General features: G+C 34.1%; 3 protein-coding genes across 13 annotated transcripts; 2 read left to right on the plus strand and 1 right to left on the minus strand.

Moving 5' to 3' along the window:
* The first annotated feature begins 21168 nt into the window (after window positions 1-21168).
* Window positions 21169-25407, plus strand: LOC104899344 (protein LOW PSII ACCUMULATION 1, chloroplastic). 4 transcript variants are annotated; one of them, XM_057396186.1, is made up of 5 exons: window positions 21169-21554; window positions 22725-23297; window positions 23379-23429; window positions 23526-23692; window positions 25092-25407. In XM_057396186.1, the coding sequence occupies exons 1-4, from the start codon at window positions 21331-21333 to the stop codon at window positions 23662-23664; spliced, it is 987 nt and encodes a 328-aa protein (XP_057252169.1). In that variant the 5' UTR covers window positions 21169-21330; the 3' UTR covers window positions 23665-23692; window positions 25092-25407. The 4 variants fall into 4 exon arrangements, with proteins under 4 accessions (XP_057252169.1, XP_057252168.1, XP_010684819.1 ...); XM_010686517.4 differs by having other exon boundaries at window positions 21171-21554; window positions 25036-25407; XM_048647928.2 differs by having other exon boundaries at window positions 21416-21554; window positions 22671-23297; window positions 25036-25407.
* Window positions 25408-25561: 154 nt separating this feature from the next.
* LOC104899345 (photosystem I reaction center subunit IV, chloroplastic) lies at window positions 25562-27302 on the minus strand. Its single transcript, XM_010686519.4, has 3 exons — window positions 26955-27302; window positions 26303-26368; window positions 25562-25853 (listed from the first exon to the last, which is right to left on the minus strand). The coding sequence occupies exons 1-3, from the start codon at window positions 27162-27164 to the stop codon at window positions 25749-25751; spliced, it is 381 nt and encodes a 126-aa protein (XP_010684821.1). The 5' UTR covers window positions 27165-27302; the 3' UTR covers window positions 25562-25748.
* Window positions 27303-62335: 35033 nt separating this feature from the next.
* On the plus strand, window positions 62336-67338 carry LOC104899383 (uncharacterized). Of its 8 annotated transcripts, none has more exons than XR_007276401.2 (8): window positions 62337-62456; window positions 62754-62798; window positions 64391-64489; window positions 64639-64784; window positions 64921-65034; window positions 65110-65229; window positions 65437-65680; window positions 65797-65936. XR_007276401.2 is itself a non-coding variant. In XM_048648436.2 (6 exons), exons 1-6 carry the CDS (start codon window positions 64362-64364, stop codon window positions 65446-65448), a joined length of 561 nt encoding a protein of 186 aa, XP_048504393.1. In that variant the 5' UTR covers window positions 62806-64361; the 3' UTR covers window positions 65449-65589. The 8 variants fall into 8 exon arrangements, 3 of the variants coding, with proteins under 3 accessions (XP_048504393.1, XP_048504392.1, XP_057252312.1); XR_007276403.2 differs by having other exon boundaries at window positions 62339-62456; window positions 62697-62798; XR_007276402.2 differs by lacking the exon at window positions 62754-62798 and having other exon boundaries at window positions 62336-62456.
* Window positions 67339-72089: the final 4751 nt, after the last annotated feature.

Genomic DNA, 72089 nt, shown 5'->3' on the forward strand with positions numbered 1-72089 from the left:
TACATAGAAAATAAAGGAAAATACTTAGTGAATATTTGATACTTCTACATCCCCTCCGCAAGTTGGACTTGAGGGAAGACAAACAAGGCCCAACTTGGAAGAAAGAAAACAGTGCTGAGCTGCTGGAAGGGACTTGGTAAGAATGTCTGCAATTTGAAGAGATGTCTTAACATGAGCAGTAGTGATTAACCCTGCTTTAATATTTTCACGAATGTAATAACAATCAAGCTTGAGGTGTTTTGTCCGTTCATGAAACACCTCATTGTGAGCAATGTATTCAGCTGAAATGTTGTCACGGAAAAGAGTGACAGGCTGAGGAAAATGTTAAAGTAAATCTTCAAAGAGACCAGTGAGCCAAGCAATTTCAGCAGTGGCCATGGACATGCTTCTTAACTCAGCTTCACAAAAAGATTTTGAAATGACCTTTTGTTTCTTGGTCTTCCAAGAAATCAAACAACCCCTTATGAAGATGTAATAACCTGTCAAAGATCTTCCACTGAAGGGGCAGGTTCCCCAATCAGCATCAGAGTATGCTGTGAATTCTTCTCCACCAGACTTGGGATAAAAGAGACCATAATCTTGTGTGCCTTTCAGATATCGTATCACATGTAGAGCAGCTTGTAAATGAGGCTGTCTTGGCATGCTCATGAATTGACTGAGTTGCTGAACAGAAAAGGTAATGTCTGGTCTAGAGAGATTGAGATATAGAAGTCTACCAATCAATCTTCTATAAACTTCAGGATCTTCTAAAGGCTCTCCTGCATCTGTGCTTAATTTAATACCCTTAGGAAAAGGAAACTTGGCAGCAGTGCAATTATGAAGCCCAGCATCATGAATTAAGTCATGAGTGTATTTTCTTTGGTTAATGACAGTGCCTTGTTGATTTCTGGCAACTTCAATGCCAAGAAAATACCTCAATTCTCCTAAGTCTTTGATTGTAAATGCATGATCAAGACTTTTCTTGAGGTTATGGATGCCAAGATCATCATCTCCAGTGAGCAACAGATCATCAACATACACAAGAGCTATGCTGATCCTTTCTTCATTCTTTTTAAAGAAAACAGAACTATCTCTGGGACATTGAGTGTAACCAAGCTTCTTGAGAAAATTTCTCAACTCTATGTTCCATTGTCTGGAAGCTTGTTTCAGACCATAGAGACTTTTCTTCAATCTACATACCTTTCCTTGATTATCTTCAGTAACATAACCATGTGGTATCTTCAAATATACCTCTTCTTCTAAATGCCCATGCAAAAAGGCATTGTTTATGTCCAATTGAGACAGCTTCCATCCTTTCTTGGTTGCAAGAGCAATCATAGTTCTAACTGTAGCAAATTTTGCTACAGGAGAAAAGGTGGCTTTGTAATCTTTGCCCTTCACTTGTCTATCTCCTCGAGCAACTAACCTTGCCTTGTATCTTTCAACATCTCCATTGGGCTTGAACTTAACTTTATATACCCATTTGCTATCAAGGGCTCTCTTTCCTTCTGGAAGGGTAGTAATGACCCAAGTTCCATTCCTTTCAAGGGTTGTGAGCTCCTCCTTCATAGCTTCTCTCCACTTAGCATGCTGGGATGCCTCAAAGTAAGTTGTAGGTTCTCTTTCCTTGAAAACATTGTTAAGAGAAACAATGTAATCATGATTGTAATAATCCTTGTTTGCCAAGGTTACCATGACCATATTTGCACTAGCCTAACCTGAGCTTGAGTCAGTCCTAGATGCATCAGTTATTTGATGAACATAGTCATCAAATTTGGAAGGAAGTTTTCTTGCTCTCTCAGATCTTCTGAGATTAAGAACTTCAGGAACAGACCTGGGAGCTGCATTCTCAGAGTGAACAGAAGACTGAGTGTCTGTTGTGGCAGGAGCAGCAGGACTCTCTTGAGTAGGATTTTCATGCTGAAAGGGAACATCCATATCATTCACAGCTTCATCAACTAAGAGAGGAGGATCTTCATCAAAGGTATTAGGTTGTGGATGAAATAAAAGAGGGTATCCTTCTTGAGTATATTGTTCTGTGATCTTAAAGGGAAAGATATTTTGTTTGAAGACAACATCTCTACACACCATTAGCTTGTGACTCTCTAAATCATAAACCCTATAGGCTTTCTGACCACTTGGGTAGCCTAACATGATACATTTCTTTGCCTTGGGAGCAAACTTATCACCTTTTGTGTGAGAATTAGTGGGCATAACACAAGCAACCTATTACCTTGAGCATGCTGTAGTCAGGCTGTTTCTTCATCAACCTTTCAAAAGGTGTTTGCCACCCAATAACTGCACTAGGAAGAAGATTGATGATGTGGGTAGCTGCTAAAATACACTCACCCCAAAATTTGTTTGGAAGAGCAGCATGGATCTTCATAGCCCTGGCAGTTTCAGCAAGGTGCTTGTGCTTCCTTTCAACTCTCCCATTTTGTTGGGGAGTTCTAGGAGCACTTCTTTGATGGAAGATACCTTTATCAGCCAGAAGTTGCCCACATTCACTTTGCACAATCTCAGTGCCATTATCTGTTCTGATACTTTTAATAGACACCTGAAAATGGTTTTGAACATAAGCAATAAAATTGCTCAAAACATTCTTAACTTGTTCTTTATTTGTGATCAAGAAAGTCCAAGTGACTCTTGAATGATCATCCAAGATAGTCAAGAAATATCTTCCACCTGTAATGGTTTGAACCCTATAGGGTCCCCATAAATCAATATGGACAAGATCAAAAACATTATCAGCAATAGACTTGCTAATAGGAAAAGGAAATCTATGATGCTTGGCAAGACAGCAAGTGTCACAAAAAAGTTTAGTCAAACCATTGCATTCACATTGGGAAATATGTTTAAGTTTGGACAAGGAAGTATGCCCCAATCTTTGATGTAACAACATGACATCATAGTTTCTCTTCTTAGCAACAACTAGATTATTACATTGCTTCATGGAAGACTCCCTTACAACTACTTCATCATTTCTGCACTTCTCATTCCCAAGCTCCAGCTGGTAAACTCCTCCATATCTGCTACCTCCTCCTACTATCTCTCCATTAGAAGGGTTTTGAAAAACACACCTTTCATCAGAAAAGGACACCTTCAGCTTGTTCTGTTGTATGATTCTAGCAACAGAGAGCAAGTTATGCTTGAATTCAGGAATGTACAACACATTCCTTAAGATCAACTTTGGTCCTAAATATACAGAACCCATCTCCTTTACCTGCCTCATGGTTCCATCTGGCATTCCTACATGAATAGGTTTGTTCAAGGACTTTCTCTCAAATAAGTTTTTATCACAGTTCACCATATGTTCAGAGGCACCTGAATCAATTATCCAGGTGTTTTTCCCAAGTAATTCATAATATGATTAAGCACTATTTGAAGAAATAATACCTGCAAAGTTACTCATCTGAGAACTGTTAACAGAGTTACTGGTTCCTTCATTTTGTCTGATTGAAAGGGCCTTCAGAACTTGCTCCACCAAATTGTTCACCATGTTGTTGTCCTTGTGTCCTCCAAAATCCAGTGGCTCCTGTTGATTGCTTCCTTCTTCCTTTCCTTCAACATTGCCAGCATAGGACATCATTCTTTTCCCCCTTTGAGGTCCACCCTTAAATCGATCTGGATATCCATGTATCTTGAAACACCCTTCCTTAGTGTGACCTTTCATTTGACAGTGGTCACAGTGTGGGTATCCATTCAACTTGAAACAGCCTTCCCTAATGTGACCCCTCATTTTGCAATGGTCACAAAAATATTTCCTTAGCTTCTCCTCCTTGCTCTCTTTTCCTTTGAAACTTCCTTTCACATGCTGAAAGTTTCCTCTTGTTTGTTGTGTTCCATTCATAGAGTTGTTGTTAGCAAACAAAGCACTAGCTTCTATTCCAGAATCAATGTTCTCACTTACTTGCTTCTGCTTTTCTGCCTGTAAAACAAGCTGAAAAGCCTAGTTGATGTTAGGCAAGGGGTCCATAGCTAGAATACTTCCTCTCAGACTATCATACTTATTGCTCAAACCCATTAGAAAATCTATTACTCTACTCTGAGTCTCCCTCTCTAATATTCTTTTCAAATACTTGCAGTCACATTCCTTCAAATTTCCACAAGTGCACTCTGGAAAACCATCCAAAGCATTCAACTCATCCCAAGACTTCTTCAGTTTGCTATAATAATCCACAACACTCATATCATTTTGCATTAACCCAGTTACTTCTTTCTTAATAGCATATAACTGAGGTGCATTGGATTGACCATATCTTTCCACTAACTCATCCCAGAATCCCTTAGCAGACTCACTTAGGATTAGAACATCAGCTATTTCAGGAGTAACAGAAGCAAATAACCAGCATCTTAACATATAATCATTTCTAGTCCATTTACTAAAATCTTCAGAACTTGAAGCAAGTTTAGGAATATTACCATCAATGAAGCCGAGCTTGTTTTTAGCTCCTTGTGCCATTCTAACACTTCTACTCCAAGGAAGATAATTGTTCCCATTGAAGATTATGCTTGACAGGGGTGTGATAGAATTATCAGAATTACCCAGATAATATGGGTCTGAATATGGTATGACTTGTTTTTCAGCCATGGAAAATAATTTTCTCAGCTCAAAGCTAAGATCTACAAACTCTCCTTCTACTTCCAGAATTAAGTTTGAGATAACAGCTATATGTAGTACTAGCTGAGGACAATACATAGAAAATAAAGGAAAATACTTAGTGAATATTTGATACTTCTACAAGAGAGAACCGACAATAAGGGGTGGAGAGAGAGCAATATTGATGAGGTCAAAGTCTTTTTGTTTAAACTTGAACATGCAACAATGGCGTCAATCGAGATAACAAAGCATTCAACAATGGCGTCTAAGAGAGATGCGGTTTGGGTTTTGGGGTACCAGACCAACAGAGGGTTTGGGTTTCTTACTAAGAATCGGGTAGGTAAATGCATGTTAGTAGTAAGTACATGAGATAGAAAAAATAGGGGGTGATAAACTTAGAAATTTTACTATTATCATTATTTGGTTTTGTTATTAGATAAAAATATAGTGATTGACTTTTCTCATTTTTTCACAATTCACCTAAAATTGTATTATACTCCCCGTCTCATAATATAGTGCCTACTTCATTTTTGGTGGGTCAAACTTTAAAATATTTGATCGAATATTCTCATATGTAAATATAAAAAAACATATTCATGTGGGATCTTGTTAGATTCGTCTCAATGTGTAGTTTCATAATATCAACTTTTTACATTGTTTTATTAATAAGGAATTGAAGATATTAAAGGTCAAAGTTACGTCTTGGAGACCGTGTAAAAAAGAAACAAGCACTATATTATGGGACAGGGAGAGTATATTTTTTGGTACAATTTGAGCAAATTCTAGTACTTGCTCCGTTTATCAATAAGTGCAACATTTTCCATTTAAGGAAATGTCATAATAAGTGCAACATAGCTCAAAATGGAAGGTTTTTCCCCTTTTATTTACAGAATTGCCATTATTTATTTCCCCTAACAACTTAAGTAACCCACATCTCTACCAACCTAAACAACATTAACCCACCCCTCTCTACTCCCCTCAACCCAAACCCACCCCTTTCTCTCAGCCACCACCCATCTCTCTCTCTCTCCTCAACTCAACCCACCCCTCTCTCTCAGCCACCACCCTTCTCTCTCAGCCACCACCCCTCTCTCTCCTCTATGAGACCACCACCATCACTACTAACCTGACACCACCACCAAGTCGACACCAGATGCGACCCAACGCTACCACTACCAACTCGACACCACCAGCCCATCTAATGCGACCCAATATCACCACTACCACCTCTAGACCACCACGCCATCAGATGTGACCCAACACCATTAGGCCCTTCTCTCACCTCCTCCTTCGTTTTCTATAACTCTTCCTCCTCACCTTCTCTCACCTTGTCCATCACTCCTTTCTTCATCTCTACTAGTTTTAGATCTAGGGTTTCGATACCACCACGCATCAGATTCCTGGACGATGGTATGGTTGGTGTGTTAGTGTGATGATGGTGATGGAAAGAAGTAGAAGATGCTGACGGTGGTGTTGGTGAAACAAGAGTTAGGGTTTTGATTTTTGAACGGTGGTGGGGTTTGTGACATGATGTGTTGGTGCGATGGTGGTGGTGGGGAGAAACTATGGATATCGGTGGAAATGGTGGAGAAATCTTATATGGTTTCCGATAGCCATAATTGGGGGAGGGCGGTTTTTCTGGTGGTGGTGGCTATTTTGAGTTTTTCGGTAGTGGTGGTGGAGGTGTTGTGGTGGATAGTAGGTGGAAGGTGTTTGAGATATAAAGTTATTAGTTGATAGTGTAGATATTTTATTTAATTAAGTTGCCTAATCTCTTATTAAGTGTGGTATCCAACTTTCTCTCTCTATATGTCTTGGTCTGTGTGTCACTTCTCTATGTTGCACTTCTTTAGAAACGGAGGAAGTATATTATTTCATAAGATTTGAGAGTAGGGTATCTAGTTCGATGAAATTGATCCAAAATTCTATACATCTTGCACAATTGTATACATTTTCACATAATTCACGTAAAATTGTATACATTTTGCCTAATTCACCTAAAATTGTATATATTATAGTATATGATTCACTCAAGTTCTGTCAAAAATTTATACAATTTAGACAAATATTATTTCCTTTGGTGCAACACTTATAATTTTTAATATTTAGCAATAAATCATGTTCAGTGTTAATCATGGACAAATTAATCAAATGATTTTAAATAATTTCCTATATTATACATGTGAATTTAGGAAATAATCAATAATAATTTATTATGCATGCATGGTATTCTTACTAATATTTACGGAAATTAATTTGTTTTTACTTAGGTTTTTCACCCTTTATTTGGCACTAATAAATAATCTAATCATACTTCCATTGCATTCTCTACACCAATCTCCAGAAATCCTACAATCATTGACCTAATTAAATCCAAATTCTAAATAATCTTTTAATAGAGAGTGAATAGAGTTCGGTTGAAACAACACTCCCATCTACGCCTAAGAAGGAATGACATCCTAAATTGGAACATACAAATTTTTTTGATTATGAAGGTATGGTGTTAACAATGTTCCGTTCAGGTGAAGGATTTTCTAATTTTCTAAATCAACATGACCAACTTATAGTATATGATTGTAATAAGCTTCAAATGGCTTATATTTAACTAAAACACCCCTTCCCTATTCCTTCAAAAAAAGCTTATAGTATATGACTAATAGTTGTAATTTCAAGATACAATTTTTAGCTGCCAAAAAAAAGGATGCAATTCTATGATACAAAATTTGTGTTATAAAGTCTAAAAACCAAAGCCTAGAAATAAACATTGATATTAAACGAGTCTTGAGTTAATTAATAGTAGCATATTAATTTAATTGATTATAACCTCTAAAAACTGCAGTAATTGTAACACGTTCATGTAACTCGAGATGAAGGAGAAGAATACTATGTTATACTTAGTCATATTTACGTTTTTTTTTAAATTATTGAAGAAGGATGAGAACACCAGAGCTGAAAGAAAGTATAGCTTCCATATGACTGCACAATGTAGGGATTAAAGCATCTAGCATAACTCTTGAATATTATTTTAGACACACCTAAAATTATTGGAATAAAATGATACATCTAATAATTAAGTTGTCTACGTATACCGCGAATAGACTGAATTTGTTGTACTAAACTCATTACTTATATGATTAAGTTGTCTACGTATACCGCGAATAGACTGAATTTGTTGTACTAAACTCATTACTTATATGAACTGTAGCAAGTTGCTAATATTCAAATAGAAGAAAGCTTGTGAAGTTTCACTTAACCTCTATCTGATTCTTGGTAACATTGTACATTAAATCTCTATTACCATTTTGATTGGGTAAGATTAGGGGTGTCAAAAACCGGGCCGACCCACGGGTGAACCCGCATGCGACCCAGACCCAACCTGTTCCGAGCCGAGAGTGGTCGGTTGGAAACCCGACCCATTCCGACCTAGCTTTCACCCGTGCCCAGTTTAACACGTGGAATTGGTAAACCAACCTGAGTTGGGCCGACCCAGTTTGACCCGTACCCAGTTGCACCCGTGAATAACGACCTAGACCCAACCTGTTTCCGACCCAAAATAACTCGCACCCAACTTCACCCGCCAATGACCCAGTTAAACCAACCTAGTTATCACCCAACCCAGTTACCACCCATCCCAGTTGTGACCCAACCCAGCTTTCACCGACCCAGTTCTGACTCAACCCAGTTATGACCCAACCCAATTCGGACCCAACCCAGTTGCCACCCAACCCAACTAAATCCGACCCAAATAAACCCGACCCAACACCATTCTGACCCAAGTAAACTGAATTAAACTGAATTGGGAGTAAATGTAACTAAAATCAACTGAAAAATGATTAACTGAAACTAAAATAAACTGTAAATAAAAAAACCAAAACTCATAAGAAAAATCGCCATTTACGACCAGATTTCTGGTCGCAAAAAGCTCAAATCTGGTCGTAAAAAGCCTTTTACGACCAGAAACGCGTGTGGTCGTAAAAGGCTTGGTCATAAATAACAGTACAACTAGTTTCACTTTCTCATTGTAATTGTTCTTTTGCGACCAGATTTAGTTCTCGTCACAATTAGTTGTCGTCTGCGACCAGTTTTCTAGTCGCAAATATGAGTACAAAAATTTTAAAAAAAAGAAATTAGCAACTAAACATAGTTGTTAATTTCAAGTATTTACAATTGAATATCATAACAACAACATAAATTTATACAAAAATTAATTCATCATTCATAATCACCAAAATTGTTGATTACTAATTTACTACAGCAATATGCTTCAAAGAATTATATTGAATTTGGTACAAGAAAACTTAAATATAAAAACTTAAATTTATACAAAAACTAATTCATCATCGTTAATCATTCATCATCATCACTTGGATTGAAACATATCTTTATCTTCTTCATCAACAAATCTTCATGATCATCTTCATCAACAAATCTTCAAAAAATCTGCAACCAAAAACAAGAAAAAATCGAACGAATTAATTCAAAACAAATAATCCAGATCAGAAGTTTTAACCAAAAATTCAGCCAAAAAACACACATTTTGAACCCAGAAATTCCAACGAATTAAACCCAGAAATTCCAACGAATTAAACTTAGAAATTCCAACAAATTTTATGCAGAAATTCGAACCAATTTTCCCAGAAATTCGAACCAAAATTTGCCCCAAAAACGAACCCCAACTTTACCCCAAATATTGAACCCAAATTTGCCCAAAATCGAACCAAGATACTCCCCAAAATCGAACCCAAAATTTCCGTAATATTCAAGCACAAACTTTCCCAAATTCGAACCCAGATTTGGCCCCTATTCGAACCCAAATTCAACCAGAAATTCAACCCTAAATATCCCAGAAATTCAACCACAAATTCAACCCTAAATTGGAATCCAATCAAACCAAGATCTAAAAACATAAAAAGGAAATTCGTAAATTACCCAAAACCCCCATAAATTACTCAGTAAAATTATCCTAAACCCCCAAAAATTCAACCACGAAACCCCTGAAATTCGACATAATAGGAACCCTAAATACTCGAATTTCCCCAAAAGAATCTAACACCAAATCACCATCCAATTTCGAGTGAATAATTCGAAAAATTCAACAAAAAACGCCCCAAATTTTTCACAAAAATCTACACATACAAACATGAAATGAATTCGAAAAACCCCAAAAAAATTTAAAGAAAAAATTGAGGAAAAATACCAACGGCGGCGAAGAACAGCGGCAGCAACGACGGCGAAGAATAGCTGTAGCAGCGTCGCGGTGGTAGAGATCTACCATAGAAGTAGAGATCGAAGAGAGAAGAGATCGAAGTGGTGGTTGTGTTGTGGTTGCTGTGGTGGAAGAGATCAAAGAGAGAGAAAGTGGAGGATGGAGGTTGTTGTGGTAGAGGAGATCGAAGAGAGCGAAAGTGGATGATGGTGGTTGTGTTTGCTGGTGCAGGACATTGAAAAGGGACAAAATGGGTGGGGAAAATATTTTATACTAATTTTAAAAGACTGATTGAAAATGGGGAGATAGGAATGGGGTCTTCAAAATTACGAGAAACATGAAGGGGCGCGGGTTTTTTAAATTTTGGGGAAAAAATTTTGGGGAAAGCATTTCGCTTTTATTTTGGCCAAATTTTAAGATCTTGATATTTACGACCAGATTTCCGTCTCATCGCAAAACACTTCTTATATTTACGACAGTTTACTGGATCTGGTCGTAAATGCTCGTTATTTACGACGAGAAATCACTGTGGTTGTAAATAATGACCATTTAGAATATCTGGTTGTAATTACTTATTATTTACGACCAGAAACGCGTGTGGTCGTAATTTTTGGTCGTAAATGAAACATTTTGTAGTAGTGTGCCATAAATATAATGCATGTGTTCTACGTCATCATGCATGTGTTCTACATGTGTTTTCCAAGATCTTCACACAAACAATTAAAATGATGGAATTATAAAATAGAATAATTAATTTTATACTAATTTTAAGTTTTGGGATCTTGCATATTTGATGATTGTCCAATATCATAGACAAATCAAACAATAATTATAGTTAAACACTTAGAGGGTAATAAGATTATATAGGAAAAACAAGGTTGGTGTTTACCTTTTTTTATCGATGTGGGACATTACTTTTTTACATAAAGACTATCTAAAATATTTCCAAGCTTGCTCACGAACTCTCGAGCCGAACTTAAGGAAGCTTAGGCTCGGCTCGTTATGGTCTTGAGTCGAGCTCGAATAGTTTATCTTGATTGTTAATTGTTAGGTAGTTTGTGCTCACAAAGAAGTGAAGAACAAAAGTATTTTATCTTGATTATCGAATGTCCAACCTCCAAAGTCAAAACTATAATCCGAATTTGATAAATTAGTCATTGATCATATTCATTGATGATTAATCACTTTAAAGTTTAAATCTTTAATGTATATCAATATATGTATTAATGCAAGTTTTGACATGTTAATTGAGTTTAACCTTAATTAGTCAATAATATATATGGATTAGTCAATAATAATATATATGGATTAGCCAATAATAATATAAGTCAAGTCTTAGTTTAGTTTAGTTACTTTTAGCATTGGTAATATAAGTTTGACATGAATTGTTATAAATTACGATTTGGTAACTTAATAAGTAATCTAAGTACTTACGTAGAGTACTATTATTATCATGAAATCAACTTCGGGTACTGTTTAAGTAGATGTTTTAAGTTTCAATATGAATCTAACATAAAGACGATTAACTTAGGTTGTAGAGAGGATGGAAATGGGAGATGTGTTTGAGAGATTGATGGTTAGATTTTGATCCTTCTCAAATCAAGGGTTCTAATTTATGATCCATGATATTATTCTTTGACCAATAGGAAAAGAGAATGATCTAGTACATGGATTGATGACCTAGTATAATGAGTAATCTTAAATTTTTATAATCTTACTAATTCTTATTTTGGTTTAGTAACTTACTAACTTTAATAATTAGTCAATTATTTTATTATGATTTAAAACTTTGGTTATATTTATTAAAATTACTATGATTAGTATTTAAGTATAACTATCATTTATTAATTAGCATAATATAACCAATATTATTATTATTATATAATTAAAGTTATGAATTGGGTTTCTAAATTTTAATTAGTCATCATATTGTTGCTTATATACAAGAATTAATCTATTACTCAATTAAGTAATAGTATTATTATATTTATTTAAGTGAACTTAAATCTACTGTTATATTGACTTAGATTATCGACGTATAATCATATACAACTTCATTGATCTCGTCTAATAACAACTTCTATGGAGTATGGACTTATGGAGTATGGACTTATGCCTTAAGCCCTTAACAACTCAAAATGGTTGTTAGTTGTTACTTGTTACTTGAATACTTATGCAATCATGAATAAGAATAAGTGAATAACCGATAGGCGATACTTAGGCATCAATAGGCTAATAGCCAATGCCCAATGGTGAATGGCCCAATAATATAAGTATAACTTATAAGTCTTACTTTAGTAACATTTCAAATTAGTAATATAAGTATCAAACTATTAATGATTCAATGTATTATTAAAAAATTCTCAATGACTCAATCACAATTCACAATATCAATATAATTACTATAATATATCACTATAAAGTATAATCTATACCACAATATCACAATACCACATGTTATAAGTTCATAACAATCTCGACCCAAATCAATACGTCGCGGCACCGCCGATTTGATAGTTCAACTGTTTCAAGCACCAAGTCCTACCGAGATCCGATTTATTCCGACGCAAGTCATTCCGAAATCCGATTTATTCTGACCCAAGTCATTCCGATAGTCGAATTCTTGAATACTCAATTTATTCTGAAGGTCGATTTATTCTGACCCAATTCATTCCGATATCGATTTCTTCCGACCCAAGTAATTCCGAAAGCCGAATTATTCCGACCCAAGTTATTCCGATATCGATTTCTTCCGACCCAAGTAACCCGCAAGCCGATTTCTTCCGACCCAAGTAATTCCCAAAGCCGAATTATTCCGACCCAAGTCATTCCGAAGCCGATTTATTCCGACCCAAGTTATTCCGATATCGATTTATTCCGACCCAAGTAATCCGAAAGTCGATTTCTTCCGACCCAAGTCATTCCGAAATCCGATTTCTTCCGACCCAAGTCATTCCGAAAGCCGATTTCTTCCGACCCAAGTCATTCCGAAAGCCGATTTCTTCCGACCCAAGTCATTTCGAAAGCCGATTTGGACCGACTTCACCTTATTCCATTCCGACCCAAATTCACCCAACCCAAATAACGGTCGATCCAGTCTCACCCGACCCAGTTTCGACCCAGTTCCGAGACCCCCTCACCCAGTTTCACCCGACCCAAGTTCACCCGACCCACCCAATTCCGACCCATGACACACTGTCACCCAGATTATTTCGACCCAAATCATTCCAACCCAGCTTGGGTCAACCCAAACCCAGCCAGGGACCCAGATTAACACCTATAGGTAAGATTATAGTCAGTGGCGTATCCAGGATTCCAACCCTATGGGTTCGTAGCCGATAAAAAAAATACATCCAAATACATTAATTCAAATATCAAACTACAATAGCTAAATAGAATGTTAATTCATTACATTACATCAACAAAAAAATTACAAAAGCATCCTACGAGTTTTCATGCTCTGAAAGCATTTTAATACATCATGAGTCTAGACACTACATAGTTCAATCACATTCAATCATTCATTAATTCAACATTCACAATCCATGGTCCACAATCCACATTTTATTATTCATTCAACATTCATAACATTTAAATCTGAAATTCATAAAGCAACAAATTCAACTCCATGAGTCAATGAGTCTAAGTAATACTAAGTAACAACTTCACAATCCACATGTCTACGCTGGATTCGAACCCCATACCTCAATCCCCAGCCCAGGCGCGTGAAGTTTATGAAGAGACAAAACCTGTGACACCCGCTTCATTCATATTCCCTATTATGATATTCAGGATCCACTTTCTTTATAATTCTGTAGACACTACATATTAGAAGAAAGGTAAAATTAAAGGGTTTTTTTATAAATTAAAAAAAAAAAAGAACAATTGGCTTTGTCGCAAGGTAGAAGAAAAGGTCAGAGTCTTCATTCTACGATATACATGTGAAGTTGCAATGAATTTTTGTAGAATCATCGTGTCATACTTTAATTAGCTCTCTATAATTATGATACACTATCTCATCTATAGGTAAGAAGTTTTGCAGCACCTACCTAAAATTTTATACTTTTTCTATTATTTGCAACGATTAGATATTTTCCCTCTCTACTTTATGTCAAATCGTTGTATATAATAAAAAATAGAGGTAGTATTGATTAGTATTTGCAGATATGCTTTTAGAGCAATGGAATATCATCAAGGATTCCAGATTCAACCAAAAAACTGAAATAGGACTTCATGTAGTTTGGTTTAGATGATGAACAATGTTATAGCTATTGTAGTTGAAATTTCTCTTCTTTGAAGGATTTGGCTTCTAATAGGAACCTTCTTATTAAACTACTCAAAATAAGCAAAAACTTCCTAAAATAAGCAAAAAAAAAAAAAAAGTAAAAAATTGAGCAAAATCATAAAATGAGTAGAAAGCATAAAATGAGCAAAAACATTAAATGGATATTAAGGTAAATGAGAAAAACATAAAATAAGCATAAAGAAGTTAAATGAGGAAAAATGTAAAATGAGCAAAACTTAAAATGAGAAAAAAATATTGTGAAATAAGCAAAATCTTCTTTAAATGAGGAAAAAAACGAGTGGTCCTTACTATAAGGATGTTCTCATATAAACTTAAACATATATATATATATATATATATATATATATATATACATATATATATATATATATATATATATATATGTATATATATATATATATATGTATATATATATATATATATATATATATATATATACATATAATATATATATGTATAATATATATATATATATATATATATATACATATACATATATATATATATATACATATACATATATATATATATACATATACATATGTACATATACATATATATATGTACATATACATATACATATGTGTATATATATATACATATGTGTATATATATATACATATGTGTATATATATATACATATGTGTATATATATATACATATGTGTATATATATATATATATGTATATAGTTGAGTCCATTTTGCCTACATGTCAGTCCAGTATTAGTTCGTCCACATGTCATCCCCAAATTCATAGCATTTGTGCTGGTGGTGATATTGAAAGTATATTAATGGCCAAATTAAATTAATGAAGGTTTTAGATGGGCAGTGGTTTATTCAAGATAGTATATTTTTCTTTTTTTAGGAGATTCAAGATAGTACCTATTGCAACGTGCTATGAATTTATATTTTTTTAACATTGTTTGATTTAAGATTTATAAATATACTGTGTTTGTATATTCTTGTATGCTCAAGCTCATAAATAGCAATCACTAAATTTTTGGTGTTTATATAATAGAATTATTAATATTTTTTTGTTACCCATTCAAAATTAAACTCATGAATATGTATGCCTAAACAAATATATATATTTATCTTAGATTGAATTATAGTTAGATTTATAAATTTCTACATTATGATTTTAAAAAAAAGTATCATAAAATTCTAATTTTATAAAACTAAAGTTTTGTTTGCAATTTACACGGGTATAAAATCTTAAATATTTTCGTATACTTTATTTTTTATCCTTACCATCCCATCTAAAGGCCTTTAAATTTTGCCGTTTTAGTTATACTATACTAGATGCCTTTGAATGATGAATTAAAAGAAGTTTAAAAAATCGAGGATAATACAAAGGATAAACAAAATTATTAATAAAACATTGTAGAGCTTATAGTTACTTTAATCTTTTTTAGATGCTTGAGACAAATGTATGGTAACTTAAGAGTAACGTAGAATAACGGAATATAATGCATAGTTATATGTCAATGTAAATTAGTGATTCTAATTTTAATTGATTTATGTCCAACAAATATTACAAAACTTTGTGATTACCTAGATATCCCTTTTTCAAATTTCACAAGCAGAATTTTCAACGACAACAACTTTGTACTTATATAACCAATTTAAAGGATAACAAGAAAGAGACAATAGTACAACAATGGGTGCAGACTATATATTAGTGTGTGAAAAGATAAAGTCTTTTATACGTGAAAAGTACAATAGAGACCAAGATCACAAGGTACACACATTTATATAGTGATAACCTATGCTTTGACAATTCTAGAAAAAACCAAGAGTAAAAAATTAAATTTTTATTCTTTTGGATAGAAGAAAGTGAAATTGATATCGATACAAAAATAACATTATAGTCCTTTCTGAAAAAATAAATATATCTTAGAAATGATAGTAATTGTATAATATTGAGTGGTCGTTATCCACTTCAATTCTCTGTAAATAAAATGGTGGTGTATTAATCTGGAAAAGAATTGCTAAATAATGTCTTAGGTTATTTGAATCAGTTTTTTTAAAACTATGAGGAAGAAGAATAAAGATGAAATGAGAAGAGCTAAATAATTATTCTATAACTCATCATCGTTAGAGGTTAGTCGTGTTATCTAATTTAATGCATTGAAGAGTAGCTTTTTTTTAGTAACAGTGACTTAATTAAACATTATTTAGGAAAACAACTTATGTAGTTAAACATTGTTCTGGTACATAATTTATATAGTCATATAGCTTAAAATGTCATAATCGAAACAATGGCTTTTTTTTCTCATGAATTATTGGATAAGAAATCAGCCATGAATGATAGATGTTTAGAGTGAGAGTTAATGTATACAACAAACTAATTCTATTAATACCCCAATCTTTAGTGATGTTTTCTTAACTTAACCTCCCAACAATCATTGTGTCACAATGCCTATTTTTTAAAGGAGTTATGCACATCATTGATTCAAACTTGCAGCTACAATTTAAGCAAATTTGTCACAATGCCTTTTTTTTAAAAGAAAAATATCGGATGTAAATCTGTATAGAATGTGAATTTACATGAAAATTTCGCACTAGAAAAATGTACAAAAAAATCAAGTGACGATATAAAAGAGAGAACCAAGGTAGCCAAACAAAGGAAATTGATTGATTAGATTCTGAATATTCATAGATTGTGAGTTTATTTGAAAAAAATTCAATAGAAAAATATAGAAAAAAACAAATCAAGTGACAACATGAAAGAGAGAAATAATTTAGCTAAGACAAAGGAAATTTTAATATATTAGTTTCCAAATATGACATATGTCTTATTACTACTTAAACAAATAATATAATGTTAGTCTATCGAGATTAGTTATTTTTTTACAAAAATTTAAGATGTATATGTTACGTGTACAATTGTATCACGTGTGGGAGAAGCCTAATTTTATTGTCAAATTGCCCCAATTTTATGATGTATATGTTATGTCTTTTTGCACAAATATTAAAAAAAAGAGGAGAAAGAGAGTAAGATTTGACCCAATTATCCATGCTTTTTGCATGTAAGGTAGGTAAAGTGAGGATAAAATGATCAAATTGCCCCAAAAATTTTACCAAGAAAGAAAATGTTGCAATTAAACAAAAACACTTATGTATGGAAATTGTTGTAACTAAAAAAAACAGAGGAATTATTAATTTAGCTTATGTACTAAATATAAGTAAAGTATAGTATACATAAGTTCAAATAAGATGAGATAAGATAAGTTTAAATAAGATAATATGTGTTCATACATATATATATATATATATATATATATATATATACATATATACATATATATACATATATACATATATATACATATATACATATATATACATATATACATATATACATACATACATACATATATACATACATACATATATATATACATACATACATATATATATACATACATACATATATATATACATACATACATATTTATACATACATACATATATATATACATACATACATATATATATACATACATATATATATACATACATATATATATATATATATATATATGACAAGTTCAATAATAAGTTAAGTTCAGATAAGATAAGATAAGATAAGATAAGTTATGTCGGCCAAAATTCAGTAGTATGACTTACTTCTTTGCTAATTGACTAATAATTAGCTATAATTTTCTAATTATATCAGTCAAAATTCAGTACTATAACTTACTTCCTTGCAAATTAACTAAAACCCATCAACAAATTATAAAATCAACAGAAAAAAAATCCAAAGTGAAAGAAAAAAGGGTACATGTAGATTGCAAGTTGTAGTAAAGCAAACACTCAATGGTGGCTGGTGGATGTTGGTCAGGTGCAGTGCAGTGTAGCAATAGTGCAAGATAGCAAGAGAGAAATGGTGATCAGACAAAAATCATAATTGTGCAAGGTATGGGTCATAAATCCGTTCTAATTTTTCTTAAACCAAGATCATAACATCTAAATCACAAGTTATTAGTTTTGAAATTAAAATGATATTATTCTCATGGAGTTCTTAAAGTCTAATAGCACTGCGTATAGTTAATGACTTTGATTGTAATATGTAAAAAGTGTTTCATATAGCCAAATTTAAAGTATTGAACAAAATTTTCAGATATCAAATCCAATTTATGAAAATCATAGTTGTACAACGTACAAGTCATAAACCGGCTTTAATTATTTTCAATACAAGATCACAAAATATTGTTTTTGAAATATAGGTAGAGTTGTTCTCATGGAGTTCTCAAAGTATACAAGCATTGACTATAGTCATTGACATTGATGGTAATATGTAAAAAGTATTTCTTCCTTCTCTAGAATGTCCAATCACTTTCATTTCAAGTTCGAAAGTTAGAAAATTTAGTATAGTTTTATCTTAATACTCCATATGTGTTAATAATGTTGTATACATGCCTCATTGGCCCATACTGCCCCTGAAAGAATACCTATGGTTAAAAAGATAAATCTTAGACTAATAACACGATGACTCCAATGATCCAGTTGTTCAATCAATTGGGACCTGTAATAATTTCTACTAAAAGAGGGCAAAGCATTTTGTACAATATTGCTTTTTTGATTCATGTATTGAACCTCACCGAAGAAAAATGAATCATTTAAAAAATGTAATCCATTTATTTTGTTAGGTTTATTAAAAAAAAATTGATGAGCAAATGTTTTAAGACGCTAAACAAGCAAACAACTAACAACAATAAAGATTAGAGTGTGCCAATAAGTAAATAATCATGAATTCGACAATTGATTTGCTACAGCTAACAACCTATGCTTTAGAAAACCTGTATATGGTTAATAGCAAATAAAAACTTAGCTTTTTCTAAATTTTATGTATATATAAAAATATTTATATTCTTAACTTTAATATTGTCCACTTTTATAGATTAGCGGGTAAAATATTTCCACCCTGATTTTAGGGGAAATAACATAAAATCTTAAATTTATAAAACAAAGACCTTCCGTGTAACTTGGACAGGTCTAAAATTAAAATCATGGCAAAGTGGGCAATGGCAGTGGGTGGCCAAATATGGTGCCGCGGTGGTGCAAGAAGAGAAGAGAGAGGATGAACGAGAAAAGTGGGAGCATAAGCGGGTGCATGGCTCAATGTTAGTGGTGGTGCGGATTGTGATTTTATCTGATACTCTAAGGAAATCGGTAGATAGAGTAAACACTATTTCAATCAACTCTTTTTGAATAAATGGTGGGTCATGTGATCCACCATGACATTACCTACATCAACCACTAAACACATGGGTTAGAAGTCAGTTTTAAAATAATCTCAACACATGATTATAAAATTTCGAATCACTAGTTAATATTCATCCCCGAGATTTAGGGAGAAACTTATTAAAATCTTCAATTTGTAAAACAAAAAACTCCACGTGCAGTTCGCTGGTGATTTAAGATAGATATTGCCTGACGTTCTTAAAGGAACCAGACAAGATATTGCCTTATTAGTAATCAACAATTCTTACTTATGGGATTTTTGTCGTGTGCTTAGGTTAACGCAAAATATGCGCGTAAGAACAGGTTTTAGTAACTCGAATGTGCATGAAATTAGGGAGTTCTTAGAGTGGATTTTGAACATTGGAGATGACAAAGCTGGTGAACCAAATTATGGTGAAGTCGATTTAATTTAAAAATTCTTCATGCGACATTGATATGTGCAAGAGATGACCCTATTTCTATAATGGCCGAGAGTACATATATTAACCTAGATGATAGCATATGGGAAGCAAAAATATTTTCTAGAAAAGAGCTATTATTGGTCTTGTTGGCATGGTTATTAATAAACGTGTATTGCCTCGCTTGCCAGGTGAAGATTGAACATATTCGAGTTCAGATAAAATTTTAGTCGAGAAAGGGAAGTTTGAAGTTCATGAGATGTACTCTACTAAATTTCTAAATATGATCAAGTGTGGGGTATCGCCAAATTTTAATATAAGATTGAAGGTAGGGGAACCAATGATGCTCCTAAGGAATATCGACTAGACTTCTGAGCTACGTAATCGTTAGTTGTCAAGTAGCTTGTCAATCGCATTGTTGAGGTTGTTGTTGTTTCTGGCACTAATGTGGGAGACAAAGTTCTCATACACCATAAGATGAAACACCCAGAGAAGACAGTTTCCATTGGTTATATGTTTGCAATGATGATAAATAAAAGCCAAGGACAATATCTAACTCACGTAGGATTATATCTTCCTATGCCAGTATTCAACCACGAATAATTTTATATTTTTTTATCAAGAGTTACAAGCAAAAAGAGTTTGAAAATTCTAATCTGTCATAAAAAGCGTGGGAACTCAAATGTTACCACAAGTATAGTGTATAAAGAAGTATTTCAGAATGTGTAATAAGTATTATGAAAACTTTTAATTTTTGTACTTAGTATTTCTTTCAATGTGTTCACGTAGTCATTCACAGTTGTTTTATCGTCTAGTTTTTGCATATTATACGATAACTACTTTTTTTAATAATTATATGTCACTGACTCACTTCGTTTGTTTCATTTTTGTCACATTTATACTGTCAAACCTTTTTTTAAAGGAAAAATTGACAATAGAGGTCTGAACTTTGGGCGATAATTTGTGAAAGGTTTGAACTATTGATTAACCTGTGTTGGTCCCAACTTTAGGGGGTCTTAACTTTTAGCGAGCCTCGGTGACTTAAAACTGACGATTTTTTTAAAAATCTCACCTAGTTCCTACTTCCCTCCCTCAATTAACCCTTCTGGTGTGACCCAAGTTTTACAAGTTATGATCTATTAAGCCAGTTTCAAGTCACTAAGCCCGCTAAAAGTTAATACCCCTAAAGTTGGGACCTACACAGATTAATCAATAGTTCAGACCTTTTAAAAAATTATCACCCAAAGTTAAGACCTATATCGTCAATTTTTCCTTTTTTAAATGAACTCAAAGAATTTGCATCCCGTGCATTTTTGCACGGGTGTTAAACTAGTCCTATTAATAAACAAGTTCAAAATTATGGTTTGGACTTGTTCATTTACTGATTTACCCTTCTACTAGGGACATTCGTGGCCCAATTTTAATCATCAAAAGGTTGCACATTTTCAGCCTCAATCTATTCTTCCATCCTTTAAAAAAAATTTAAAAAGAAAAATCCCCCCTCAAGCTGTTCTAACTTCAATCCCGATGATCCGCCATTGATGGTTCTACTTCACTGATGCACCTTACCTTCATCTTCTACTTACAATCATGGCTTCTGTGGCCCAAGTTGCTCACTTTCTAAGATGGGCACCCTGCAATTTCTCTCCCCAAATCAGTAGGTGTCACTCCTCCACATTTTCTCACCAATTTGTGTGTCATGGCAAGTTTTCTATCTCCATTAGTGTTCATGGGTTTAGAAGAACAAAATCCTCTTCCATTAATTTCACTTGCTCTGCTTCAAATAAACCCTCCGCTTCTTCAAATGATATCAGGTTGATTTCCTTTTTTCCTGCATTTCTTTTGTGGTTTCCGATGATTGCATTTGCATCTTGTTCTTATTTTTTTTTTCTAATATTTAATCTTTTCATAGTATACTTCAATTATATGATTAGGATGGGTCTTGTAATTATGCACATTATTTTAGAGGGTATCTAATTTTTTAGAGGATATGCGATTGTTTCGTATATGATGGGGTGATTTTAGGAAAATAGGGGGGGAAATAGGTGTTTTCGGGAGAATGGGAAGAATTGGGGTGTTTTTGTAGAGTAATAAACCAACTTTAGATGATAATAAGTATATCCTAGAGATATCAAACATATCTTTATTCTTTGGTAATACTTCTTCTGCAGTTTTTAGGTGTACTTACAGACTTGTACATTTGCCAACACACAACTTTAAATTCTAATATCTCTAATTATGCATGCGTAAAGATTATAAAAACCTTAAGTATAATTAATACAAGAGGGTTAAAGTGAAGTTCATGAATAGTTTCAAAGTCAATGCGGAGGAAGTATTGGTGATAGTTTCCCACGGCTATATTTGACCTTCCTAAATGGCTAAACCTTACCCTCGTCAAGCTCGAGCTTGTTGTCGTTGTTTAATATTGAGAGAAAGCAGGGAAATTAAACATTGTTGGTAGCTTAAGAAATTGGAGATGCTCAAGAATTCAGGGAAGCATTCAAGTGATCAATGTCTGGAAAAACCAAAGTGGGAGTCAGATATTGAACCTTATTCTTTTGGTTAGGCTGTTTGTTGCTGATTTATGGGAATTTTGCAATGATTGAGTGTGAATTTCACTGGTTAAGAAATTATCTTGTGATGCTGAGCCTTTAAAGAGTCTAAGGTTATCTACTTTGCAGTATGGAAATGGGTACTTGAAAGCAAGTTTCTACCTAATTTTGTTGAAGTAGCCCAAAAGTATACCATAGATATCCCACTTTATTTACTTCCTAAAACTTTGCGCACAATGTTGCAATTAATATGGGTCGGAGGTAGTACATAATTAGATTAGATAATTTTATAATTAGATATACATGTATTTTTTCTGAAGTGTAGCTGAATTCGCTACTTGTCCTCTTGTCTAACTCTATTGATGCTTTTCTTATCAGGTTGTGATTTCCAAGTATGGCTTCTCTTTATTCATGATTTTATTTGTTCTTCAGTTCTACAGCGAAGATAAGGAGTGAAGTTCTTTCTCCTTTCCGCTCTTTTCGAATGTTCTTTTACCTTGCTTTCATTGCGAGTGGTAGTCTGGGCGGATTGATAGCTACGTCACAACTCATTGGTGCTCTAGCAAATCCAGCTAGAGCAGCTGAAGTCCCTGAGATTGTCAAGGGTCTTGGCATAGATGTGGCAGCAGTTGCCGTCTTTGCCTTTTTATATAGTAGAGATAGCAAGGCAAGCAATGCACAGATTGCTAGACTTACAAGAGAAGAGAACCTCTCTAATCTTAAAATTCGAGTTAGTGATAGGAAGATTATTCCTCTTAACTCATTTCGAGGGATTGCCCGCCTTGTTATTCTTTCTGGTCCTGGCTCCTTTATTGCAGAGTCCTTTAAGCTTAGTGAGCCTTTCACTGAGATGCTTTTGGACCGTGGGGTGCTTGTGGTTCCATTTGCAACTGATGGGGAATTTCCTACTTTTGAGTTTGATGAGAGTGAGGATATGACATTGATGACTAGTAAAAGAAAGAGGCTTTGGCAGTTGCTTCCTTTTGATATTTCGGAATGGTCCAAGTAAGGGTCTCTCTTTGGAATCCATTGTGTTTTTTTTCTTTTCTGTATTCTGTTATTTCAAAAGTTACTTCTTCTACACAGGTGGATAGATGAACAGAAAAGCTTAGCAAATGTCTCTTCTGAGTCTCCAGTGTAAGAATTTTCACATTATGGTTTTCTATCTATGGATCTCTTAATATAAACTCGGTATTTGTGGAAAGGCTTATGTGCATCATTAAACATATACAGGTATATGTCCCTACGCTTGGATGGTCGTGTTCGAGGAAGTGGAGTTGGTTACCCACCCTGGAATGCCTTTGTAGCACAACTACCACCAGTTAAGGGCATGTGGTCGGGCCTTCTTGATGGCATGGATGGCAGAGTTTGAAAGAGTGTTCCTATTCTTTACTTGCAAGGTTAGATTTTTATTTATTATATGTAGTAATCAGCGACAGCCATATGATGTCTCAAGTGATCAAAACATGAATAAAGACCAGTTCTGTTTGTAAACCAGTTACTGATGCCGGACTTCATCATAGAAAACCCTTTCTCTTCTTACTTTTGACAGAAAAATGTAATTTAGTTGACATTGACTTTTCAACTGATCTTATGTAGTTCATATTCTTCCATCAATTCTTATTTGATCCGGGATTTTTGGCTCTACATCTCCAACTGCTTGATTTCCATTTCTATGTTCGTTTATCTGATACATTTTGGTGACCCTCAAGTAAGACTAATTTACCTGGAGAAACCCAATTTTATGAGGGGTCAACAGTTTTGGGATGTCAAATAACTTAGCTCAGCTCCTGGCTCTGCTGTAAGCGATTAGGAATTAAGAATTACAATATCTTAGCTACTCTTCTATGACTGAAGGTCAGATGGTAAGTGCTTCTGCTCGTATACAAGTCTCCTGAGTAATTGCTATGTAACTGGCTATCAGAGTGAAGTTGGAGCCCCAGGTTGGAGATGTCCAAAGTTCAAAATCTGTGGGTTCCGAAGTTCTACGTATATCCTCATTTCTGAAGCAAAGATTTTAGTGCAGTCTTAACATGTATTCACGGTAGAAATCCTTGCTACAGTATGATACTCTCTTTTGCTCCATTGGCATTGTACATGCACTTTAAGGAGGGATCGAAAGTAGAGAGAAAAACGTGGGTGGGTGGTGTGAGCCCAATCTTTATAGAGATGATGCTAGAGAGGAAAAGTTCTACCAATAGAATAGGGCAACAATTTTGAAACATGCTAAAAAGGAAAATGGAGCAAATATTTTAGGACAAATGGAGCATGTAAAAACAACTGCAAAATTATAGGAGAGGCTGATGTTGTCTTAAGGTTTCCTTTTTTCCAAAGCCCTTTTTAATTACAACGCATGTAAAAGTGACTAAAGGAGTAGCAGATCAGTACTTAAGAATGACACAAATAACCTCATAGTCAAGTTACTAATCGGCTTAGGATATTGGTTATAATGGAAAATGAGCGGTAGGAGTCACTGGAAAAAGGTCAACTGTTGTGGATTGTTTGGAACTTCGGGTGCTTTCTCTTCACCTGAAATTTGCTAATCTTACTTGAACTTATGTAAACTTGTTGGAGCTTATTTTATCACTTTTTTTTTTTTTTTTGAGGGGAAACTGTTGAGCTTATTTTATCACTTATTGGAGCTTAGTTTATGACTTTTTGGAATTTATTTGAACATATTAGAAAATTTTAAACTTATTAAAACTTGTATGAACTTATCTTTCCTAGGACTTTTTTTCTACAGGTTGAAGAGAATGCATCCCTTGTGAGCTTATGCCGTTGCATGTTGGTTGATTGCAGTGTGAATGAAAAGCAAGTGTGTGAACCTACAACTCCTTTTGCAGCTACTTGAAGAATGCAGCAGATTTTGTACTGTTTCTGGTTAAAGTTGTATAAATTTTTGTTTGTATATATTTCTAAAATCACTATAATAGTATAATGTACATAAGGGCTATTATTGCTTTTTTCTAACTCTGTAGGGGGTTATATTTGCAAGAAAAAACCCTTGAGATTGGATCATTTTGCCCATCTCTAAGATGTGTATATCATGAATATATTTAAAAGTTTTCTCGATGGGAGATAATGAAAATTAGTCGCAGGAGCATTAGAATCTCAACTTCCTCTATAAATGTAGCGTAAATGGTTTCCTATCCTCTTGTTGCGTGAATTTATTTGTTTTTAACTATCTATGCATGTTATACGACCATACCAAACCAGCATCTATGGCATCGCGGCATTCTGCATAATCCAATAATAAGGTTTGTTTAAGATAGTTAAAGAATAATGATCAATATTTAAGAGAACAATAAGCATATGTGAGGAGTATTCATGGGCAGAACTTGATACTCAAAAGAAGTAGATGTACAATGGATAGGCATAGTAGAAAAGCTTTCTAATTCATCTAAATGTTTGCAAATTTCACAAACTTATAGAGCCACATAGATTATATAAGTTTGCTCATGCAACTTCTTGAATCTCGTCCAATGCGTAGTTGTTGGTTGATACATTCGCGTAGTTCACCTTGTTAAATCGCACCACAACTGGGTATCTTGTTTTTGGATCCTGCACATTCATTAGTTTCCAGTTACATCAGTAGTTGTATACTCCCCCAAAAAATCAAATCCATCATGTACATTTATGCTCCGTATCGTAGGGCGTAAAACGTTTTCCCGGAAAACTGTTTTTCTATATATTCAGTTTTATATTGTTTGGTTCGCGAAATAATGTAAAATCATAATCAATTACTTTCTCAATAATGGAAAACCATTTTCCCTTCAAAATGAAGGGAAAGCTGTTTTCCTTATCTCTTTGTACACTCCTCTCACTACCTCCTTACTTTCCCTTTCATTTCATCATTTTTCTTACATGGTACCAAACAACGGAAAAAACTAATTTTGGAATTGTATTTTCCATTGTAAATTGTTTTCCATGCAAAATCATTTAACACTGAAAATATTTTACGCCGTACCAAACGGAGCCATAATGAAAATTTGAGGGTAGAGAATGATAACCTGGTCAACAGCAACAACAGATCCAACACCCTTGTACCAGTATGATTCCTTCCTCAGGATTCTCACCTGCAATTTCCCCAATTTTAGCACTCCTAAACTGTTGCTTCATATTCACATAGTACTACACGAAATTTTGTTATAACGCGGTTCATACAATTTTTCGCAACAATCATACCACAGTTATGAATCTGAACCTTCTCATTAATAATTGCTAGCACTCTTTAAGTGTTTCACATCAGCAAAAATTTAAAACTAAAATCTAAATTGTTTTGTTCGATATATGGAGTCCGATTATTCGTTCACTTAAACAAACAAAAATCCTCGCAAGTGACAAAGCCTTCTTCGTGCGAAAGTTATCAGCTAATCTATTATGTTCGAGGAACAAGATATTCCCCATCTAAACACTATCCACATGATCTTTTGAGCTTTTCTATGTAAGAAGAGACGTCATAGTTTGTTCCTATAGTGCTATTAAAATTGCAAAGAATCATTTTTTTACATGTATAAAAGCTGGTTTAAACCAATTAAGATCTTACTTGCATGATCATAATTCAAGAAGTGGTCTGTAACTTCAGATATTCAGACAAGAAAAAGTAAAGAGATGATACTTATTATAAGTTCAAAGCACCACAGATTTTTAAAAAAATGTCACCTTAGAACCTCTCTTAGGTCCAACTGGAGGTGGCTTAGCTGCAGCTGCTGGTGCTTCGCCCGCGGGAGCGGCAGCAGCGGGTGCAGCAGCAGCGTCTTCAGCTGCGCGCACAACAAGCCTTGTGCTCCTTGGTGAAAAGTTTCTGTTGGGCAACACTGGTGTCAGCCCAAGGCGAGCAGCTACTGATGATGCCATGCTACAGCTTGCCATTTTTACTTGCTGTTTTATTTTTGTTTTGCGTCTCTCTTTCTCTTACAAGAAATAGCTTGCAAGTTGAGAGTGAAGGATATGAAAATGAGGAAGTTCCCTTTGAATTAATTAGAAGAGAGTATAAAACTTTGTTTTTCTTCAAAAGCTTTTTTTTCTGTTTTGGATTTGGTATCAAGGATGAGAAGGGAAATATTTTTCCCACCAGTGAAAATTTGCCACCTGCTCACCCATATCTTGTTTATGTGGTATTTATTGGTGTTATCTTTATCATAACTTTGAGGATAGCCACGGAGGCCATTGGCTTTATTTTTGTTTTGTAAAGATAGTAATATAGTAATAGATAATAGAAAATACAAAATACAAAAGGTTTCTCCTCATATGCATAATTACATCAAAAATAATATTAATCTATATAAATCTAAATTCGAAAGCAAAAACATGTTATCTTGTCACATGTTCTACCACCCCGTACACAATTAAATGAGACATATAAATAGGAAAATTTGTTAAAACAAACCTTTTATATATTACTTTTTACGAAAAACAACCTTTTAAATTTTTTCTGACAATTTAAAGCCTAAAAAGTCAAATTGTTTGTAAGAAACAACCTCATGTCACTTCCAAGCATTAAACAAGCCTTTACAAAAAAAAACAGAATACGTAAAAGAAGAAAGCTTTCATTACATAAACTAGTATTTAGGCCCGGGGGTTGCTCCGATTTGGTATGCATTTTTGTCCATTTTCATTAAAATATATTACGGAAAACTCAACATTTAGAAGGTACGAATATAATAATGTGGGCACTTAAAGCATGACTAAAAGTTGGTTGAGATGATAATTGTGTCATGTATATATAATAGCAAGAGGTCACGAGTTCAAATTTTGTTGCAAGCTAATTTTACTTTTTTTTAATTGACATGACTTGTGTACATTGGACAATTTTAGTGGAGTAACAAAGGTGCCATGTGACACGCATACATTATCACGCACGCCTTTTAATATATTTTTATATTTTATAAAAAAAATAATAAATGCTTACTATTTTAGGTGGTTGTTAATTAAATCCCTACATTTAAATGATGCCTAAAAGTGATCTAAGGCTGTTTCTCGCAAACAAATTCTTTTTTAAGGTATTAAATTGTCAGAAAAAATTTAAAAGGTTGTTTCCTGCAAAAAGTAACATATAAAAGGTCTATTTTGATAAATTTCCCTATTAAATAATAAAAGTGTTTTTTTTAAGACTCAAATCCATGACCTCTAATTTCAGCTATGAATGCACTAAAAATAACTACTTTACAATCTCATATCAGTTTTTGATGGAAATTTTTTTTTATTGAAAGACAAGATAATACATATTTTTTTAAAAAATGCTTAAATGTAAATGTATATATTAATACTCATTAAGCTAATGCTTATAATAACATATCCTACCTTCCAGTACTCTTATAATAAAAAAAAAATCTTTACATTTTTACAACCTCCGTAATTAACACTACTACACCATTTAATTACATCGGTTACATTCTTACCCATTAACCTAAATTCGAAAAAGAAGATTGTGTCATATTCTCTGTGAGTGATTATATATTTACATATATGTACTCTGTTGAAGCCAGGAGTTATATTGATGAATAATTCATATTATAATTAATTATGTACAAAATTTAATAAAAACTGAAAGGTCATTTTCTTAGCACAATTCAATACGTATAACTCTTTTTTTACACTTCTTTCCAGTGTTCGATTTAAAAATTCAAATTCACATTGGTAAAGGATATGAGCAAGCCAACAACTAGTTAATATCTGCATGATACATCTTGCGAGGTAATGATAATTTATGTCATGAATCATGTTAATTAACCAAAATATTATACAAGCAAATACTTCTTCTACTGATCACTTTTAATTATTGTAACATTCTACTTTCGAAGAACTTTTAGTTTGATTATAATATTATTTTATTTAGCATTAAGTTATTTCTATCTTTCACTCTATAGGGCCTTTTTTTTTTTTAACTATCTATCTCCTCTCCTTGTGTCTCTTCCCCATGTAGGAATAGAAAATGAATAGAGGAAGTATTATAACATTCATATATCATGTCATCCATGAGTTGTCCCACATTGGAGAAAGAGGAGAGAAAAGTACCACGATATAAGCTAGAGGAGCTACTCCTACTATCGCCAATTGGTTTTAGTATGAAACCTCCTTTGGACTTGTATGTGGACCGAACTCTCCTCCTCCGTATTGGGTTGCCCAACCCATTTTCAATTATATCAAATTTTAATCCTTATATTTATTGTAGAAAATCCTGTGTATATAATCCCTCTATCCTAGAAAGATGTGAACATTTGTTGAGAAACTTGTTTTAAGAAGATAAGTGTAACTATCAAATGTTATTTTGTTAGAAATTTATAAGAGTTAGGACATGTTCTCTTCGGCATAAAACAACTGAATTGAACTACACCGAACTGAATTGAACCGAATTGAACTGAATTGAAATGAATAAGTGATATGTGAGAGTAAAAGTATTATCCAAAGCTAAGCTGAACTGAACTGAATTGAATTGAACTGAATTGAAAATAAGCTGGGGAGAACAGACCTTTAGTAGGCTATATATTAGAAAAGTTATTTGATATAATAAGATCATGCCAAACATGAGTGTTCAAATTAATTTGAGATAAACAAAAATAAAAAGTGTTCAAATTATTTTTGAGACGGATGGAGTATACTAATATACATATTAGAGTGCATATTTTTTTGTATACTCTCATAACATATGGTTATTCTTAGGTGTATGATGTCCTTTCATAGCTTTCTTTTGTCTGATTCTTTTGCATTTGTTGTTCATTCGTTGTTTGACAAGTGTGCAAATTGTGAAAGGTTATGTAAGTAGTATATATTATAAACTAGCTTTTCACCCGTGCAAAAATGCACTGGAGGTTTTATGTAGAAATAGTTTGAAGCCGTATATAATGTACGACAACATTATTTTGTATATTAAGTAGTTGTTTTTATTCGAAATATATTGAATCCGTGATTATTAGAATCCATGTATTTAAAATTAAAAGAATATAAAATGTAAAATTATATTAAATATATATAAAAATCCTTTGTTACAACATTTTAAACTTTAAAAATATTGTAATCGTGATATATACATTTATAATTACGTAAATGAAACAAAAAAATACATTAAAATGCGGGGGAATACTTTGTTTATAAATTTAAGATTTTAGGATGTTTCTCCTAAAATCATGATTTGAATAGTAGCTGATTGATTTCAAGTTTTCATAATCATATCGTGTATTAAAAATAAATTTAAAACCGACTTATGACCCGTATGTTCAGTGATTGATGTAGCTAATGTGATCATGATAAAACATGTGACCAACCAACTTTTTTTTTTTTTTTGCTAAGCAAATGTTTGCTTTATCTTAGTTGGTTTTAGGTTGTAACTGTTTGCTCTAATTAATATAATTACTTGCTTAGTGAAAAAAACTTTCTTAAAACAACAAAAGTTGAATGAAGAAGCTTGTGTTCTGCCTATCGTTTTATACAAAGGCTCATATAAAAACACAATGCGCAGCATTACTGTCACTCGATCATACAAAAACTTTCACTTCTTGCTTTCTACAGTCCCGCTCAACTCCTCTCTCTTCTTAAACTATCTTCACTTCTTGCTTTCTGCAGTCCCGCTCAACTCCTCTCTCTTCTTAAACTATCTTATTACAAATTTTTATTTTTTTATGATATGATTATCCAAATTGTATTAAAAAACATCTCAAAGTTTTATATAGCATGATTTTCATAAAAATGAATGGGGTTATCTCTAAATTTCTAAGTGAAAAAATTAATTTAAATAGACAATCAATCAAGAAAATTATACAAATATGGCATATTTTTGTCTTGATTTGCCTTTTATTTCTTAATCACCATATGACCTGTGTTCTTTTCCATATTCTTTTCGATTTTTAGAATTGTATTGTAGAACAATTTCAAACTTCTATATTTACATTCCAACATACTCGTGAATGAGGTGTATCTCGTAATAGGTTGAAATATTTATTATGGTCTTGTGATTAAAAAAATTTAGAATCTTGTAATGAGAATAGTTTAAAACTGGCTTACGACGCGACCCTTGTGTTGCAAGATTATGACTTGTGAATTATCTATAATTAGTAGTATGATATGATTGTTCTTATTTTATTATAACGGGCCTTATAAAAAATATTCTAAGTTTTAAATTAAACAGAAGAAAATTAGAGAGAAAACTACAGCCTACGTGGCAAGACATGAAGCTTCCTCTGCTCTCCTTTATCCTAATTTTTTCGGCCACCTCTTTGCTTATGCCACGTGTCATCTTATGTCACCTATTGCTTTGCTTTACCACGTAGTAATGTAAATGCAAGGACAATAATATTACTTTAGGAAAATAATTGATGATATTACTTTAGGAAGAATATCATTTCGGCCATCAGTTCAAGAAAATCGGTTTTATAGGTGCAAATAATATTACTTTATTCAATTAGAATCTTTACTTTAGGAAGAGAATATGACGATGAAGCAATAATCTATGCAAGCAAATCGGTTTTTTCAAGAAAATCAATTTATACACTATGTAGACCATGATGAGGCAATAATCCCATTAGTTTATTCAAGCAAATCGGTTTTTTACATATAATATTATAATATAATGCAAGCAAATCTGTTTTTTAAATACTATTCTAAAAAAAACACAATCGATTATGGGTCCTATATAATACCGTTATCAATTCTTTAACAGTCACTACAATACAATACATAAATAATCTTATTACTTAATAAGATTACATTTTTTGTTATAATAAGATTTTATAAATATAAAATTCTGAACAATAAAGTAAAATTATAATAAATCAATTTTTTTTTATGAAACATGTTTTTATTTATTAAATCAGATTTTTATCTTTTAAAAAATAAAATTTTCGAAATCAGATTTTTTTTTTGTAAATCAGTTTTTCATCCAAAAAAGAAAATTAGAGAGAAAAGAAAATTCCGAAATTATAACTTGAATTGGTTTTGGGAAAGGATTAGATTTATTCCAGTTAGTGAGTGAGAAACATATTGAAAAAATCAAGATTCTAAGTTTTAATAGTTAGTGAAAATTAATTTAATATATTAGTAGTATAACTGTCATTTAGGAATTTATAATTGAGATTGAAATTAGGATGAATGCACATTTTAATTTTTTGGACAATCAGTTTATATTAGGGTGTGATTACATGAACATCTTATATAATAACATTTTTCACCCCTTTATTTTTCCGCAACTATAATGACAATTCTTGGCGGGTGAATTTTGAATTTTAAATAAAATACATTTAATTATATTTGACTGGTAGCTATAATTTAGGCAGTTGTTTAAAACTTCCCACACTAATATCATTGTTTGATTTCAAGGTAGTTTTTTTGGAAGGAAATTATCACGCCATGTGACATCAGAATTTTTGGATGTGAACACGTTATATAATAGAGTGTCGAATTTGGCGATGACATGTGGCAGATGTAGTAGTAGCATGACACGTAGGCGAAGTGAACATTGAATAATGCTGGCTTGACACGTAAGCAAAATGAACCTTGTTTTATATATATATAGATTAGTAGAGTGAAGATAATTGAGTCTCACAATACAATATTCTAAGCAGATATTATTACCTCCATTTTAAATTAATTTACACACTTTATTTTAGAAGGGAATCAAGGAGAAAGTGCAAAAATATAAAAGATAAACTAAAAAGATGGAGAGATGAACTGAAAAGTTAGAGAGAAAAACTAAAAAGTGGGTTAAAATATTTAAAAGTGAATGACATGAGTGGAAAAAGTGGAGAAAGTAGATGCGACATGTCACCAAAAATAGAAAAAGCAACAGTGTGTAGATTAAAAAGACATAGACCAAAAAAGAAAATTTATAAATTTTTTAAAAAAACAAACGTAGTATACTATAAGATATATATTGTTGTTCTTTATAGGAAGTTTTAGCAAAACATGTAAGGTTTTAAAGATTATGTTGTATAATATGAGCACTATAAGAGGGGGGGTGAATTATAGTGAGAGAATAAGCACTACTTTTTGCGGAATTAAAAGTAAACTTGGGAACAAACAATGGGAACACGAGAGATTTTACGAGGAAAAACTTCCTAGGCCTAGTAGGAAGAAACAACCTCGACCACAAGGGATTTTAAACAACTTTCCACTATAATAGGCCAAAACAACTCTGATTACAACCTATTACTTTTCTCTCGATTCTCAACTTAAGTCACTCAACTCAAGTTCCCAACGACAGTTCCCAACAACTGACGTTTTCTCTCAAACTTCACTCGAAGTTCCTTTCTCTTTCTCTTTCTCTTTCTCTTGCTTCACTCAAAGCTTTCTCACACTTACAAGAGTTCACTCAAACCCTTTTTCTCAAAAATACACTTTGTAAAACAATGGAAGAGTAATAAAACTCGATTAATGTAAGTATGAATTCTCTTAAGGAAAGGCACTGACACTTTAGATAACTTAAGACAAATTAACTAAGTCAGACACAATTTTTCTCAAGTGAATTAGGCGCCTATTTATAGACTTTTAAGACAAGACATGATTTCCACTAACTTAGACCATTATCACATGTTCTCCATGATTTCTAATTAATTAATTAAATTAAATTATTTATTCAAGTCATGTACATCATCCACTAATCCACTACTTCACTTCATAGAAGCAGTAACATATACGTGGTTTTGCAAACTTGGAGAATAATTAATCTTATTTAATTTAATTAAATACTTGGAGGATAATTAACTTAGCCACTAAATCCACTAACTCCAAAACATGAAGCAGTAAATCATTTAGGCGTGTAAGCTAGAATTTAGGAAATAAATAAATAAAAATCCTTTAGCTAGTTTTTAGGAAAAAATCTTTTTCAAAATCTTTTATAAAAACCGGAAAACAGTTTTTATTTCGAAAAATCCGAAACATTTAAAAACCGGAAATAATATTTTTTCGAAAGTTAAATCTTTTAAATAAAATATAAAAGATAAAATATATATTTTAAAAAGATAAGATTTGAAAATCAGTTTTTTAAAATCAGAAAATCTATTTAAAATCTTTTCCTAACAAACTTAAACTAACTTCCTAAAATTATGGATCTTAGTCAAAATATCCCTAAAAACTCTAACAACTATATTGGGCACACAATTACCTTAGGCGCACAATATTAGTCACTTAGAAGTTCCTAAATTAGTTTTAAAGTCTTGTTCCCTAATTATTAAGTCTTGTTCCTAAGCCTTGTTCCTATAGTGCCAGGTCTGTTCCTTTCATGGGAACAGAACCAAGTTCCTTTGAGAATTCACCACGAACTTAATAAAGCTATTACTCAACCTTAACAAGAAGATTAATAAATACCCTAATGTATTCTAATCTTCATTCCATGCTTGATTCTTCATTTCTCGAACATCTTTACTTCGATCTTGATTAATTCTCCGCTTTAATCTTCAATCAAGTATTCTCTTAGCTCGAGCATGAATTACCTTGCAACAACATAAATAAAATATACTATGTCTTTTGTGGTTAGGTCATCTTCAAAACTCAAGGGTCAACAATTTCCCCCTTTTTGAAGATGGCAACAAAAGGCATATACTAAAAATAATATATATAAGTCATATAAAAATAATTTTAACAAAGTATGTAACCAAGTTAAATTAAGTATTATAGACTCGTTATTTTATTTTGTAAAGTCGAAATATGAGAACATAATTCATGAAAAAAAAATTTACTCTGATTTGCCTTATCTTTCCCCCTTTGGCATCTTCAAAAACATAGTCCACGATTTCAAAAAGATGAATTTAATTCACTAAACACATCACACCACCAAACTTGTAAGAAATAAGTTGGTTAGTATAAGCAAATAAAGCATTCAACTCTCAAAAACCGCAATCCAAGAATATTAGCCATTCATTTAGACGCACACATGCAAAAAGATCAAACTTAGAATTAAGCAAACCAAGAAGTTCCATTGTAGCATGATTAAAGGAGAAGGATAGAAAAGACAAATATTAAACAAAGTTCATGTTCCCACACAAAATAAAACAAGCTAAATGAGAAAAGTTTATGTTTAGGAGAGGGAGGTTGTTCTACTTCTTCCACCACATCATGAAGCTTTGCCATCACTTCTTGATGATTTTCGGCCATGTATCATTTCCCTTGAGCACAATGTCTTCCAACTTCAACAATCTGAGTTCATAGCTTGAATGGAGGAAGAAAGTTCACCAAGCCGAGCCATTATCTTTGTTGTCCATCCAAGGCTTTGTCAACTTTGCTCATAACCCCTTTTACCAACCCATTTAAATCCTTAGCTTCCGTAGCAAACTCCATCATTGCTTCCGAATGACCCATAACCAAGGAAAACAAAGAATCCAACCTTCTAGCATGAGCTAGAGTATATGTAGAACCAATGGTAGGATTTTGAGAAGACGAGGGAGCTTGAGAAGGCTTGGGTTTGCGGTTTGTTCCTTAGGTTTGGGAACAGCAGGTTGTTCCTCTAGAATGGGAACACCAACTGTTTCCTTAGCTTTAGGAACAGAACAGGAGGGTTTTGAGGTAGAGGGAGGGATAGAATCATCTTGTGGTGCTAGGGTAGAGGGTGAGGCAGATTTTTGTGGAGATGGAGGAAAAGGAGGATTGGTTTCCATGGGAACAGGAGTCGGTTCCCTAGAAGGAGGTAGGTTAGATTCATAATCTTCCCTATCAATCACCTTTACTTCATCTTCCTCACAACTTTCTTCGGCATCAAGAATAGGAAAATTAAGCACTTTCATATTTTGAACCCTTTGACTAGCTCTAGTGCTCTTCATAACCGGTTTCACCACCTCATCAACCACCTTCTTCCCTTTCTTCTTAGTTTCTTCTTTTTCTTTTTCAATTTTCTTTTCTTTTTGATTTTTCTTTTCTTTTTCTTTTTCGATTTTCTTCTCTTCAACTTCTTTTTTTTTTTCTTCTTCTTCCACTTCATCATCCAATCATCATCATCCTCATCATCATCAAGATTAGCACGCCCTTAATAACTTCTCCATTCACAACACAAACATTTAAGTTATTCAAGGCACGCACATTCAACATATTTCCCGTGGACACCTTATGGACTGAGTTCCCGAAATTTTCACTTTAAACTTAAGTAGAATTTCGGTTACAAGGCTCCATAGCCAACAACAAATCCATTTTCAATGCAATGACTCAAATGTTGAATCATTAAGAAGGAAAGTTTATGTGTTTGTGAGAAGCAAGACAATGAATGTAAATTAAATCCAACATGCTAACTTGAGCACGTTTGGAAAGACGAGGCAATAAAGCTTTCTTGAGGATGTGAAACAAAATTTTGTGATAAGGGGAAAGAAGATTGTGATCAAGAAATGTTTTTCCCTTTTGACCACCATACTTAACAATCAATTGATCAAAGGAAATGTCCGAAAATGGATAGAACCACGTTGTTTCTTGAAATAAACATCTGTCCTCTCACGGGAACACCAAGCAGTTTACCCAAATTTTAGCATTAAAATCAATTTGAGTTCCTTTCACCAAGTGGAACAATTTCCTTCTTCATCCATGGAAAAGTTTTCACAAAATTCGTCCATCAATTTAGGAATCAAACTATTTCCATAACATTTCACAAAAAGATTTTCCCAACCTTGAAACTTAATCATATTAAGTAATTGACGAAAGTTTACTCTTTTGCACCAAGAAACATCAATAAAAAGTCCATGCACATACCTAGTTGCCGTGGAATTTTTTCGAACAACCGAGTTGTTCCTCTCTCGGGAACATCTGATTCCCCCTCACTAGTTGCATGAGCTTCTTCAACCTCCATTTCAACCGATTCTTCTTGTTTCTTCCTTTTCCTTAGAATTCTTGATGAAGAATTGGGAGAAATATCCATGGGTGTTGGTGATTCAATTTTAGAGGATGAAGGAGAGGGTTTTTCGGCTTTGTGGGAGGAGAGAGAGTGATGAGTGTTTTTGGTAGTCATTTTTGTGGAGTAATTTTCGGTTTTATGAGAAGGAAGGAAAAAAATTTGTTTTGTTTAAGGAAAGAATAACATAAAACCGTGTATTTACACGTGTTTAAGAAAAAAAATCTCAAAAAAAATATCTTCAACTAACTTGAGAGATATAAGGAAAAATCAGATTTTTTAGGAAATAAAATCTGAACAGAATATTTTTGGTTTTTCGAATTTTGAAAAGAAAAAAAACTAACTCTAATACGCTGGGAATTGGGAACAGCGTTTGGGAACAGTGAATGGAACAATGAAATTTTGCTACTTTGGAACTCCATTAATTCTTTTAATCCTTTGTTATCACTTAAGGCATAGAATTGTCCTATGAACAATAAGGGGAATATTATTGGACATTGGTGAGCAGTTTTCAGACATTTTTACTTATACATATGAAATAATCATATAAGAATTGTGATGTATTTAAGCAAATAAAAACATCAAAAATGCACATCAGACATAATGCCAAAGAATTAACACAAAGGGGAATAATGTAGCAATCATTTCAATTTGATTAAGCCAAGTTCAAGTCTCAATTTCTCAAACCTATCTCTATTTAAGGGTTTTGTCAAGATATCTGCAATTTGACGTTCAGTCTCACAGAATTCCATTTTAATAAGACCCTTTTCAACATTATCTTTCAGAAAGTGATGCCTAATATGGATGTGTTTGACTCTTGAATGGTGTACGGGATCTTTAGAAATACTAATAGCACTAGTATTATCACAATAGATGGGAACACATTCAAAGTAGATTCCATAGTCACGTAGTTGTTGTTTTATCCATAGCATTTGGGAACAACATGCTGCTGCTGCAACATATTCAGCCTCTGCTGTAGATAAAGCAACTGTGTTTTGCTTCTTGGTGCTCCAAGAAACTAAACTATGACTAAGGAACTGAACCATACCTGATGTACTCTTTCTATTGACCAGATCTCCTGCATAGTCAGCATCCGCAAATCCTTTCAATTCAAAGGTATCACTCCTCGAATAGAATAGGCTTAAATCATCTGTTCCCTTGAGGTATCTTAGGATTCTCTTCACAGCTGTGAGATGAGATTCCTTTGGATTGGCTTGAAACCTTGCACATAATCCTACACTGAAAGCAATATCAGGACGACTTGCAGTTAGATATAGTAATGAGCCAATCATACCTCGATATTTGGTTTGATCCACACTTTTCCTATAGAATCTTCATCCAATCTGGTTGAGATTCCCATAGGTGTATGATTAACTTTGGATGCTTCCAAACCATACTTTTTCAATAGTTCCTTTATGTACTTTTGTTGATTGATGTAGATTCCTTCTTCTGTTTGCTTGATTTGCAACCCCAAGAAGAAGTTGAGCTCACCCATCATACTCATTTCAAATTCTTTACTCATGAGATTAGCAAAGTCCTTGCACAAAGATTCATTAGTAGCACCAAATATAATATCATCAACATATATTTGAACAACTAATAAATGTTTTCCTTTTGATTTTAAAAACAAGGTTCGATCCAATTTTCCTCTTTTAAACTCATTTTCAAGAAGGAACTTAGAAAGTCTTTCATACCATGCTCTTGGAGCTTGCTTTAACCCATAAAGAGCTTTGTCAAGCTTAAAGACATGATTAGGAAATTCTTTATTTTCAAAACCTGGAGGTTGTTCTACAAATACCTCCTCATTAAGATAACCATTTAGAAAAGCACATTTTACATCCATTTGATACAATTTAAACCCATGAAGGCAGCAAAAGCTATGAAGATTCTAATTGCTTCCAATCTTGCAACTGGAGCAAAAGTTTCTTCATAATCAATGCCTTCCTGTTGATTGTATCCTTTCACAACTAACCTGGCCTTGTTTCTTATGATAGTTCCGAACTCATCTAATTTGTTTCGAAACACCCACTTAAACCAATAACCTTGTTATGTTTAGGCTTAGGTTCAAGGTGCCAAACTTTGTTTCTTTCAAATTGATGAAGTTCATCCTGCATTGCTACGATCCAATCAGCATCAGTGAGAGCTTCTTCATGATTCCTAGGTTCCAACATAGAAAGAAAAGCATGAAAAGCACAAAAGTTTTTCAATTGAGATCTCGTTTGAGTTCCCTTATTTATGTCACTGATTATTAGTTCCACAGGATGGGAACGATGAGTTTTCCAAGGCTTTGGTTGGAAATCCTGGATGGAAACTTGGTTTCCTTGATCATCTTCATTTCCTGTACTTGGGAACCAGGTTCAACAATAGTGGATTCATTCACTAGTGCATCATCACTTAGTTCCTCTTCTTCCTCATTGGGAACAGGAACAGGATGTTGTTCCCTTGGCTTTGTTCCCATGACTTCGTCTTCCAAAGTCTCATCAATAAGACTTAGGTCTTTTGTCAATCCTATTTCGAAGTCATCTTCAACCTGTGTGCTTGCATCAAATTTATCTGTTTCATCAAAAATAACATGCACACTTTCTTCTACACACATAGACCTTTTATTATACACTCTATAAGCCTTGCTACTAGAAGAATATCCTAAGAATATGCTTCTTCACTTCTAGCATCAAATTTTCCAATATTTTGTTTCCCATTATTATGAACAAAACATTTACATCCAAATGTTCTGAAATATGTAATATTGGGCTTTTTACCAAAATACAGCTCATAGGGCGTTTTATTTAATAAAGGTCTTACCATGGCTCGATTTATAATGTGACAAGCAGTATTCACAGCTTCTGCCCAAAAGTTTTTAGGAAGTCCACTAGCTATCAACATAGTCCTAGCCATCTCTTCTAGTGTTCTATTCTTCCTTTCAACAACACCATTTTGTTGAGGTGTTCTAGGGGCTGAGAAATTGTGATCTAATCCATTGTCTCTGCTAAAGTCATCGAACTTATAATTTTCAAACTCTTTACCATGGTCGGATCTAAGGTGAAGTAACTTATGACCACTCAAATTTTGTACTTTCTTTGCAAAGACAAGGAACTCATCATAAGTCTCGTCCTTGCTAGAAAGAAAAATAACCCAAGTAAATCTAGAGAAGTCATCTACAATTACTAACACATATTTCTTTCCACTTCTACTTTGTATCCTCATAGGTCCACATAAATCCATATGATTAACTCTAAAGGTCTTGTGGTACTCACCACATTCTTGGACTTGAAAGAGGACCTAACATGCTTGCCTTTTGCGCATGCATCAACCACATGATCTAAATGAAACTTAGTAGAGGGTAAACCTAAAACTAGTTCTTTAGAACGCAGTTTGTCAAGCAAGGAAAAGCTAGCATGACCTAGACGCTTGTGCCATAAGAATGAATCATCATCAATAACACTAAGGCATGTGAATTTGTTTTTGGGAACAAGGTTGAGATCCACAACATATGTGTTCCCTTTCCTTGTTCCTTCCAAAATGATATCCTTTGTGCTATTGTTGACTATCAAACATTTTTCACTATTAAACTTCACACAGTTCCCTCTATCACAGAATTGGGAAATACTTAACAAGTTATGCTTTAATCCATCAACTAGAAACACATTTTCTATGGAATGTGACGATGACTTACCAACTTTGCCCATGGCAACTATGTTACCTTTCTTGTTGTCACCAAAAGTCACACTTCACCATATGTAGGCTGAGAGTGAGAGAAATCTTGATTTATCTCCAGTCATATGCTTAGAACAACCACTGTCTAGGTACCATGTGTTGTTCCCCCTCACTCCAACCTGCAAGAAAACTAATTGTTAGAGTTAGGAACCCAATCTTTCTTGGGTTCCTTTCCTTCAGGAACAATAGATTTCTTTTTCCAAATTACTTTACTTGTTTCCAAGTTCTCATTGATGCGACCAAGTCTTTTAGGACAAGAGTTCCTAAAATGACCAGTGTTCCCACAAAACATACAAACTTTATCACTTGGTAAATCAACTCTCTTTTTAGGTTTTTCAAATTTCTTTTTGTGATTAAAACCAAGACCTTCAGTTCGTTTTGTTTGAGGGTTCTTAATCCAGTTTGGAATAGGTAGCATTTTCTTTTCATTTCTCATTTGGTGCAGTTCCCCTTCAAGTTCCTTATTTTCAATTTCCAAAAATGAAACATGATTTTTCAATTCGTTTATTTCAGATTTGAAACTTTGCAAGGGAACTGACTTAATGTCAAATGAACTTACTTCAGGAACAAACTCTTTTAGTTGTGACAACTCAAGGCTCAACAAGTAGTTCTCATTTTTAAGATTTTCGAAATCCTCTTTTAATTTAAGATTTTTGTCAAACAATTCGAAAAATCTTTTCTCAATATCAACATGAACACTTTTAAGCCAAGAGGTATGTTCCTTTGCTACACTTAAAGCATTTTGACATTGTTTTAGTTTAATGGTTTCATCTTTGCAATCATTTACAGCGTCAACAATAAACTCAAATAATTTTTCTTTACAAAATTAAGACGAGTTTTGATGGTGTCTAGACTTGCCTCAAGAGATTCAATCTCTTCATCAGATTCGGAATTGTCAAGAGCCATAAGACAGAAGTTTGCAGTCTCCTCATTTGGTTGAGGATCATCTTCTTCCTCAGAGTCAGAGTCTCCCCATGCAGCAACCATAGCTTTCTTCATGTCAGATCGAGTATAGGAGTTTTTGTATTCTTTGTTCCTATCTCTGCTCTGTTCCCTTCCTTTGCCTTTTTCTTGTTCCCATTGGGGACAATCCTTGATGAAGTGCTCAGAACTGCCACACTTATGACAAACAAGTTTGTTAGAATATTTCTTATTCTTACCTTTGTAATCACCTTTCTTCATGTTCCTAAACATTCTTTTGAATTTTCGGACCATGAGAGCAGATTCTTCTTCATCTGTTTCTGAGCCTTCACTTTCATCAGCTTTTAAGGCAATCGACTTTTGCTTGGACATATCTCCATTCTCATTGTCCAATTGCAACTCATGAGTCATGAGGGAACCAGCAAGTTGTTCCAAATTGAACTTAGTAAAGTCCTTAGTTTCCTGAAGGCAGTTACCTTAGCCATCCAACGATCCCTAGGAAGGCTCCTTAGGACCTTTCGTACCTGTTCCTCAGATGTAATCACTTTACCAAGAGATGTTAGCTCATTAATTATATTAGTAAAGCGTGTAAACATGTCTTGGATAGACTCTTTTGATTTCATTTGAAAAAGTTCATATTGGTTCATCAAAAGATCTATTTTTGATCTCTTAACTTCACTCGTACCTTCATGAGTGACTTCAAGAAGATCCCAAATTTGTTTTGCGGTTTTACATCCCATGACACGATTGTGTTCATGAGGACCAAGACCACAATGAAGCAATTTTATAGCAAGAGCATTAATTTCCATCTTTTCGAAATCAGCTTTATCAAAATCAGATATAGATTTAGGAATTACCTCATTCTTGTCATTAGTGGTAGTGACTTCAAAATCACCTACCTCTATGACTCTCCATACCTGGTAATTGTCGGCTTTGATAAAGATCTCCATTCTGTTCTTCCAGTAAGTGTAAAACTTACCATTGAACATTGGTGGCCTCTGCGTAGAGTACCCTTCTTCCAGTTTCTCTCTAGTATTCATATTTTTCAAGATCTTGAACTCAACAGGGTTTCCTGAATATTAGAGTTCCCGCTCTGATACCAATTGTTGTATAATATGAGCACTATAAGAGGGGGGTGAATTATAGTGAGAGAATAAGCACTACTTTTTGCGGAATTAAAAGTAAACTTGGGAACAAACAATGGGAACACGAGAGTTTACGAGGAAAAACTTCCTAGGCCTAGTAGGAAGAAACAACCTCGACCACAAGGGATTTTAAACAACTTTCCACTATAATAGGCCAAAACAACTCTGATTACAACCTATTACTTTTCTCTCGATTCTCAACTTAAGTCACTCAACTCAAGTTCCCAACGACAGTTCCCAACAACTGACGTTTTCTCTCAAACTTCACTCGAAGTTCCTTTCTCTTTCTCTTTCTCTTTCTCTTGCTTCACTCAAAGCTTTCTCACACTTACAAGAGTTCACTCAAACCCTTTTTCTCAAAAATACACTTTGTAAAACAATGGAAGAGTAATAAAACTCGATTAATGTAAGTATGAATTCTCTTAAGGAAAGGCACTGACACTTTAGATAACTTAAGACAAATTAACTAAGTCAGACACAATTTTCTCAAGTGAATTAGGCGCCTATTTATAGACTATTAAGACAAGACATGATTTCCACTAACTTAGACCATTATCACATGTTCTCCATGATTTCTAATTAATTAATTAAATTAAATTATTTATTCAAGTCATGTACATATCCACTAACCATTACTTCACTTCATAGAAGCAGTAACAATACGTGGTTTTGCAAACTTGGAGAATAATTAATCTTATTTAATTTAATTAAATACTTGGAGGATAATTAACTTAGCCACTAAATCCACTAACTCCATAAACTGAAGCAGTAAATCATTTAGGCGTGTAAGCTAGAATTTAGGAAATAAATAAATAAAAACCTTTAGCTAGTTTTTAGGAAAAATATCTTTTTCAAAATAAATCTTTTATAAAAATCGGAAAACAGTTCTGTATTTCGAAAAATCCGAAACATTTTAAAAACCGGAAATAATATTTTCGAAAACTAAATCTTTTAAATAAAATATAAAAGATAAAATATATATTTTAAAAAGATAAGATTTGAAAATCAGTTATTTTAAAATCAGAAAATCTATTTAAAATCTTTTCCTAACAAACTTAAACTAACTTCCTAAAATTATGGATCTTAGTCAAATTATCCCTAAAAACTCTAACAACTATATTGGGCACACAATTACCTTAGGCGCACAATATTAGTCACTTAGAAGTTCCTAAATTAGTTTTAAAGTCTTGTTCCCTAATTATTAAGTCTTGTTCCTAAGCCTTGTTCCTATAGTGCCAGGTCTGTTCCTTTCATGGGAACAGAACCAAGTTCCTTTGAGAATTCACCACGAACTTAATAAAGCTATTACTCAACCTTAACAAGAAGATTAATAAATACCCTAATGTATTCTAATCTTCATTCCATGCTTGATTCTTCATTTCTCGAACATCTTTACTTCGATCTTGATTAATTCTCCGCTTTAATCTTCAATCAAGTATTCTCTTAGCTCGAGCATGAATTACCTTGCAACAACATAAATAAAATATACTATGTCTTTTGTGGTTAGGTCATCTTCAAAACTCAAGGGTCAACAGATTATAACTTTACTTTACGTTGTGTTTGCTACTAAGAATCTCAAAGAAAGATTTTAACAAATTCTTTTAGATTCATCATATTTACTAGATATTTTTCTTTGGGTATATGATTAAATATTAAATATCTAGTTTTTTTTTGTATATTTTTGTTTTTTTCCGATATTATTTTGTTATTTTTCATTTTCTTTATTATAAGAATTTTTTTTCATGTTGAATTGTTGTAATGTGACGAATTCAATAAAAGAAAAAAGGAATTATCACAGGCAAATATTGAGTGATGCTGCTGCTAACTAGAAGAAAAAATAGTAGATCACTGAAACAGGTACGCAAATCCACTCTTCTTGGCCAACTCTGATAATACAAATATTCCTCTAGGATATATCATTTCAATGGCAAAAATTTCTTACATTGGAGCAGGAGCATCAAGCTTGCCTTGGGTTTCTTAGAACGAACTTGAATTTCTTGATAAGAAAGTCAAGAAGCCAAAGGAATCTGGTGAAATATTTCCACTTTGGAAAAGGAATCTTACATAATAACGTGATTGATTTGTAGGTCCACTAAGGATAAAATGTTAGAAATGCTACAAAGATGTTACAAGAATCACGAATTTGACTACTAGAAACAACAATGAACAATCTTCTAGGTGCGATACGCTTTCCCAAAAACAATATTCCGACCCTTACTTTGAGCACGAGTTACACGGAATTCACTCTCGAGATGAGAAAAAGAAACAATGATGATCACGCTCACTATGTTAATCGTTAAATGAGAATTAATAAGATTGTGAAAGAATTTGATGTGATAAACATAATGAACTTGTGCTTTTCAAGAGATAGAGTTTTCTCTTGTTGCTTTCATAAACATGTATAGAATAATGAATTAGAGTACTTTGATACAGAGGAACATTTGGTATTGTATGACAAATAACCGTCACAAACCAACCAAAGAGACGCGAAAATAAGCCAACGCAGAGGAGGAGCTGGCGCTCTAGGCAGGAGCCGGCGCTCCTCGCACACTTTTGTCAGTTTTTCGCGTTCTTGAAATCCCTGCCAAATCTGATCGCTCGCTCTAAACCGAGCAAATGCTCCTTCATCAATGTAATAAATACATTAATGAATTCTATAACTCATGTTGATTTGAGTCACGCCACCATAACCATTGCGACTGAAAACCACGTGACATGAAACCAATACATCTAATACTCTAAATCTCCAACAATCCTCCCCCATTTAGAGTATCCATTTGTATTACTAGCACACACTTCATCACTACAAAACAAGCTCATGCATAAATCAAAGTGCACAAAGACTTGAACTTCCACTTAGTACAATACACATTCCAAGAATTCGTATCCAAATGGTGTCGTTAAACGTTTGAACCATTAGCAATACATAATGAACACTTGAAGATATTTACTGTAACACCCCGAAAATTCATAACCTTAATTACACACAATTGCTCATACTTAGCAGCGGAAATGGAACTTAAGCATGTGGAATATGGCCCAGTAATATAATACAACCTTAAATAGTCCTTGATAATTATACATAAATACTCGACCCAAATAATAATAATAATTTCTCTAACACAAGATACTGCACACTTTCCCTTGAACACGTTCCTTATTAACAACGCTCTTGCACTGGCTATGCTCATACCTAAAAACAGAAAACAAAACATCATGAGCCGAAGCTCAGTAACATACTACCTTAACAACGTAAATTCATTTCAATTCGTTTTATTTGCAAACAGGGAGAAGAGAATATAGTAAAACACATTAGAAATCAATAATGAAATAGTAACAAGGTGAAGAATTTTAAGTAGCGTCTTGAAACTTCATAAGTTTCCATTATCTTTTCATCTTTTAACATGGTAACTAGCGAGTATAGACATGTGGGACGTCTCCCACCATGTGATGATCCTCAAGGAGCCCAGCTCCCTTGTTGGATACACCACTCGCACCAAAATAACATGCGGTACCCCTCAAGGAGCCCGACTCCCTTTTGGGGTGCACGACGGGTGTGAAGGTACGTGCATGACCATAAAGTAGATAAGCGTAACATTATATTGTCTTAACCTCTTTCACTTTTATTTATCATGTTTCGTTTGTTTAGCATTCATCGGCATAAGCCGTAGATCTTTCATGAATCATATTTGAGCATCAATAACTCATAAGATCATCATTTACGAAACTCATTCGAAAACAATTTAATCCCACAATCCATATAAGAATCACATCGCAAAATACTTAACATAATTATAAAAATCATTTCATAAACACATTTCGAAGAGGATCGTGGCTGTTAGCAATAGATGTTACCTGGAATCCTGCTTAACAATTTTGATAGTCAGGGGAGGCTTGTAATATCTCCTCCTTTTTAATCTAATCAATTCAGGGATTAATAAAAAGACTTGTTAATATTTCATTCTAAATTTTGAACTTCTTGATTCGTTTCCATGACGTGTCCATTGTAGGAGGTACTTAGGAGTTCAATATATTGAGGTCTTTGGTGGTTGATAAAAGTCAAAGGCATTCTTTCTACTTAACAACTTAGCGCTTAAGCCGTAGTTCATGATTTGTGAGTATGACGTCTTGTTATAACCATTTCGTATTTTATTAATTGAACATTAAGATCATGTTATACTTTTGTTAACCTTTAGTTTGAAACTTCGTTCCAATAGTCATAGGATCCTATTAAACATATTCGCCATTTTATAATTTAAAAAAAGTGACCATTAGTCTTGTGGTTCATGATTCATACAAATTTCGTGATCAAGGGCTCCATATTATAACTATTTCATTCTTGTAATCTAAACTATATAAGTACTTGCTACTGTGTGATTATACTTTAATTGTTATTCTTGCTAATAATCCATTTAGTAGAAACTTAAGTGGAACTATTATTACTAATAATCACTTTATTCAACTCATATTATAATTTATACATAACCAGTACTAAACTAAAGTGATTGCTTAACATAATATTAATTTGCTCAAACATAATCATAATTAAGACTTGAATGTTTGTAATATAAACTAGAGAGTAATTTTACATTAAGATAACTAGATATTGTACTCAAATTTCAGATTACAAGAATCAGTGATTATTTATTAGTTTAGCCTGATAAAAGTCAGTTTCGTTTTTATTACAATATTAGTCCAACCATCTTTCTTAATATAAGGTTAGATTAATTAAAAAATCAGCTTGTTGGCCCAAGTGAGTATGTAACATGGCCTAATCTATTTGGGCTTAACTCATTCAAACAAATGAAAACAAAGTTGGGGAGGTATTTCATACCTCTGCTCAGTTGAGCAGTCACGAAAAACAGGGGATAGGAGGGAGATTGGCTGCGGCGTGAGACAGAAAGCGAGGCGCGAGAGAGAAGAAGAGGAAGGGCGAGAGAAGGAGGGTGGCGGTGTGGTGGTGCAGTGGTGGCGCACAGGAGGCGCGGTGATGGTATGGTGTGGCAGGAATGCGGCAGCGCCGCGGTGGGCACTACAAAAACAAGGTGAATTTAGCAACCAAACAAATCTGTCGCTAACTCAACAAAATCCGTCTGCAATTGCTTTAGAGTCCAAATTGGAGACGAAAAACCTTGGATGTGGAATCGCTGGTCACCAAACAATATTAGCTACCAAAAGTTTAAAAATTCGTTGTCATTTTAGCGTCCAAGTTTATATCATGTCGCGAACATTAGCAACCAAATTTCATTGAGTTGGTCACTATTCCTGGCGTCGGATTTTTATATTTCGTTACTAATTTATTGTTGAACTTAACTACCAATATAATTTTGGTCGCTAAATCCTCTACCATATTGGAAGCCCGTATTACTCTTTGCTGCCTTTTTTTAATCTATGCTGCTGCTACTATATATAAAGATGAAAAAACAGCTAAAAGTATAATCCTTAACATTTAGCAAAATAAACTCCATTGCTAGCCTTCATCAAAAAGAGTAGACATGTCAATTTACATAGATCTACATGCTAGAAACCTACTTTTTCTAGATCTAAAATATGTTCATCTAAGTAACATTTACAAAAATTATACCCAAAAACCCACAATTGGATCAAGCTTGAATTTCCCCATGTTGAACAAAAAAAAAAGCACCATGAGGATTGAATGTGGAGGCAATCACGAGGACAAACCAACATCAAGGGAAGCATTATTGCAACGTCCACTCATAATAACTTGGAATTGTTCTTGAAGAACCTTTACACTGTCATTTGTTTGATCCAGCTTCTTTGTAGTTGCAGTTAAACCTTTCCTTGTTTCAGCAAGCTCTTTCTTTAGTTGCATATTCTCGGAAGTGAGTTACTCAACTTGACTTTCCAGTTGGTCAACATGATCTATTCGTGCTTTCTTTCTTTCGTTAACTTTGTAGGGCCTTTCATAAAACATGTCAGCAGCTGAACCAAGACCATATATCCTCCCACTCTTCCAACCTCCTAAAGCCTCTAAGAATTTCTGATTGTTGATTCTCAGATTCCAAGTTGCCAACTTTCTTACTCTCAAAATCAGCCTAGATCAATCAAGAATGGAAAGAATTAGAAGAATACTATCAGCTATATCCACCAACATAATAAGTGTAATAGTCACAAAACACAACAGAACAAGCATGCTGGGAAGATTGGTTCAAAAAATCAGACTAGCATGTCAATCAAGAATGGACAGAATAATCAACATACTAACACCTACATCCACCAAAATAATAAGTTTAATCATCACATCGCAACAAAATTACAGAATGACAATGCAGGCAGATTTATCAAAGAATTAAAGCTTTAGTATTTGTAATCCACTAAATATTAAAGAGTAACCAGCGGCTTAGTTGCTGTCTATTGCTACTATTTGAAATCTGAAGTTTTATATGAATTTTTCAAATTTAGGAATTAATCTCAAGTCTATGAATTTCTTGTTTTTTGTTGTTGTGTAGTGATATTACTTGTATAACTCTTAACAATTCTTGGCCTTTAAGAAAAAATCAGGGGATGAGGTGGTATACAGTTATAGGCCCAAGAGAGGAGTGCATCCATCAATAATTTCATCAAAACTATTTGTACAAGCACTACTTTATTATATCCAAATCACATAAAAAAATAGTATCTCCAAACCCACAAAATCAGTTCATTTCCCCTAAATCCACTACTCCTCACAATCGACACATCAAGGAAACACACACCCCACTATTGTTTACCCACACTATTGTTCCCTGATAACACTATGCAATTTAATAATAAGAACCAGAAAAGAAACAATGTCACATGTCACGATTTTCTTAGTGTCTTTCTTCATCATTTGATATTATTTAATGCATTTTAACAAAATATGATATCATGGCAGAGTGCATTATCTACAACTTAAAATATTACCCACATTAAGATTTCTCTTACCAATAGATTTTAGAAGTTTTAATTTACTAAGTTAAAAGCTAAAATATAGTAGACATACCCATACAGTTTCAGACGTCTTGTCAACAAACTTTTGATCCTTGCTCACATGACCTTTGCGATAAACCTCAGCCGGAGTTACTTTACGCTTCAATGTTTTTTCCTTGAAATGAACAAACTTTTCGTGAAAATACAATCAACTACTTATAACTAATTATAATTTGCTGCCATTAGTAAAGATGACAAGACATTTAATGGTGTGCTTAAATAATAAAAACCTACCATTTCAGTCCTTAGTTGTACAGTAGATTTGGATCCTTGGCAATGAAGTGGCATTTCTTTTTCGGGATTCTTTTTATTCAAGGAACATTGTTTAGATCTTTTCTTGAAAACATCAGTAGCCTTATGTTGCATAAACTGAGATCTTTTGCTTTGGGACACCATGGTGCAACATAATCTTTTTTTATACGCATTGTAGATATCATACCCGACAACCGTCTTTGACATTTCTTCTCCCATCCTTTCTTCACAGTCTTAGCCACCAAAGGATCCCAAGAAAACTTTAACTTCAATAGAAAAAGTAAAAAAGATTTTATACTATAAAGAAATTAGATGAATGTTCCATAATCACGTCAAATTATAGTAAAATAAAGGTTACCTTGAAGCCATTCCACCATATGCCCCGAGCTTCGTTTGGAACCATTGATCAATTGCACCAAGGTCCACGAAAATACATATTATATAAAGTTTCAACAATTTCTTTAACAACCTCATGATCATGAAACCTATATAGTAAAGTATAAGAATTGTCATGAGAAGGTCATTAACAAAAGCCATCAAATCAATACACAGATGGAGAATAAATTAGAAAGAGTTTTTAGGCCAAAGGATGCAAAATCAACATAGGCAAATTATATTGTTGATTAGCTACATCGTATATTGAGTTTTTTGAGAGAGAAAAAAGGTAATGGAAATGTACATACATGCTGGCAGTAGCATAAATTTCATGGAAAACAATTTCTAATATGTTATATAATCTATGAGCAGTGAACTTAACTTACCATAAACTATTAGTAGGATGCACCGGTGCAAGATAGCATCAATTTTATTAGAATTGCCCATTTCACAGATACATTTGCACCTGTTTCTTGATTTTCAGTGTTAGAATCAGGATCTTCATTCAACACATCATTTTGATGAGTGTTATTTTCTTCAGTTTCAGGTGATGTAATTGGTGAACGAGAGCAATCACGCAGCTCAACATGAGGTAATACCGGTCGACCATAATTTCGAATGATCGGACCCATTCTATTGTGGCAACCTCTACGTCTACAAGTAGAACCATATTCTCTTCTCATATCCATCTACACTTCAATAAATATAGAGAAAACAAGATTAAGATATAATGAGCAGTAGCATGTATATTATATATATAGTGACTTGACACTTAATTTATAAAATAAATTACATGAAGACTAGGTGAATGAAGACTAAGTGATTCAAAAACAAAATTATTCCACAGATGATTCAATTGTTCACGAAGGATAACAGAACAACATGTGCACATATAATAAGAGAACTGAAAAAATGATACACATCAATCAACATCTTCTTCCTCTTCTTCCTCCTGCTCATTTTGTTCATCCTCCTGCTCATTTTGTTCATCCTCCCACTCATCCTAGTCATCACACTCATCTGCCCCCTCCTCTTCCTCCTCGTCCTCTTCTCCAAAAATCTCTTCAACAACTTCATCTTCTTGTACATCTCCTTGAACATCTGAAAGTAAAGGGGGATTTTCAATAGCTTCCTCTTGATATACAGATTGCTCTATTGGTGCATCAATAGAACCTCATGCTTTAATGTTGAAGACGACCCACCATTGATTTCTTTCATTGCTTGAGCTAGGACATGGTGTATAATACACTTGCTCAACTTGATACGCTAGTACAAATGGATCATACTTGGGGTATTTTTTAGTGTGGTTCACCTCAACTAACTTATACTTCTCATGTGTCCTTTTACCTTGTCGAGGATCAAACCACTCACATTTGAATAAATTTGTTTTGTAGCTCTTTATTGCCCCAATATAAACCACTTCTATGACTTCTTGGAGGATGCCATAGTAATCATTTCCAAGTACACCTTTTACACAAACACCATAATTCATGTTGGACTTATTCTTGCCATAGTCATACGTGTGAAAATTATATCCATTGATGCGATAATTTTTGAACTTTCGAACCCTATTTGATGGACCAAGTGCCAAAGAATAGATCACATCGTCATTAGTTCCCTTTTCCAATACCTATACCAATTATACACATGAACACTAGTAAAAATAACTTTCATGTGAAATGTGAAAAGTGTTTGAGAGCAAAATGTTATCAATTAGAACTTACATATTCTTTGAACAACCTAGAAAACTTATCTTCATATTTGCTCCACACTTCGTCAGTATTTTTGCAACCATATGCTATCATCATTTGTTCCTCAAATAAACAGTTATTTGCATTGGTTAGGATTACCGTTCATATGGTGTGAGCAACTCACAATTATTTAGGACATATCGATGTGCGATGTTGTAATCCTTTCCGTCAAGATAATGGAATTTACCTTTCGAAAAGATATGGCCAACACTACATGAAAAGATCTCCAGTAGGTTTGAGTCTAATTGCTCGTCAGCACACGTATCAACCAATCCCAGATTACTTACCTTCGTGTCAAAATCATTCTCAAAGTAAAAGGAGCAAAAATTGGAAATCTCGTATGTAAGGTAAGCATTGCATATGGAGCCCTCAACTCGAGCTTTATTATCCACTTTTTTCTTGAGGTGGTACAAAAACCTGAGAGAGACCATTATCAATTACCATAAGTTTGTTTATGCGTAATTATTTTATAAGTGATACACAAATAAATTATCAAAATTACCTCTCATAAGGGTACATCCATCTGTATTGGATTGGCCCACCTACTCTTGCCTTATAAGGTAAATGAATAGGAAGATGTTCCATTGAGTTAAAAAAACTAGGTGGCAAGATTCTTTCAAGCTTACAAAGAATTTCTGGAATATCTTTCTCCAAACAAACCATGTCTTCAATTCGCAAAGTGGTGGAGCAAATATCTCTAAAAAACTCGGCTTAATTCTGTCACAACATTCCACACATTGCTCGGCAAAAGATCTTTAAAAGCAATTGGAAGTAATTATTGCATAAAGACATGACAATCATGACTTTTCATGCCTGATAACTTATGTTCCTTTGTATCAACGCATCTCCCCAAATTAGATGCATATCCATCCGGGAACTTTATTTTCTTAACACATTCACATACAACTTTTGCTTTGTCTCTTAGCAGCACATAAGGAGCAACTGGCATCATCTCTTTGGACGTTCCATCACGAGACACACAAGCTTGAACTTCTAACTTTCGTCTTTTACAATAACGTTTTAAGTCCTTTATTGCAGTCATGTCATCCTTTGTCTTTCCCTTAACATTCATGATAGTGTGGAGCAAGTTATCAAATACATTTTTTCGATGTGCATGACATCAAGATTATGACGTATTAAGAGTTTACTCCAATAAGGTAACTCCCAAAATATACTGTGTTTGTACCAATTGTGCTTATCACCATAACCTTGTGGATGAAATTGCAAATTTCCACTTGAACACTCACATGTTTTTGGCATAGAGGACACACGTTCCCAAACTTGCTGTCCATTTAATCTCGGTGGAGGTAAGGCACATTCTGTCCTATTTTTGTAAAAACCACTTTTATTTTTTCGGAGAACATGATTATTAGGCAAGAATTGTCGATGGCAATCAAACCAAGTCTGCTTTCTACTATAACTTAATCTAAATGCTTTTGTATTCTCCATGCAATACGGACATGCCAATTTGCTAGCACTAGCTGTGCTCCACCCAGATAACATACCATAAGCCGGAAAATCACTTATAATCCAAAGGAAAGCAACTTTCATCTGAAAATTTTGTTTCCTTGAAACATCATAAGTTGGCACTCCTACCTCCCATAAGAGCTTCAACACCTCAATAAGAGGTTGCAAGAAGACCAAGATTTCCCTTAAGACTCTTTGGACCCGGTATGATCAAGCTCACAAACATGAATGGTTTTTTCATACACAACCATGGTGGTAGATTGTATGGAGTTACAATGACAGGCCAACAAGAATATTGCTTCCCCGACTTTCCAAATGGTGAAAATCCATCGGTGCAAAGGCCAAGTCGGACATTTCGTGACTCTCTAGAAAAATCTTGAAATGTTTTGTCAAAATGTGTCCATGCCTCTCCATCACATCGATGCCATCTCTTGAAGTGTTATTTCTACTACCATTTGCATGCCATCTCATTTGATCTACTGTATGTTTTGCTGCATACAATCTTTGCAACCTAGGAGCAATTGGCAAATAAGTGAGAACACTTTTAGGACTTATATTACCATTTGCTCTTAAAGTCTTGTAGCGATGTTCTTTGAAAAAAGAACATTCTGTAAGATCTTTGTTTTCCTTCCAGAATAACATGCATCCATTTACACATACATCTATCTTATGATGTGGAAGTTCTAATCCATCAAGCAACTTTCGAGTCCCATAAAAATTATCTGTCATTTTATTATCTTCTGGACACATCTTTCATCAAAGATGTAACACTGTCAATGGCTCTATGAGGAATGTTGTATTCACACTTGATGTTTGTTACCTTTGCAACAACTGATGACAAAGACATCTTACATCCATCATATAAAGGCTTTTCAGCTGCCGCCAACATGTCAAAGAACTTCTTTTGCTCAGGTAAAGGATCCTCTTCCACAACATGTTTCATATCATATTTTGGTCCAAATGCATGTATAACCATATCCTTATAACGATTAGATGCATCTTGACTAGAGGTGGACCTACTACTTAGAGATTCATCCCTAAAGTGTTCTTCTCCGTGACATGTCCAACGATAATAGTCTGGCTTAAACCCATTCTTGTACAGATGTAGCTTGATGGTTTCGGGATCTCGGAATGGTATATTTTGACATTTTGAACAAGGACATTTCATTAACCCATCAATCAAAACATTTTCTCGCTTACTAACAAAATCAATGAATTCATCGACTTTGTTAGCATAGATTAGGCTAAGAAATTTCCCGTCAAGTCTTTTATACATCCATTCTCGACTTGATGTCATGATACTGCCAACCAACTTGTATTAGTAGAATTATCAGGAGATGCATAAGATAAACATATTACATATATAATCTTCAAAACATCGTTTTCTTGTTGTTAGTGGTGCCAACATTGCATATTTAAACAGACCAATTTTAAGTAGCAGTGTGTTAAGTTTGACCTTAAAGTGTAGTTCAACTAGATTTGGATCGTATATGAGGATTTTTAGTAAAAACTATATAAATTTTGACCCTTTAAAGTAACAAATGTAGAAATACTTGCCTTAGGCCATGGTTCAATTGAAATTGAAATCCTAACTAGCTAGACTGTATTCAAGTTTGTGGAGGTAACTTACTGTTTCTAGACAATTTAATCGAAATTTATCCTTTAAAATTATTCTTAGTACAAAAGCTTTAATTTCTAATAGGCATCAAAGAAATAAAACATAGTAACTAATTATATGTTATTGTACTCCTATAGGTATACAAGTGATGAAGAAAAACGAATAAGGAAGAGTGTCATATGTCAATTATAACTAATTGTTAGGATCATTGGAGAAACTTTACTTATTGTACTCCTATAGGTTCGATATTCATTAGTACATGTACCCAAAACCTCAAAATTCTCAACATTAACTTCTAAATCCCTTACATCAAGCATACTACCTGCACAAAACCAGCAAATTTATTCACAGTTTTCTAAAGCAGTAAACTTTCTTAACTTCTAAATCCCTTCAATATCCCATCAATCCCTTCATATCATAGGCAACTTAAAGTAGCCAAAACTAGTAAATTAGACGCGAATTACACCAAAATTAATCCAACAAATAAATTAAAAAAAAACCCTGAAGAAAAAGATGCACCGACAATCATAAAAGGAGAGAGGAGAAAAACCTGAATACACCGAGAATTGGAAGCAAAATTGACCGGCGACGCCGATGTGACCGGCGGCGTAGAATGGCAGTGTAGAAGTGACCGGCGGCGTAGACCAGCAGCGTAGAAGTGACCGGCGGCGTAGAAGTGCTGCCGATGAGAGAGAAACCCTTCGTTTCCTAGTGAAGTGAGAGTGGAGTGTTCGATTTTTTTTTTTTTTTGGTTAAAAAACCCTTTGTTTCCTCCCAAAATATTGTGAATGAAGCGCGAATTATCACAAGACTAGTCCGCCATAATGAAAAAGAAGCTAGTGACCAATTTGACATTTTATATTTTAAATATGTATTTTTTTCATATTGTTTGTGTGTATGGGTTGTCCAAGACTAACACCAAAAATTAGAGATTTCGCCGCCAAACAATTTTAGCAACTAGGAAGTCAACATGACTTGTGGCATTCAAATATGGGGAGACCATTTGCAACAACTTAGTCGCCATTTTAGAGACCAAAATGAAATTTGTCTTCATTTTGTTTGCTCAATTCACCTTTTTTTGTAGTGGGGGTGTGGTGGCTGACTCGAAAACAGAGAAGAGAGAGGGGGTGGTGTGGGGCGAAAATAGAGGAACTTAAGAGGGTGTTACGAGTGGCGTTTGCCAGCGAGGGTGGAAGTTTTTCGGCGAGTGTTTAAGTGGAGTTGTGGATGGTGAGTTAGTGATAATGGTAAAGCAACCATGGCTATTTATAGCCTTGTTGGGGGTTGAATTTTCTGAATTTGGGTGAGTTTGATTTGATGAAAAATTAGATTTTGGATGAGTTTTATTTGGATTGATATTTTTGATTGAATAAGAGTTTGTTTGTGTAAAATAAATGGTGGGTTGAATAAAACTCCATTGTTGGGTTGGTTTTTGAAGAAAAATGGAGATGGAATGAAACAATATTTTATTTTTTTCTTGAGTTTCCTTTTTTTTCTTTTCTTTTTCTTTTTCTTTTTTTTTTCTTTTCTTTTTTCTTTTCCTTTTCCTTTTTATTCTTAATACTATTAATTTGTGTAGTAATCAATTTGTTTATTACTTTGTTTCCTTACTTTAACTAATGTTATTGTTTAATCTAACATAACTTGTTATTATTTACAACATATATTTATTTAACGAATTAATTATCCTTTATCATTACTTGGATATAGAATAACAAAATTTTAATAATAACTTATGATTAAAGGAAAATACTAACCACTAATTATTATTATTTAATTTAAGCAAAGTTTAGATTTTCGTGATATTACATATACACACAAGATTAAATACTTGTTCTCTTTATATACTTGACACTAAAATAGCAATGTGTCTGTATCATTCATAAGTACATCAAAGCTAAGCCCACTAGCTCCTTGAAGCGGCCAAACTTCACACTTACATATGTAGATCTCTTAGGAGAATCATGCTCCTGTTATAAAGCATAATGTCAAGAGACCTATTAAGATTATACAACCTCTTAAATCATCACAGTTTTAAAGAACTTTACCTTGGATGATTATATTAGTTCTTTCAATCATCAAATAAGGAAATTAGTCTTATTGAACTTAAGACCCAACGTCTTATTGGGCGTTAAGTTAAGATTTTCCTACTCATGATTTTCAATGGACACCAATCCTAAACCGATTGTCATCCTCTTTACCATATCTCTAGCTAAAGCCTTGGTGAAGCAATCCGCTAGATTATACGTAGTCCTTACATAGTCAACTGTGATAGCACTATCTTTGATCAATCCTTGGACATAACTATGTCTCACACCGATGTACCTTGATTTACCATCGTAAACTTAACGATAAGCTCTTGCCAATGCTGCATCACTATCACAATGTATAGCAATAGGAGAAATCGGTTTTCGCAACAAAGTTATCTCAAACATGAGATTCCTTAACCACTCGGCTTCTTTGCTTGCCAATGACAGAGCTATAAACTCCGATGTCATTGAAGAATCCGCAATACAAGTTTGTTTCTTGGAAGCCCAAGATATAGCATCTTCCCCAAGGAGGAATACCCATCCACTTGTGGAGGAATGATCTTCTCTATTAGAGATCCAACTTGCATCCAAATACAGGATATCCACTATAGGACAAACCATAATCCGTGGTTTTCCTCAAATACTTTAATACTCGACGAATAGCTTGCCAATGTTCCATCCTAGGATTACTAGTATATCTACTTAATTTCCCTACCGCAAACGCGATATTTTGAAGTCGCCAACAAGCCTTTAAAGGAAGACTCATTAACCTAATTGGATATTGGGAAATCGTAGAGAAAAATTAAGGACTTTTCCAATGTAGATTTCCTCGTGCTAACTCCATAGATGGTCAATGAACCATAGGTTGTGTTCGGTGGTGAGGAGGAACCATATTCGCGTATTAATGGCCTCTACTAAATATCAAAACATGTCAAGCAAAGAATATTTTAATGCAATCTAAAATTAATATATGTCAGTTCATTAAAAAAACACAAGACTAATTTTCCATGGTTATTATGCAATCAAATTATAGGAATCTTAATAAATTGTCCAATTATCTAAATTATGAATAGAACAGTTCTTTAGGTCTTTCATTAGCAATAATAATCATGTGAGGTGATGAAAGAATCAAAACATACATCATGCATATGCATATGAACAATATAAGAATATAATGTAAAAGAAAATATAAAAAAGAGAAGATTTAGGGAAGAGTGTATAGTATAGCCTTAATTCTTTGAGGATCTACATCATGACAAGTAGATTATCTGTAAAACAAGAATTAAATTGGAATTGAACCTCGAAATTATACTTTTGTTGTCTGTGTCTTATGCAACGATCTTCAAGATGAGCAATCTTGAAGTTTGAAATAAGAAATTCGAGGGTATGAATGTGTTTCAGTATGTGTTTGAATGTATTTAAATGTGTTAGAGCCAGCGTTTGAATATGAGTTTGAGTGTTTGATATTAGTGATGTCGATGTTTTGAAGCGTAGAAAAGCATTGTAAAAAATCGTTTGAAGAAACGAGGTATTTGTACACAAAGAAAATCGTAAACGAATCAAAAAGATAAAATAAAATTGTGTGCCTGATGCACCGCCTTGTGCTTGACGAATTGTAGTGCGCTAGACACACATGCATATGTGCGCTAGATGCATAGCTTTGCGACACACGTGCTTATATTTTATTGTTCTAAGATTCTTTTTTGTGCTTTAATAATATCTATCCTTCAAAATCCGAAATCACCTATCTTTAGGAATAAGAATTTGATATCCTTTAAAAAATAATTATCAAGAATAATTAATATTAAAATATTAAAAATTACAATTAATTATAAGAAATAATTAACTGAGCCTTAAAATTGGGCTTAGATTTAATAAATAGACTTATATGTTTTTGAAAGCTTTTGGGCTTATCTTGTTCGATTGCTCTTCATTTCATCATTGGGTACCTGATGGGGAGACACGATTTTGTGTCTACACTAATATGAACCAAGTAAAAGATCCTAAATTATCTTCATGTACTTCAATCATTGAAGCTTTCCTTTAATCAACAAATCAACACTTGTCTTTTCGTCGCGCATCTTCAAGAAATTTCAAGTCTTGTAACGAACATGTTTACTACACAAGAAACACCATGGTATAACAAATAGTTCTTGATTGTTTCAACATACAGTCGGGAACCGTTAGTTTTTCATCTGTTTCCTAATAGCTCATTCACCTGTAATAACAACTGTTCCTTGTAGCTGTTTGTCATATTTCGAAACTTAGGAGACTCAACACTTAGACATCAGGGGCTCGAGAGGAATGCAGCCGCAGTAGCTGAAGTCAATAAGCTATTAGAAGTAGGAGAGGTTAGCCAACGAGGTGTTGGTTAATTAAGAAGTCAAATGAGACATGGCGAATGTGGGTCAATTTCACAAACCTAACCAAAGCTTGTTCGAAGGACAATCACCCATTGCCCAACATTGATACGCTCGTGGAGTCAACTGTAAGATACGCCTTGCTTGGCTTTAGGGACGCTAATGCAGGCTATTACAAAATCCCAATGGCCGAGAAGGATCGTATGCGCGCGAATTTCATCACAAGTAAGGTGTTTATTGTTATAAGATGATACTTTTGGAACCCAAAAATGTGGGTGCTCATACCAACTCACCATCAACAAGGTCTTTGAAGAACAGCTCGGTCGGACTCTAGAGGTCCACGTTGAGGATAAGATTGTTAAAAGAAAAAGGACTTTGATCATGCCAATGACTACGCCGCAACACTGAGTACCTTAAGATGCTTCAACATACATGAAGCTAAATTAGAAGAAGTGTGTATTAAGGGTTAAAATGGGAAATGCATCCGGTTTTTAATTGATGAAAGTGGAAAGACCAACCCGGACAAGATCAAGGTTGTGTTAGACCTGACTTCGCCTTAAAATGTATGGAAAGTGCAAATATTTATTGGCTGCTTAGCGACCCTCGATCGTTTCCTTTTCCCCATGGCCGACAAACGTCCTACGTCATTCAAGACATTTACAAGAAAGCAGTTTGAGTGGGACGAATTGAAGAAGCCGAGTAGGCCTTTTGTAGTTAAATATTCATTGAACCTCTCTACCAAAGCTGATGTCTCCCTTGTTGGGAGAAACATTAAATATCCACTTTTTAGTATCTGTATATGCTCTTAATGTGTTTCTAGTAACCGAGCGAGAAGACATACAATACCTAATTTACTTCATCATTCACTCATTCAGAGGAGCCAAAGGAAAATAAAGCTAAGTGGAAAAGATGATAATGTTCGCATCCATCATGGCGAGTAGAAATTTGAATCTGTACTTCCAAGCACACCCCGTCAAAGTCCTAATTAGACAACCAATCAAGAAAGTAATATAACGCTGAAACCACTCTACTTAGATGACAAAATGGGTTGTTCAGCTCTCAACATCGAAATAGAATATGAGCCTCGGCGGGCATGCCCTAATCGATTTCATCACCAAGTGCAGTGCCCAACTTAATGAAGAAGCAAACTCCGAAGATTGCGAGTCATAGGTAGATGGCTCGGCCACCAAGACAGAAAGTGGAGTACGCGTGGTAGTAAAACACCCGGTCGAGGATAAGATGGAAAATGCCATCAAGTTTGATTTCTTGGACTCGCGCAATCAAGCCGAGTACGAAGTCTTCATACTCAGCCTTCAAATCTTCCTTTTCTCTGGGGCACAACATGATAATGTATTTGGCTAAAATAAAAGAACTACTCATCAAACTATCCACTTCAGCATTCATCACCTTCCTTGATCAGAGAACCAACAACCAGCCGTATTGGCTCAGATGACTAGTTGTGCTAAGGGGTTAAGCCACTGAACCATAGTGTGAGAAGTCCTTAGTCAGTCCAGCATTAACTCTCAACAATCACAAGATCGATAGATTTGGTTTGGCCACAAAACACATTTCGACTAGAGTATTGGGAGCAGATGAACACATCTACTAATTCCTTTCATCTCAAGGTTCAATATAATACTAGATTATATTTGATTTAAAATTAATCAAACGCCTACATTATATGTGGTATTACATAATTTGGTACAAAGATAGAATAAATTTATGCATTTAGTGACTGAAATTTGTCGACTAAACCATCTATGGGAAATGAAGGTTATTTTAATAGTCAAATCAAGGATTATCGGTTATCCTATCAAAGTAACCCTTCACCTAGGAATGAAATTAATATGAAATGGCTAATTGCCTAAATCAGAAGTTTCGAAACATATTATCTTCTGAAAACCTACCAATAGCTTGTCTGGCAGAAGAGATTTAGAAGGAAAATAAATGAATTAGAAGGAAACATTTTAGTTTCCGATGTTTGGTTTAAAATTTTCTTAGAAGTGATAGGAAGTAGAAGGAATGCCTCTTTACAAAATTTTCTTATTCTTTTCTTCCAAAACTGGAAGAATTTGGGAGAAAGAGAAAACTTAAACTAAACATGAAAAATTAGGTTTTTAACTTTCTTTTCTCTTCCATTTCTTTCTTTATTAAAAATGAACCAAACATGTTGTAAATGTAATCATGATATTTGAATTGTCGGTATTATAGTGCTACTATGTGATTTTTGGGGAAAACTAGTTTTTTTGCCCGGGCGATGCCTCAGGTCAGTTACAGTAAACAAATATGTTATTATTTTTAAATTTCATAATCTATTTTGCTACTTTTCGTATTTTTTATCCATCTAAAAATTGAAAAATTCACGTAATATGATTTCAATATTCTCTTGTAAGTTACGTAATAAGAATGTTTTTAGTTAATTATAATTATTACAAGACTTCATCATATTTTTTTATCTTAGCCAAATACATTATCATGTTGTGCCCCTAAGACTTCATTATCATGTTGTGCCCCTGACAGGCCCGCGGCCTACGTAGTGGACAGGGGGCCGGGCTCAAATCGTGCTAGGCCGGGCCGACTCGCGTTCTGGCCCGGCCCAAATGGTACACTTATTCCAAATAACACTGATACTTTGGAACTGTTCCTTTCGACGGCTTCCGATACATCACATAATCCCGCCAATTTTCTCAGTCTCAGAGAGCCAACGAAGCAGCAGAACTGCAGTAAACGCATAGCCAGAACTCCGACGACGTCATATTTTTGTTAGTAAACTCTCCTCTTCCTTGTATTTCTTACCCTCATATTTGCTAAAATGCTCCTCTATTTCATACGAAATTTCCAATTCTTTGAACTTTTAATTTTCTTAGGTATTTTTTATTTATAATTTTTGTTATCAAGTTAGTAATATAAGTAGTTGAGATGATTTGTTATATTTTTTCAGGTTTAGTAAGTTAATAAATAATTGACTCGATTGGTTCAATTACTGCCTACTGAATTTATAGGTTTGTGCTCCATTTCAATCTAAATTGGTTGTCGTGGATTTGTTATTGCAATTGCAGCATAGCGGAGATCGAGTATTCGAGGCAATCGCACGTGTTTTTGTGGTAAATTTGTTAGGACTGTGTTGTTATAGATATTCTTCTTATTTGAAGTCATCAAAGTTGTTAATTTGGAGAGTATCTAATGAAATTATCATCAATTCAATTTAGAAATGATTTATGATATAATTGATTGAGAGAAACTTAAGCTGAAGGAAAAGCAGGTGAATTCTGGACAATTTTAATGTTCAGGAAAAGTTTATTTTTTCATTTGTCTGATAAACTCTGAGAATAATCCCGAGTTTGTTATGTTACATTGTGTTTTAAAGGTATATGAATGTGAATTCAATTATTGACTTTGAACTCAATTTAAGGAATTTGAATTTGCCTTTCTTATGTAAATTGGAAAATGGTGAAGAAGATCCCCATGAAGATATTTGAAGATGGATTCTAAATATGAAACATACTTGTAGTCCAAGTCCTTGATCGAATCATGTTATTCAATGTTGAAATTTAAGAAAAAAATAGCGTACTTAAGCCTTAAGAGTGATCACTGTAGCCACGAAAGATACAAAGATGCAATTCTTTTTAGTCTTTTGGCTGACTGAATATGGAAATCTTTAATTGTGTCTCACGGAATACTTTGGAGTGGGCATCGAGTTGGGAAGGGGAGTGAGCTGATGGCCAGAGGAGCAAGAGAAGGATGAGCAACAGGTCAGGTAGGGTTAGGTTAGTGTGATGATTGCCGGGGAAGGAAGAGGGTGGAGGCAGAAGGGTGGTCGAGTGTTGGTGAATTGGTGAAAAGAGGAGCGTGAGGAAAGGGAATATGGTCGAACAGAAAATTACCTGTTTATTAGGTCCATGTCATGTAGGCTCGCTTTTGGAATACACCCCTATTACTGTGGAACACTGCATAGCTGGGACTTATTCTTATGAAATGATCCTTATTCATGATTCTCTCTTCCCAGAATTACTTATAATTCAAGTGTCCATATTCTATTAGGAAAACTGTTTTTGGGATTTACATTTCTGATCAAATTGTTTTACATCCCCTCAAAAGTTTTACGAGTATTTTAAAGAAAAGGGTACTGAAGGATGGAAATGGGAAGCATTTGTTCACATATAAAATGGTTGAAGTAGGCTATCTAAGGTGATAAATGAATTAAGGGTTATTTTTTTTTCAACTCAATTTGATTGATATGGACTTCCTTATTAGCATAACACACCCTTAGGAGCACAAGAATATCTATTATAGATCATCTGATATAAGGCACTGAATCAAATTGTTTTGAAGACTGTCATTGTTTGCATGGAAGTATGGGATGCTTCATATGATATTTGTAAATTCAATGTAAGTTTCTCAGGTAATCTACCACTATTACCAAACAGTTATTTTTCCTTGTTCATTTTCGATATTACAAGACGTCGATTGCATTCTCCAACAAATGCTTCCTGATTTAAGAAGTTTTCAGCAATTTTTCCATAAATTTTATCGTGGAATATCACATGTCAATGTATGTGCAATTATGTATATTGAGATAAGATGACTATCAGGAGGACTCAAGAAGTAAATTATAGAAGTACAGTTCTTTCTTCTGTGTTTGTTGGACTTAGGCATATCCCATCATAATGATTGTTACTCATATTTTTCTGAATAGAATGAAGGGAAAAAGAGTGAGGTTCAAGGACTTGGCATCTGAATCGAATTTTCCTGCAAGCAGTGGATTACCATCTGATGCAAGAGATGATCTTCCTATGTATGCCCTTCAGGATGTGGTTGCTTTGCATGGTTCTCATTTCCTGGCAGTTTAAAGTTGCATAAAAAGTCGACTATATTTTCTTTATTTTGTGTACTATGTGAGGTATTGAGTTGCACCTGTAACATGCTCTTCATCTGGTGTACTAGGCCTGCTGCAGTTAATGAAGCAAAAACCTCCGAGTTTGCGTTTTTTAAAAAATTGAAGCAAGATGTTGGTTGCACTTCCTGTCTAAATCCTCAAAACAGAGAGAAAATCCCCATGAGGAATTTGAGACCAAGCAACTATGCCAGAGGTAGGTCTTTCACTAAAAATCTTTCAAAGCATTTTCCTTGATAAGTTGAGAAGAATGGGCGTTCAGTGGGATCTTAAATATCCTTTTTGATTTTGAAGTCACTGAGTTTATTTTCTAAACTTGATAACCTGTGCAGAATTAGGTAGCTCAAAACTTAAGGATGTAAAATCTTCACAGTATGTTAAGAAGTCTACGACTAGGGAAATTGGTTCTTTTTTCTCTCCAAGAGATGCCGTTTTGGAGAGTTCAGGTGTGTGGCATTAAACTGGTTCCTTTCTGTACCACATTTTGTCCTCTTAGCTACTTCATGCTATGATTTCAACAGATCTGCCTAGTAAGGAGCGTGATAATGGGAAATTCAAGTGCTTATCTCCTATCAGAACACCAGCAAGTGTTAATCTAGTATCTTTCCTTTCCGCAACTGCAAATACCTCTGCTAATCCAGGTTAGATATCGTGATTCAACTCTTTGGAAATGAATTTTGGAGAGATGATAAATGTTTCATCAATTCAGGAGGTAGCTTAATAGCAATCATGCTACACTGTAATTTGGGGGTGAGATTTTGATGATTCATGTAAAATCTATAAATAATAACGTAGTATACATAGATCTCAATCATATAATGTGGCATTGGGTACAACTTATGGTGCAGAAAACCAACTAAAAGATGGAGATATCTTTACGTGCAAGAGGCTGAAGTTACTGCAGCGGATTGCCAAGACCTTGTCTCCTGAAGCTGATGAAGTTCCAAAGGAGTTAAGTGCATGACTCAATTTGTTTTGTTATTTCTTTGTTGGCCTTCTTTTTCTTTTACAAATATTCACAGATGTTTTGTCAGGTGTGATTTAGTGTTTCAGCTCCTAAGTCGTTTGCTCCCAGAGAGTTATCAAGGAAATGTACCTTCCTTGACCTTAACTGTTTCGACTTTAATTTCTTGCTCCTACTTTTCTTATGCACAGACCCTTTTTTGTTTTCTCTGTGCTAACTGCTAAGGCTAATCCTTTGTTAACAGCTGTCACCAATCCTACAACTAAGGCAACCAGAAACTGAAGAGAATTCTCACTTGCGTCTTGATTCAAATATTCATGTCATGGACACTACGGATACTTCAAGGATGCTTGTGAAGGCTGACATGGATCCCTTCTTGGATAGTAGTGTCTCTGCTACTCAGTCCAACAGATTTAGGGGAGCAATTCCTTATGAACAGGAGGACAATGATTCTTCTGGAGCTAGATGCTCTTACAGCATGCTTCTCTGGCACAAAGGACAGAATAATGAGGAAAGCGCTCTAAATGGTAGAGATCTTTTGACATGGGGTATTGAACTTCGTGATTATTCTATGCCAGGAAACACTAGCCCCGACGTCATCAAGAATGAAGTATTAAGGCAATTTTCATATGATGCATATGACAATAGTCAGTCAGGCAGATATAGAGACCAGAGTCATTCATATGAGGTTCCTAATGGAAGTTATGACTCCTTTGCAGCTACTAACAGTAGTGGTCTAGTGTACAAAGACGAGAGACTTGATTTTAGTTTGAATAAAGGAGCACAATTGAGTCTGAATAGCTGGTACGATCCTTGTCCTCGTGTCTCTCTTGAGAGTTCCAGACCTTCTGCTTCAAGTAATCTCAGGTATTGCACTGAAGATGATCATCTGAATGACTTTAAGATTAGAAGAGAATTCTGTTTACTCGGTTGGGATGCTAATGAAGTGGATATGCATGACTCTACACATAATAGTCTTATGGAGCTTGAAATATATTGTCCTCCATCATCCACAAGTTGTGAAGATCATGGAGACAGTACAGAGCTTTGTCCTCCATCTACGAGTGAAGATCATTGGGATAGTCGAAAAAACAGTACTTTGTTGGATATGTCTCCCTATACTTATCAAGATCATGATATTCAAGGACATCATTTGGAGCAAAAGGAATTAGTTCCAAGATCACCATGTATTCCATTTATGTTATCCTATGGTCCAGGACAATTAAACCCAGATGATTCTGGTCTCTTTATGAATATCTCAAGAGATAGCAGTTTCTTCTTTATCCCTCAGAAGAGTAATCAAGCGTTGGAAAACATGATATGTGAAAGGAACTGCCCTGCTGTCGAAACTCTTCTTATCTCCCAAGACTTTGTATCTGATTCTGAGTGGAAGTGCAAGTCGCAAACTGGTATTCTAAAGGAGCAAAATGACACATTTAGACAGGGAAATTCAAGTTCGCAGTTTCTCATTGCTAATGAAGAAAACCTGGCTATATTACATCCAGAACATTGGTCCACGAGTGTGCATATTCCTGTTAACCAGGAGTATTCATTTCCTTTGCAGCTTGATACAGTAAGGTGGAAGGATATGGAAACGGAGACTTATGATGAAGACAGGGCAATAGTTACTCATGATAATCACTTCTGGTGAATTCTCCACACTACTCTTTTTCTTCACTGCAGAAATGTACATTTCCATTTTGTTGGTGACCTCCACATCTGAATAGATACTTTTAAAATGTGTAGTAACCCATCTAAGTTGACAAATCTATATCTCTTTTTCTGATTTCTGGTGCAATGAAACCATTCATTGATTATGCCTTGGTAATCTTCTCCTCTTTTACGTCTAATGGTTGTGAGGTTATTAATGTTTACAGCCGTAACCCCAGATAGCGTTATCATAATCATGATATGGACAATATCATAATAGTAACATCTGAGGGGTCGTTTGGTTCAAAATAAGGAATGGAAAGGAAATGGAATGGGATAAAAGGATGGAATGGAAATGGAATGTGTTACTTTAGACACTTGTTTGTTTTGATGTAGGAATTGAATCATTGGCCTAATGACTCCCTTACTTTTTGTTTCATGTGGTGTGAGGAGGGTTTCAAGATGGGGGAATCAAAATTGGGCTAGTAAGGGAGTGAAAAAAATGGATAACCCAACCAAACATAAAATAAGGGAGTGTGTTACCTCAATCCGTTTCCAAGCCTAAAATATTTCCAACCAAACGGACCCTAAGACTTTTTTTAGTTTTCCCGCTGTTTGCCTTCTAAAGGTAGAACTACTTTTCTTTCCCGTCTAGTCTGGTAGGCGGTTATAAAATATGGGTAATGATAACAGTATGTAATGTAGTTTTGGAAGGTAAAAAAGTCATGTTGATGTTTATGATAATGAGAATTCTTCTCCAAACATGTGATCTTTTTCATGGATTGCATTACATCCATTAGCAGTCTAGGATAGGGCGGCAATGGGCCGGAGATGGGGCAAGTGAACCTCAACCTGCCCCATCTGTCTCGACCCAAATCCCCATCACCCACCAAAAATTCCATGCATATCTGCCCCATCCATCAACCGCGGATGGGGCGGGTAGGCACGGAAAATAGATGATACTAGGAATAGTTGTATGTATACTTAACAATTAAAAAAATTAATAAATGAAAATTTAGCCATCGATCAACAACAAAATCACTAAGTATCAAATGTCAATTCATAATCCATGTCGAAAATTAATATTAAAATAATATATATATACTATATATAGCATAGGTGGATGGATGGAATGAGTGATGAGTAAAAAAATATTCACCCATCTCCGACCTGTCCTGTCACCCACTCAGTTTGCCACCCCTTGGTATTGCGGGTTTTCTCATTTATCTATGGCGGGTGGGTGGATAATTCACTCACCCATGGAAAACTATCCGCTCTAGTATTGGGTGTGCACTGGTCCAGAAGCATACTGGATTGGGACCAATTGGACTGTTACACTGGAATCCAAGGTTTTCTTAGACTAGAGACCGGACCAAAAAAAATTGTGCAGACTAAACCGGACCGGAATTTTAAGCACCACTCCGATTGGACCGGTTTAATTCGTGCTTTACAAGTTTAAAAATTGATTTTTGTAATTATCTGATCTAAATTAAATTGTATATGTACTTCTTACATAATATTAGCACATTATAAAACTCAATTTGTATGAAACATATTAAAATTTAATAAGAGAAAGTATACATAAATAAGTTTTTTTACATAAAAATAGTGGCTAAAAGATTTTTTTTATGAAACCAAATAATCGGTCCAGACCGGACCCTGATACAAGAATTTCATGACCCGCAGATCGAATCTGGACCGATCTGATTCCGTTCTGAATTCTAGACCCGTTCTTACTTTGCACCCCCTAAGGCCCTAATAGCACTTTAGATGTGTATCGTATAAGAAGGGAAAATAACATGTTTTAGTTTGACATTTCATTACCATGGTAACGCGTAAGTATGATTTCGTTATTATTACACCATTTAGAATTGCAGACATATGCTTGGATTCAGAGTAATGAAGAAATAAAAAGAAAAGAATGACGGTAAATGAAGGTGGGAGACTCGTGGTAGATGAGAACAAGTATTAGTAGTGTAAAGATGTATGTATTTTCCGTATTTTGGGGTAACTGTTTATAGGAGTATACACCGGTCCAGGACCGGACCACATTGGACAGGAACCGGCTGAACTAGTGGATCGTAATCTGTAATTTTTTCTGGACCGAGACCGGACCGGAAAAATTTATGGACCGGAATTTTTCCGATCCGTTCCGGTTTTGGAGCTGTTGGATTAAAATCTACATTTAAATAAAAAATCTTGTTCATTTAAATTTATACATTTTTTTTTATAAAATAGATACATTAAATTTATTAATTCTAAGAACAATAATCTTAAAGTTAATAAAGAGTAGGTTTTTAGTTTTCAAACTTTATAACTTTGAATTTTTTAACCTTTAAAAACAAATTTCTGGTCCACCGATTCGGACTAGAATTTTTCGGCTCTTACCGGACCGAAGCAGAAACCCGAAATACTATTTTTTGGCGGACGGGGGATTGGAACGAAATTATCGATCCGATCGAGTCCGGTCCAACCTTACCCTTTCCACAACCCTAACTGTTTCCCGCCACCCCCATAGACCATACGGTATCACCCCCCAAATTGAGGGAAATAGTTTCATTCCCATCTTTTGGCTCCTTCCATAACCCACTTCATCTGTACTAGTAGCTACTACCTATATTCGTCCTAATTTAACCCATAATGCATTACCTCAATCCAAACATTTCCTAATTTTAAATCTTTATCCTAAGATTCACATAGGCTCATGGTCTGAAGTTTATTCAACAGCCTACAATCATGTTTTCGATTTAACTATTAGAACATAGAATTGTGGCACTGGCACACAATATATCAGTTGGAAGTTAGTCCACTTACACTCCGCTAGTTACATGATAATAATTCGTATCTGGTAGGATAATAATGTAAAGTGAGTCTATTGCGATAAAGTTTCATTACTATGAAGATCGACAAATTTATTTACAAAGCTACACATAAGTTTATTATCATTATCACCCGTGTATTATTGGGGGCCTTTAGACTTTAGAGCTAAACCTAACAAATCTCGACAGTTATGACTCTTGATATGCAATTCATAGCATGTCTACAGCTTTGGACTCTTCCAATGAAAGCATCTTCCAACCAATTCTCTGAGCAAGTTATAGGCTTTAAAGATGACAAATAAATTTGTTCAAGCTCATCTCTGAAATCACCTGGTTAAATATAGACATGGCCTACATCTAACCAACCTAGGCCCATTAGTCTGGCTTAGTTTAGGCTTAAACATAAATCAGTCCTTATTAAAGTGTACTTCTCCTTTATTTTGTTACCCTGTCCGTGTTGACTTTCTTATGGTACACCTTCTTAAGTTCTCATTCTCAACGGTACCCTTTTAGAGTGTTCCTAATAGTTGCCCTTCTTGTGGGTTATGAGGAGAGAGTATAAAAGTAATACTTCCTCCGTTTCAAAATAAGTGCAACATTTGCATAGTATTTACTATTCACAGTTTAAACTTTAATTAGCTTTGGTGATTTACATTTTAGGAAAAACATAGTCATGTGGGATCTTGTTAGATTCGTCTGAATGTGAATTTTTTTAATATCAACTTTTTATAATTTTTACTTATTGATGATTGAAGATATTAACGGTTAAAATAATGCATTGGCAAACGTGAAAACAAGAAGTGTTGCACTTATTTAGAAACAGAGGAAGTAATAGTTTATTAGGAGAGAGAAAAAATTTGGTCAAGAAATTGATGCCCATCTCTTCATGATGGACGAAGAAAAAGAGGAGCAAAGAAGGAAATGGAGGAGAGAGAAAAAATGGTGGGGTAAGTGAAAGAGTGAGAAAGTAATAAAATAATTAATGACCACAAATTATAGGAAAACCATTGGTTGTGCTTACTGTTAACATCTCCTAATGGTATACCTTCTTTAAGTGTTCATTCTTAGCAATATCCTCCTAGTATTGATTTTTTTACAAGATTTAATGTGCTTAACTAGTAGTATAACTTTATCATCAACAAAAATCGAGAAAAACCCACATCTAATTTAATGAATCAAGTAAGAATCAAGGTTGGCCTAATTGGTTGGAGACCCTCCTGCTTTTGTGACAAAGGTTCGATTCTTTCCCGCCGCCCACTAGGAATATTCATCTTATCCAAAAAAAAAAAGTTTAATGAATAATGTACAAAACCCATTTTAAGCTACATCCAAATTATTTAATCAGCTACAAAAACCTTGAAAACCTCTTTATTACATTGATAAATTGACAAAAAAAAAATCTGAAAAAAAGTGTCAAAGGGACAAAATTATGGATATGATCTATCCACAAAATATTAAATAAACGAAATATGGTGGTTGACTCACTATGAAGAAGAATTAATTATCATATAACTATTACATATAGATACAATAGTTATATGATGATTTATGTCTTCTTCATAGTTAATCAACCACCAGATTTTTTTTTGTTTCTTGATCAACATTTTGGGGGTAGATCGTACTCATAACTAAAAGTAAAAAGTCCATATTAAAAAGAGTGTTATTGAGAATTAAAACTTAAGGTGTACCACTTGGAAATTTCAAGGTGTACCACTTGGAAATTTCAATACTAATAGGATGTTATTGAGAATGAAAATTTAAGAAGATATACCATTAAGTAAAGTAATATTAGGAGGCTAACGTTGAGGATTTCCGAATTTTTGCCAACCAAATAACATGTCGACTCATTTTAGAAAATGGAATTTTCCATGATTTTGTTGCCAATCAAACAAAAAATAAGCTTTCCTTAACATAAATCATAAGCATGGTAAAAACAATTTCTATATGAAACTCACGTATACAGTGCACCTAGAGCTATATATCTAGTCATTATCATTATCATTATCATTTTGTTAAAGAGGGTTTAGTTAAGAGCAAAGAAAAAGAACTCCAAATAAGACCAATGTTT

Source organism: Beta vulgaris, chromosome 7, assembly GCF_026745355.1.
Source record: "Beta vulgaris subsp. vulgaris cultivar EL10 chromosome 7, EL10.2, whole genome shotgun sequence".
Lineage (NCBI taxonomy): Eukaryota > Viridiplantae > Streptophyta > Magnoliopsida > Caryophyllales > Amaranthaceae > Beta > Beta vulgaris.

Excerpts from the sequence above, each read along its gene's own strand:
- LOC104899344 (XM_057396186.1), top strand. The coding sequence starts at position 21,331 with ATGGCTTCTGTGGCCCAAGTTGCTCACTTTCTAAGATGGGCACCCTGC. Across the intron at positions 23,298-23,378 it reads GATATTTCGGAATGGTCCAA|GTGGATAGATGAACAGAAAA; the intron begins GTAAGGGTCTCT and ends TCTTCTACACAG. Across the intron at positions 23,430-23,525 it reads GTCTCTTCTGAGTCTCCAGT|GTATATGTCCCTACGCTTGG; the intron begins GTAAGAATTTTC and ends AAACATATACAG.
- LOC104899345 (XM_010686519.4), bottom strand. The coding sequence starts at position 27,164 with ATGGCAAGCTGTAGCATGGCATCATCAGTAGCTGCTCGCCTTGGGCTG. Across the intron at positions 26,369-26,954 it reads GACCTAAGAGAGGTTCTAAG|GTGAGAATCCTGAGGAAGGA; the intron begins GTGACATTTTTT and ends GGGAAATTGCAG. Across the intron at positions 25,854-26,302 it reads CTGTTGTTGCTGTTGACCAG|GATCCAAAAACAAGATACCC; the intron begins GTTATCATTCTC and ends ATGAATGTGCAG.
- LOC104899383 (XM_048648435.1), top strand. The coding sequence starts at position 65,549 with ATGACTCAATTTGTTTTGTTATTTCTTTGTTGGCCTTCTTTTTCTTTT. Across the intron at positions 65,681-65,796 it reads CAGAGAGTTATCAAGGAAAT|CTGTCACCAATCCTACAACT; the intron begins GTACCTTCCTTG and ends CTTTGTTAACAG.